Here is a 72,089-nt window from a genome sequence, read left to right as displayed (position 1 = left end):
TAGTGATAGCCTTTTTCCTCTGATGGAGAAATCCAGCACGAGGGGGCATGGCTTTAAATTGAGGGGGGGTAGTTATAGAACCGATGTCAGGGGTAGGTTCTTTACCCAGAGGGTGGTGAGGGATTGGAATGCCCTGCCAGCATCAGTAGTAAATGCGCCTAGTTTGGGGGCGTTTAAGAGATCCGTAGATAGGTTCATGGACGAAAAGAAATTGGTTTAGGTTGGAGGGTCACAGTTTGTTTTTTTTTTAACTGGTCGGTGCAACATCGTGGGCCGAAGGGCCTGTTCTGCGCTGTAATGTTCTATGTTCTATGTTCTATGACACAGGTTTAAGGTGCTGGGGGGTAGGTACAGGGGGGATGTCAGGGGTAAGTTTTTCACTCAGAGGGTGGTGGGTGAGTGGAATCGGCTGACGTCGCTGGTGGTGGAGGCAAACTCGTTGGGGTCTTTTAAGAGACTTCTGGATGAGTACATGGGATTTAATGGGATTGAGGGCTATAGATAGGCCTAGAGGTGGGGATGTGATCGGCGCAACTTGTGGGCCGAAGGGCCTGTTTGTGCTGTGGCTTTCTATGTTCTATGTTCTATGAGTTTCATAGGCATAATGGTGCTGAAGGCTGAGCTTTCAAATAAGTGTCTGACATAGGTGTCTTTGTTATCTAGGTGTTCCAGGATTGAGTGCAGGGCCAGGGAGATTGCTGTGTACTTGTTGTGGTGGTCGATGAATTGTAGTGGATCCAGGCAGTCCAGGAGGCTGGAATTGATTTGTGCCATGACTTAGCCTTTCGAAGCCTTTCAAACCTTTCAAAATGATGGATGTCAGAGCCACTGGCCGATAGTCATTAAGCGCAGAGTCGCTGAGCAGAAACTGATAGCCAAGTTCCGCACACATGAGGACGGCCTAAACTGGGATCTTGGGTTTATGTCACACTATCGGTAACCCTCACAGCTTGCCTCCTGGACTTGCAGAATCTCACTGGCTGTCCTGTCTGGAGACAATACACATCTCTTTAACCTGTGGTTAATGCTCCCTCCACTCACATTGTCTGTATCTTTAAGACCTGGATGGCTTTAGAGATTCGCATTCTAATCAGTATTCTGTAACTTGATTTTGTGTCTCTGTATGCCCTGTTTGAGAGCAGATATCCACTCCATCTGACAAAGGAGCAGCACTCCGAAAGCTAATGGCATTTGCTACCAAATAAACCTGTTGGGCTTTAACCCCTGGTGTTGTTAAAACTCTTATGATAGTCATTAAGGCATGCTGCCTGGCTTTTCTTTGGTACTGGGGTGATTGGCGTCTTCTTGAAGCAGATAAGAACTTCAGATTGTTGTGAAGAGAGCTGGACAATGTCTGTGAATACCTCCGCCAGCTGGTCCGTGCAGGATCTGACTGCTCGTCTGGTACCCCTTCCGGGCCAGTCCCTTTCCGTGGGTTGATTTTCGGTAAGGCTGCTCTGACATCTGCAATGGTGACTCCAGATACAGGTTTGCCCAAAGCTTCTGGGGTGAAGGACATGCTCTCGCTGACCTCTTGCTCAAAACGGGCATAGAATGCATTGAGCTCATCAGGGAGAGGTGCGTTGGAGCCGGCAATTTTACATGTCTTCATCTTGTAGCCTGTGAGGTAGCCAATTGGATACAAAATTGGCTTGATGACAGAGGGTGGCTGTAGAGGGTTGTTTTTTAAACTGGAGGCCTGTGACCAGCGGTGTGCCTCAGGGATCGGTGCTGGGTCCACTGTTATTTGTCATTTATATTAATGATTTGGATGAGAATTCAGGAGGCATGGTTAGTAAGTTTGCAAATGACACCAAGATTGTAACATAGTGACCAGTTATCGAGGATTGCAACGGGATCTTGATCAATTGGGCCAGTGAGCTGACGAATGGCAGGTGAAGTTTTTTACATAAATGCGAGGTGATGCATTTTGGTAGATTGAACCAGAGCAGGACTTACTCAGTTAATGGTCGGGCGTTGGGGAGAATTATAGAACAAAGAGATCTAGGGGTACATGTTCATCGATCCTTGAAAGTGGAGTCGCAGGTGGAGAGGGTGGTGAAGAAGACATTCGGCATGCTTGGTTTCATCGGTCAGAACATTGAATACAGGAGCTGGGACATCTTGTTGGAGTTGTACAAGACATTGGTAAGGCCACACTTGGAATACTGTGTACAGTTCTGGTCACCCTATTATAGAAAGGACATTTTTAAATTAGAAAGATTGCAGAAAAAATTTTACTAGGATGCTACCGGGACATGATGGTTTGAGTTATAAGGAGAGGCTGGGTAAACTAGAACATAGAACATAGAACAGTACAGCACAGAACAGGCCCTTCGGCCCACGATGTTGTGCCGAGCTTTATCTGAAACCAAGATCAAGCTATCCCGCTCCCTATCATCCTGGTGTGCTCCATGTGCCTATCCAATAACCGCTTAAATGTTCCTAAAGTGTCTGACTCCACTATCACTGCAGGCAGTCCATTCCACACCCCAACCACTCTCTGCGTAAAGAACCTACCTCTGATATCCTTCCTGTATCTCCCACCACGAACCCTATAGTTATGCCCCCTTGTAATAGCTCCATCCACCCGAGGAAATAGTCTTTGAACGTTCACTCTATCCATCCCCTTCATCATTTTATAAACCTCTATTAAGTCTCCCCTCAGCCTCCTCCGCTCCAGAGAGAACAGCCCTAGCTCCCTCAACCTTTCCTCATAAGACCTACCCTCCAAACCAGGCAGCATCCTGTGACTTTTTTCCCTGGCGTGTCGGAGGCTTAGGGGTGATCTTATAGAGGTCTATAAAATAATGAGGGGCATCGATCAGTTAGATAATCAACATCTTTTCCTACAGATAGGGAAGTCTAAAACTAGAGAGCATAGGTTTAAGGTGAGGGGAGAGATACAAATGGGTCCAGAGGGGCAATTTTTTCACACATAGGATGATGAGCGTCTGGAACAAGTTGCCAGAGGTAGTCGTAGAGGCAGGTATAATTTTGGCTTTTAAAAGGCATTCAGACAGTTACATGGCTAAGATTGGGGTAGAAGGATATGGGCTACATGCGGGCAATTGGGACTAGCTTAATGGCAAAAAACTGGGAGGCATGGGCAAGTTGGGCTGAAGGGTCTGTTTCCATGTTGTAAACCTCTATGAATCTGTGCCCGGTATTTTACGACCTTGCTCGGACGAGGCTTGTAAAATCCCGCCCGAGGCCAAGGGAGAATTCCATTCTGCAAGCCCCGATTCTGGGGCCGGCATGGCGGTAAAACTCCAGCCTATGACTCTAGGACTCTAGGAACACTGCCTAATCATCAGTGAACATCCCCACTACTGGCCTTATGTTGGAAAGACTGGTGAAGCAGCTGAATGTGGTTGTCCCCAGGCACCTCCTACTGCAGTGATAGCCTGTGGCTGATATGATTGGCCTGCAATAACCACAATATTCCTTGGAACTGGAATTTGGCTGCAATAAAATGGAATGTTTTTCCTCTAGGTTTATGTTGAGCTTGATTTTATTCTGGGGCTCCTTGATGCCACATTCGCTCGAATGTTGCCTTGATGTCGAGGGCAGTCACTCAAAGCTGTCCTCTGGAATTTAGCTCATTTTCCATATTCAGTCCAAGGTTAGCAGTTGAGTGTCTTTAGAAACCAAAGTGATCATCGATGAGCATGTTGTTTCTGAATAAGTGCCACTTGGTAACACTATTGATGATAACTTCCATCACTTTGCTGATGATTGAGTGTATGATTGGATGGTAATTGGCCAGATTGGATTTGTCCTGTAGTTTTCCACATTGTCGGACAGATGTCAATGTTGCAGCTGCACTGGAGCAGCTTGACTTGACTTGGCACAGTGGTTAGCACCCCTGCCTCACAGTGCCAGGGACCTGGGTTCGATTCCCGGCTTGGGTCACTGTCTGTGCGGAGTCTGCATGTTCTCCCCGTGTCTGCGTGGGTTTCCTCCACGTGCTCCAGTTTCCTTCCACAGTCCAAAGACATGCTTGTTAGTTGCATTGGCCATGTTAAATTCTCCCTCAGTGTACCTAAACAGGTGCCGGAGTGTGGCGACTTGGGGATTTTCACAGTAACTTCATTGCAGTGTTAATGTAAGCCTACTTGTGACTAATAAATAATAAATAAACTTTGACGAGGGGATCAGCTAATTCTGGAGCATAAGACTTCATACTATGTTGGGATATCATCAGAACCTCATAACCTTTGCAGTATCCAGTGCATGCCTTCAGCAGCACAGTGGCACAGTGGTTAGCATTGCTGCCTCACAGCACCAGGGGCCCGGGTGCAATTCCCGGCTTGGGTGATTGTATGGAGCCTGTATGTTATTCTGCAGAAAATGCAGATGTATGGGATTGGGGGTGATCTAGGAAATTGGATCAGGAATTGGCTAGCGGATAGGAAACAGAGGGTGGTGGTTGATAGTAAATATTCATCATGGAGTGCGGTTACAAGTGGTGTACCTCAGGGATCTGTTTTGGGGCCACTGCTGTTTGTAATATTTATTAATGATCTGGATGAGGGTATAGTTGGGTGGATTAGCAAATTTGCTGATGACACCAAAGTCGGTGGTGTGGTAGACAGTGAGGAAGGGTGTCGTAGTTTGCAGGAAGACTTAGACAGGTTGCAAAGTTGGGCCGAGAGGTGGCGGATGGAGTTTAATGCGGAGAAGTGTGAGGTAATTCACTTTGGTAGGAATAACAGATGTGTTGAGTATAGGGCTAACGGGAGGACTTTGAATAGTGTGGAGGAGCAGAGGGATCTAGGTGTATGTGTGCATAGATCCCTGAAAGTTGGGAATCAAGTAGATAAGGTTGTTAAGAAGGCATATGGTGTCTTGGCGTTTATTGGTAGGGGGATTGAATTTAGGAGTCGTAGCGTTATGTTGCAACTGTACACAACTCTGGTGCGGCCGCACTTGGAGTACTGTGTGCAGTTCTGGTCCCCACATTACAGGAAGGATGTGGAGGCTTTGGAGAGGGTGCAGAGGAGGTTTACCAGGATGTTGCCTGGTATGGAGGGGAGATCCTATGAGGAGAGGCTGAGGGATTTGGGATTGTTTTCGCTGGAAAGGCGGCGGCTAAGAGGGGATCTTATTGAAACATATAAGATGATTAGAGGTTTAGATAGGGTGGATAGTGATAGCCTTTTTCCTCTGATGGAGAAATCCAGCACGAGGGGGCATGGCTTTAAATTGAGGGGGGGTAGTTATAGAACCGATGTCAGGGGTAGGTTCTTTACCCAGAGGGTGGTGAGGGATTGGAATGCCCTGCCAGCATCAGTAGTAAATGCGCCTAGTTTGGGGGCGTTTAAGAGATCCGTAGATAGGTTCATGGACGAAAAGAAATTGGTTTAGGTTGGAGGGTCACAGTTTTTCTTTTTAACTGGTCGGTGCAACATCGTGGGCCGAAGGGCCTGTTCTGCGCTGTAATGTTCTATGTTCTATGTTCTATTCCCTTGCTTGCATGGATTTCCTCCGGGTGCTCCGACTTCCTTCCACAGTCCAAAGATGTGCGGGTTAGGTGCATTGGCCATGCTAAGTTGCCTGTTAGTGTCCAAAGATGTGTAGGTTAGGCGGATTGGCCATGGGAAATGTATGGGGTTGAAACTGGGGTTGTTCTCACGGAGGCTGAGAGGAGATTTGAGAGAGGTTTTCAAAATAATGAGAAGTCTGGATAGAAACAAACTGTTCCCATTGGTGCAAAGGCACTGATTTGAGGTGATTGGCAAAAAAACCAATAGAGACGTGAGGAAAAATATGTTAACGCAGTGAGTGGTTAGGATCTGGAGTGCTCTGCCTGAGGGTGTGGTGGAAGCAGATTCCATCGTGACTTTCAAAAGGGTAAGCATATGAAGAAAACAAATTTCCCGGGTTATGCAGAGAAGGCTAAATTGGGACTAGCTAAATTGTCCTTGTAAAGGATAATTACAGACACAATGGGCCAGACAGGTTCCTTCTACAGGTCTACAGCATGGAAACAGACCCTTCGGCCCAACTCATCCATGCTGCCTTGATGTTGGCTGTTAGTTTCTGTGACCTTCCCACTGACCCTGAGAGAGCCACACAGTCCATGTTTCCAAGGAGTGGGTCACCCATGTCCCTGCATGGAGCCTGACCAACCCAAGAAAGTCACACATTAAAGGGGGAACGGGTTCTATTTTTACACTCATAGAATCCCTGCAGTGCAGAAGGAGGCCATTTGGCCCATCGAGCCTGCACCGACAACGATCCCACCCAGGCCCTATCCCTGTAACCCCGCATATTTACCCTGCTGATCCCCCTGGCAATTTAGCATGGACAATCCACCTAATCTGCACATCTTTTGACTGTGGGAGGAAACCGGAGCATCTGGAGGAAACCCATGCAGATGCGGGGAGAACTTGCAGACTCCACACAGACCGTGACCCAAGCTGGGAATCGAACCCGGGACCCTGGCGCTGTGAGGCAGCAGTGCTAACCACTGTGCCACCATGCCACCCTACAATGTGTACCACATTAATGATTTATACCATCCAATACCCTGCAAGAAAAGTTCAGCTGTTAAAAAGCCTATTGAGGTGCATTCTCCCTTTGTCATGATTGAGATGTGTTGTTGGGTCGTGTAGGCTGAATGACCTTTGCTACACTGGACTCAGGGGCAACTTGTATTAATGCTGAGGGTCTGAGGAAAGTGTTCCATTTCCCAGAGCTAAAGCAGACCTTGCAAATTGCACATTTCCTGCCACTTAACACCCAAATGGATTTAAATTAATTTTTGACATTGTCAAATAAAAAGAATAAAAGCAAGTTCAGTGGCCAGTAATTACAATGTAAAAAAGATGTATTCTATATCAGAGCTTGAATGCTTACGTGATTCTTATTTTAATGCTGCGTATAATGAATGGCTTGATACAATATTGAATCGAAACGATAACATTAAGAGCAGACCCAAAAGCTCTTCTAATCTATTACTGAAAATATAACCATGCTTTTCTTCTGAGAGATCCGTTAGACTGTGGTGTAGTTGGATGAATTTATTTAGTGTTTTCTGATAGATGTGTCAATTCCATTAGCTTCAGTATCTGCAGGAAGGCTTTCTAAAATATACGGTCAGTATTGAGGATGAGACAAGCATTGCTCAGGGAGTGCAAGAGGGAGGACGTGTTGCCAGAGGAGATGATGCGATGAACAGCACTGTATTTGTTGTGAGCATACATTCACCGCAAGTCTCAGGAACATGTAGTGTTAACTTGCTTGCCGGTAGCACTACTGCCTCTGGGTCATAGGAACATCAGAACTGGAGTTGGCCTTGCCCCCATTCATTGGGATTTTGAGGGGAATTTTCCCATCCCGTCCCCCACAGGAATCGTAGTAGGCAGTTGAGGGGAGGGTGGGAGGTGGGCAGACCATGCAAAGGTCCGTTGACCTCATAGAGTCATAGAGGTTTACAGCATGGAAACAGGCCCTTCGGCCCAACTTGTCCATGCCGCCCTTTTCTTTTAAATCCCGAAGCTAATCCCAATTGCCCGCATTTGGCCCATATCCCTCTATACCCATCTTACCCATGTAACTGTCTAAACGCTTTTTAAAAGACAAAATTGTACCCGCTCAGGAGGAATTTACCTGTTTTGGGGTGAGTGTGTGGCTGGAAAATCCCACCCTATGGCTCAGTTTCTCTGCCTTGGTGGCCATTGCTTCCTCAGATAAACTCTGGGGTTTAAGCCCCACTGCGGGATACGACCACGCAATCTTGGCCAGTGCTAAAATTACCGCACGTAGCTCGTCATCAGTTTTTAGTGGCATGTTGGGAGAGTGCTGCAGTGTCGGAAGTGTTTTTTTAGGTAAACCAAGGCCGTATATCCTCTTTCATGGTGTACAAAAAAATCAGTATGGTGTTGTTCAAAGAAAAACCCAGGATCGGGACCATAAGCAGCTGGCTGTGCTACCATTGCTGCTGCCAGAAGCCAGTCAGGGCCCACATTCGGAAAGAATAACTGGAATGTGACATAATGAGGATTGGCTGGTAAGTATTTCTTATTTATTTCATCTAAGCTAGGGAATAAACTGGTGAGCTATGCCTTTCTTTATTCATTGAAGAAAGGCCCAGCAAGGTAAATTAAATACTAGCAGGATTTATTAGTACTGGCAATGATCATTAAAAGCAACAAGGCTTATTAATATTGATGGTGGTTTATTCGCAGTAGTAAGATTTATTAGAAGTAGCAGGGCTCTGAACAGCAGAGAAATGGCATGGCTGCTCCAACCTCTAGTATGCACATCCTGTGCTATGTGGGAACTCCAGGATGCTTCCTGTGACTCAGGTAAACATCAGTACAGGAAATGTCCTCACTCGCAGCAGATTGATCGCTGGGTTTCGAACTTGAGCAGCATCCAGTGTCACTGCAGTGCACCAGTGAGGCTGAGAGCTTGGTGAATAGCAAAGATGTGACCATTCCATGGCTTCAGAGTAGAGCCACGCTCAGTACTGGAGTGGGAATACTGGATTTTCTGGACTGTAAGGTCATATTTTGTGAAAATGGCCACAATCTCTGTTAAGAGAGGCTGGGGGAGGCTGGATAGAGAAGAGGTTGGATAGACTGGGGCTTTTTTCTCTGGAGCGTAGGAGGCTGAGGGGTGAACTTATGGAGGTCTATAAAATAATGCGAGGCAGAGATCAGCTAGATAGTCAATATCTTTTCCCAAAGGTAGAAGAGTCTAAAACTAGAGGGCATAGGTTTAAGGTGAGAGGGGAGAGATACAAAAGTGTCCAGAGGGGTAATGTTTTCACACAGAGGGTGGTGAGTGTCTGGAACAAGCTGCCAGAGGTAGTAGTAGATGCGGGTACAATTTTGCCTTTTAAAAAGTATTTAGACAGTTACATGGGTAAGATGGCTATTGAGGGATATGGGCCAAACATGGGCAATTGGGACTAGCTTAGTGGTTAAAAAAAAAGGGTGGCATGGACAAGTTGGGCCGAAGGGCCTGTTTCCATGCTGCAAAACTCTGTGACTCTAAGACGGCTGTAATTCAACATGTGACGATGGGCATTTAAACTGTGGGACAGTATTCAATTCTATAGCTGATATTTAGATAAGCATGGACCTGATAAGGGATATTTTGTGAAGTTTGTGAAGTTTGAACATCCTACTGTTTAACAGTGAGCAGTTGAGGAACATGTAATCTCTAGACTGCTGGCCCCCGAGCACCATATTAAACAACTGAGAATATTTGAATTCAAATTGGGACAGAGATAAGAGTGAATGGCCATTGTCAACTGTCGTCATGGTGGTCTGAATCCCAGAAGAGTTAACCCTGAAGTCATGTGACTGAAGCTGTCTTTCAGGGACTGCAGTGTAATAGAGCCTGAACAAATGTGTGTATGTGTGGGAAACATCTGCAGCACAAAGGAAGCATCTGAAACAGCTGAAGCATCATAACTGGAAGTCTTCTAATGCAGCCAAAGTACTGTCTTTGTTCCAGCTTCTGTCCACCTGTGTTTAACATTTAAAGCTTATTTATTAGTGTCACAAGTAGGATTACATTAACACCGCAATGAATTTACTGTGAAAATCCCCGAGTTGCCACACTCTGGCGCCTGGTTCGGGTACACTGAGGGAGAATTTAGCACGGCTAATGCACCTAACCAGCACGTCTTTCAGGTTATTGGAGGAAATCGGAGCACCCGGAGGAAACCCACGCAGACACAGGGAGAACGTGCAGACTCCACACAGACAGTGACCCAAGCCTGGAATTGAACCTAGGTCCCTGGCGCTGTGAGGCAGCAATGCTAAGCATAATGCCATTGGGGAACTAACCTTCTGGCTATTTGTCTACAAGAGGCTTTGCGTGTTCAGGGAGTCCTTTCTTTCCAAAAGACTTTCACTCAATGAAAGTAGCCACTCAACCAAGCAAGCATCAGGCCTGTGTCAATATAAAGACTGAATTATAAATTGCATTTTGACAATTGCAGCTTTGACTTCTTCTGCATCTAATTTGTGCGTGAGTGAGATGAGATTGAAATATTCCGTTCAAACATCCGGAGCAAGTGTGAGATTGTAAATCACCTTCTTCCAGCTGCTGGAATTTATTTTAAATCAGGAAAAATCGCTCAGAGGGTAGGGAAATCCAGGCAAGGGAGAAATCAGGGATTACGGTACATGTCTGGGAATGTACAGAATGTGACAAATACAACTGGTGAGTTATTGGCACAGATTGCCTCGTGGAAGTACAATTTTGTGGCTATGACTGACTTAAGAAGGGCAGCATTAGATGTAAAATACTTCTGGTTACAGTGTTTAGGAAAAGGGGAAGAGGGGTGGTGGTGAAATTGGTGAAAGAGAACATTGCAGTGTTTGAGAGAGAGGATATCCCAGAGGGCTCAAGCACAGAATGTATTTGATGAGAGCTAAGAAACAATAAAGATGCAATGGGTCTATAGACTACACCAAGCAATGTAATTACACCTTTATTGTTCATATAGACTGGGACAGTAGTAGGTCTGTTAGTCATAAATTTTAGTAAAGGATGCTTTGAAGAGGTGACTAGGTATATAGATGAAGTTAGTGCAGTTGATGTAGTTTATATAGATTTCAACAAAACCTTTGGCAAGTCCCACATGGGAGACCCATAAAAAAGATAAATTCACATGGGATACAGGATAACTTGATAAAGTGGATTCAAAATTGGCTCAATTATAGGAGACAGAGGCTGATGACAGAAGGTTGCTTCAGTGACTGGAAGCCAGTGTCCAGTGGTGTACCACAGGAACTGTGCTGTGCCCCCTATTATTCGTCATTTATATAAATGACATTGATGGCTGTGTGGGGGGTAGGATTAGTAAATTGGCGGATGACACATAGATTGGATGGGTGGTTAACAGTGAGGCAGAATGTTGTGGGCTACAAGATGTTATAGATGGAATGGTCAAATGGGCAGATAAGTGGCGGATGGAATTTAATCCTGAAAAGTGTGAGATGATTTATCTCGGAAGGAGTAATTTGTCAAGGGTGTATTCAATAAACAGCACGACACCTGGATGTTCTGTGGAACAAAGGGACCTTGGTGTGTATGTCCATAGATCTCTGAGGATGGAAGGGCATGTTAGTCGTGTGGTGAAAAAGGTAGATGGGAGACTTTCCTTTGTCAACTGAGGCATAGATTACAAAGGCAGAGAAATCATGTTGGAATTGTATAGAACTTTGGTAAGGCCACAGCTAGAGTACTGTGTGCAGTTCTGGTTAGCACATTATGGGAAGGATATAATTGCACTGGAGAAGATTCATCAGGATGCTGTCTGGGATGGAACATTTAACTTATGAAGAGAGGTTGGATAGGCTTGGGTTGTTTTCGTTGGAGTAGAGAAGACTGAGGGGTGACCTGATCGAGGTGTACAAGATTATGAGGGACATGGACAGAGTGGATAAGGAGCAGCTGTTCCCCTTAGTTGAAGGGTCAGCCATGAGGGAACATAGGATCAAGATGAGGTAATGCCTTGAGATGAATAGCAGATAGGAAGCAAAGAGTTGGCATAAATGGGTCTTTTTCTGATTGGCAGTCAGTGACTATTGGGGTTCCGAAGGGATCTGTGCTAGGACTCCAACTGTTCACATTATATATTAATGATTTGGAAGAGGGAACTGAATGTATTATCTCCAAATTTGCAGATGATACAATGTTGGGTGGGAGAGTGAGCTGTGAGGAGGATGCCGAGATGCTTCAGTATGATTTGGACAGGCTGAATGTGTAGGCATGTGTACGGCAGATACAGTATAATGTGGATAAATGTGAGGTTATCCACTTTGGTAGCAATAATAGGAAGACAGGTGGATACTCAACAATATCTTGGAGTTTTCATGCATCAGTCACTGAAAGTAAGCGTGCAGGTACAGCAGGTAGTAAAGAAGGCGAATAGTATGATAGCCTTCATAGTGAGAGGATTTGAGTATAGGAATAGGGATGTTTTGCTGCAGTTGTAAAGGGTATTGGTGAGGTGACACCTGGAGTATTGCGTGCAGTTTTGGTGTCCTTAGCTGAGAAAGGATGTCCTTGCTATAGAGGGAGGAGAGCGAAGGTTTACCAGGTTGATTCCTGGATGGCAAGTCTGTCATATGAGGAGAGATTAAGTCGGTTACAATTATATTCACTGGAACTTAGGAGAGTGAGAGGGGATCTCATCGAAAAATATAAAATTCTAACAGGATTAGACAAGGTCATAGAGTCATAGAGTCATAGAGTTTACAGCATGGAAACAGGCCCTTCGGCCCAACTAGTCCATGCTGCCCTCTTTTAAAAAAAACCCCATAAGCTAATCCCAATTGCCCGCATTTGGCCCATATCCCTCTATACCCATCGTACCCAAGTAACTATCTAAATGCTTTTTAAAAGACAAAATTGTACCCGCCTCTACTACTACCTCTGGCAGCTCGTTCCAGACACTCACCACCCTCTGTGTTCATAAATTGCCCCTCTGGACACTTTTGTATCTCTCCCCTCTCACCTTAAACCTATGCCCTCTAGTTTTAGACTCCCCTACCTTTGGGAAAAGATATTGACTATCTCGCTGATCTGTGCCCTTCATTATTTTATAGACCTCTATAAGATCACCCCTAAACCTCCTACGCTCCAGAGAAAAAAGTCCCAGTATATCCAGCCTCTCCTTATAACTCAATCCATCAAGTCCCGGTAGCATCCTAGTAAATCTTTTCTGCACTCTTTCTAGTTTAATAATATCCTTTCTATAATAGGGTGACCAGAATTGCACACAGTATTCCAAGTGTGGCCTTACCAATGTCTTGTACAACTTCAACAAGACGTCCCAACTCCTGTATTCAATGTTCTGACCAATGAAACCAAGCATGCCGAATGCCTTCTCCACCACTCTGTCCACCTGAGACTCCACTTTCAAGGAGCTATGAACATGTACCCCTAGATCTCTTTGTTCTGTAACTCTCCCCAATGCCCTACCATTAACTGAGTAAGTCCTGCCCTGGTTCAATCTACCAAAATGCATCACCTCGCATTTGTCTAAATTTGTCTAAAGGTAGATTCAGAAAGAATGTTCCCAATGGTAGGGGAGTCCAGAACTAGGCATCATAGTTTGATGCTAAAGGGTAAACCTTTTAGAACTGAGGTGAGGAGACATTTCTTTACCCAGAGGGTGGTGAGTGTATGGAATTCACTTCCACAGAATGTAGTTGAGACCAAAACGTTGTCTGATTTCAAGAAGAAATTAGATATAGCTCTAGGGGCTAAAGGTATATGGGGGGAAGGGGAGATCAGGATATTGAATTTGATGATTAACCATGATCAAGATGAATGGTGGAGCAGGCTTGAAGGACCAAATGGCCCACTCCTGCTTCTAGTTTCCATGTTTCTATGTGAGGAGCAGGAACCTTAGGAGGGATATGAGGAAAAGCATTTTTACCCAGAGGGTAGTGATGATCTAGAATGCGCTGCCTGGGAGGGTGGTAGAGGTGAGCGCCATCCTGCTGCCCCAAGTTAGCAATGCTGTTTCCATGGTTGTCATTGGTGGAGGGGGTGAATGTTTGTGGAAGAGGTGCCAATCAAGTAGGCTGCTTTGCCCTCGATGGTGTTGACCTTGTGTGTTGTTGGAGCTGCACCCATTCAGGCAAGAGGAGGGCATTCCATCACACTCCTGCCTTGTATGTTGTAGATGGTGAATAGGCTTTGGGGAGTCAGGAGGTGAGTTACTTGCTGCAGGATTCCTTGTCTCTGACCTGCTCATTGTTTTATATGGCTAGTCCAGTTGAGTTTCTGGTCAATGGTAACCCCCTGCATGTTGATAAGGGTTATATGGATGCAAGTTTATAAGATTAAAAATTGTTTTTTGCGACTCAGGCACATGAACTTTCCTCAGGAGAGGTGATGGACTAGTGGTATTGTCCCTACACTATTAATCCAGAAACTCAGCTAATGTTCTGGGGATCCGGGTTCCAATTCTGCCATGGCAGATGGAGGAATTTGAATTGAATAAAAAACATCTGGAATTAATCTACTGAAGACCATGCAACCTTGTTGATTGTCGGAAAAACTCATCTGGTTCACTAATGTTCTTTAGGGAAGGAAATCTGTCACCCTTACCCAGTCTAGCCTACATGTGTCTCCAGAGCCACAGCAATGTGGTTGATTCTCAACTGCCCTCGGGTAACTAGAGATAGGCAATAGTAAGGCCTATGACAAGGTCCCGCATGGGAGGTTAGTTCGGAAGGTTCAGTCGCTAGGTAGACATGGAGATGTAGTAAATTGGATTAGACATTGGCTCAATGGAAGAAGCCAGAGAGTGGTAGTGGAGGATTGCTTCTCTGAGTGGAGGCCTGTGACTAGTGGTGTGCCACAGGGTTCAGTGCTGGGTCCATTGTTGTTTGTCATCTATATCAATGATCTGGATGGTAATGTGGTAAATTGGATCAGCAAATTTGCTGATGATACAAAGATTGGAGGTGTAGTGGACAGTGAGGAAGGTTTTCAAAGCTTGCAGGGGGATTTGGACCAGCTAGAAAAATGGGCTGAGAAATGGCAGATGGAGTTTAATGCAGACAAGTGTGAGGCATTGCACTTTGGAAGGACAAACCAAGGTAGAACATACAAGGTAAATGGTAGGACACTGAAGAGTGCAGTAGAACAGAGGGATCTGGGAATACAGATACATAATTCCCTAAAAGTGGCGTCACAGGTAGATAGGGTTGTAAAGAGTGCTTTTGGCACATTGGCCTTTATAAATCAAAGTATTGAGTATAAGAGTTGGAATGTTATGGTGAGGTTGTATAAGACGTTGGTGAGGCCGAATTTAGAGTATTGTGTGCAGTTTTGGGCCACCTAATTACAGGAAGGATATTAATAAGGTTGAAAGAGTGCAGAGAAGGTTTACAAGGATGTTGCTGGGACTTGAGAAACTGAGTTACAGTGAAAGGTTGAATAGGTTAGGACTTTATTCCCTGGAGCGTAGAAGAATGAGGGGAGATTTGATTGAGGTGTATAAAATTATGATGGGTATAGATAGAGTGAATGCAAGCAGGCTTTTTCCACTGAGGCTAGGGGAGAAAATAACTAGAGGACATGGGTTAAGGGTGAAGGGGGAAAAGTTTAAAGGGAATATTAGGGGGGGCTTCTTCACACAGAGAGTGGTCGGAGTGTGGAATGAGCTGCCAGATGAAGTGGTGAATGTGGGCTCACTTTTAACATTTAAGAAAAACTTGAACAGGTACATGGATGAGAGGGGTGTGGAGGGATATGGTCCAGGTGCAGGTCAGTGGGACTCGGCAGAAAAATGGTTCGGCACAGCCAAGAAGGGCCAAAAGGCCTGTTTCTGTGCTGTAATGTTCTATGGTTCTAATAAATGCTGACCAGCCAGCGACGCCCATATCCCACGAATAAAAAAACACATTTTTATGGCTCCTCTTTTCTCGGTATTTTAATGTAGGTACTAACTAGACAGGTGAAGCTGCGATTTATCTTGGAGCAGAGAAGGCGAAGAGGAAGTTTGATGGAGGTGTTGAAAGTAATGAAGGGTTTAGACAGAGTTAATAAAGGATTACTCTTTCCGACAGCTGAAATGTCGATAAGCAGAGGATGCAGATTTTGTGTTAGTGAGAATGAGGAGAAATATTTTCATGTCATAAGTGGTCAGGATTTGGAATGGTCTAGCAGATTCAGTCGGAGCCCTCAAAACTGGATTGGGTAAATAGGAAGAAAAATTAAGTGCTGGGGTGTGGGGAAGTGGGGCTAACTGGATTGTTCTTTGAAAGAGCCAGCACAGATCCAATGGGCTGAATGGCCGCCGTCAGTGCTATTTCATTCTATGAGCCTATGATTCCAGTTGAGAATAAGTAGATTAACGTCTCTGCCAAATCATTGGATGTAAGAATGTTGCAAAGGCACGTTAACATCAGCCCTATCGAATACTTCAGCGTCAAGTGAAATGGTTCTTGATGAGTGCACCAAGTAGAGGAGTTGTTGCCTTCACAGAGGATATTTCACGGGTGATTTAAAGCTTAGAAAGTGCTGTTACTGTGAGGATAGTGGGAGAGAGGGCTGCTGGTCGCGTTACAAGGGGTCTTGCGTGCTAAATGTCAGTTCTTTAAATATCTGTGAAACTGCAATTTTGCTCAATTGAAATTTCTGGCGTTATTTTTCCCCAGATGACATGGAGGAATCCCCATTTATCATTCCCATTGCAAACGATAATTTAAAGGTCGAATGTTCTATTAAGCATTGGAAATAACAATTCTCTCACTGCTACGGATGACTTCATAGATTAGGCTGAAAGAGCAAAGGCAACTATTCCCTGCGTCGTTTATATTCCCGTGTTACATAGAATTACACAGAATATTTAGCTTCGAAACAGACTATTCAGCCCAGTCTCTGGCAGTGTGCATGCTTCACTCTCCCCCTTCCTCAGATAACTCTCTCAGCATTAACATGGCGGCATGGTGGCACAGTGGTTAGCACTGCTGCTTCACAACTCCAGCGATCCGGGTTCAATTCCCAGCTCGGGTCACTGTCTGTGCAGAGTCTGCACGTTCTCCCTGTGTCTGCGTAAGTTTCCTCCAGGTGCTCCGGTTTCCTCCCCACAGTTCAAAGATGTGCGGGGTTAGGTGCATCTTAAATTGTCCCTTAGTGTCCTGGGATGCGTAGGTTAGAGGGATTAGTGGGGTAAATTTAAATATAGCGGGGTGCATTGGCCATGCTAAATTCTCCCTCAGTATACCTAAACAGGCACCGGAGTGTGGCGATTTACAGTAACTTCATTGCAGTGTTAATGTAAGCCTACTTAAATAATAAATAAACTTTATGTGGGGTTATGGGGATAGGGCCTGGGTGGGATTGTTGTCAGTGCAGACTTGGTGGGCCGAATGGCCTCCTTCTGCACTGTCGGGATTCTATGATTCTATGATCAATTCTCTTTTCCCTCATTTGCCTATCTAGCTTCACTTTAATATTTGCCTACATCACTCCCTGAGATAGCGAGTTCCGCATTCTTGCCACTGTCTGGGAGGAAGACGCTTCCTCTTCCCCACAAGTGGAAACATTCTCTCTGTGTCTACTTTATCAAATCTTTCATGATTTCAATGCTCTCTATTAGGGTCATCCCTCAGTCTTATCTCTCCAAGAGGAAAGTGACCCAGGTTGTTCATCTTTTTATGATGAATAGAACCTTACAATTCTGGTTTCACCTTTGTCGATGTATTATGCAGCTAGTCTTTTTCCAGTTTTCCCAGTGTTGATGCTAGTCCTCCACTATCACTTCCTTTCCTTCTCTATGAACGGTACGCTTTGTACAGCATACAAGAAACAATACTTTTCACTGGATACTAATACATGTGACAATAATAAATCAAATCAAATCAAAATCCTTTCAGGCCATGAAAAAGACAGAACAAATCCAATCCGGCCTATCAGTTTCCTCTTAATCATCAGCCAAGTGGGGATTAGGTGTTGAGATAAAAAATTATTTGATTTGATTTATTATTGTCTCGTGTATTGGGATATAGTGAAAAGTATTGTTTCTTGCGCACTATACAGGCAAAACATAGCGCACAGAGAGTCCACAGGGGAGAAGGAAAGGAGAGGGTGCAGAATGTAGTGTTATAGTCAAAACTAGGGTGTAGGGAAAGGTCAATTTAATAAAAGTAGGTCAGTGCAAAAGTTTGACGGCAGCAGGGAAGAAGCTGCTCTTGAGTTGGTTGGTACGTATTAAAGAACAAAGAAAATTTCAGCAGAGGAACAGGCCTTTCGGCCCTCCAAGCCTGCACCAACCATGCTGCCCATCTGAACTAAAACCCCTCTGGGGACCATATCCCTCTATTCCCATCCGATTCATGTATTTGTCAGGACGCCCTTTAAAAGTCACTATCGTATCTGCTTCCACTACCTCCCCCGGCAGCAAGTCCCAGGCACCCACCACCCTCTGTGTAAAAAACGTTTTCCTCGTGCAATTCTTTAAACCTTGCCCCTTGCACCTCAAACCTATTTCCATCCTATTCATGTATTTGTTCAGACACCCCTTAAAAGTCACTACCGTATTTGAGACTTTCGTGCAATAGTGCGATCAAGCATTATAGAGACAACAATAACCTGCTCACTGATATTTCACCAGGGCCACTCGACTCCAGGCCTCATTATAGCTTTGTGCTAAATGGGATACTTTAGAATAGATCTAGCGACTCAAAACAAGCCATCCATGAGGTGCTGTGGGCCATCAGCCGCACCAGAATGCTACTCAACCACAATCTGTAATCTCATGGCCCAGTTTATTCCCCACTCTACCAGTCCCTCATAGTAGTGTCCGAGGCCCAACCATCTCCAGCTGCTTCATCAATGACCTTCTTTCCATTATAAGAAGTGGAGATGTTCACTGATGACTGCACAATGTTCAGCACCATTCACGACTCCTCAGACTCTGAAGCATTCCATGTCCAAATGCAGCCAGACCTGGACAATATCCAGGTTTGGGCTGACAAATGGCAAGTAACATTTGCGCCACAAAAGTGACAGGCAATGACCATTCCAAAAAAGTCAGGATCCAACAATCGCCCCTTGACGTTCAATTCCATTGCCATTGCTGAATCCCCCACTATCAACATCCTCTGAGGTTACCATTGCCCAGAGTCTGAACTGGAAAGTAAGGAAGATAATGTGGCTACCAGAGCAGGTCAAATTCTGGGAATTGTGGTGAGTAACTCACCTCATGATTCCTTAAAGCCTTCCCACATTCTACAATGCAAAAATCAGCACCGTGATGAAATAGTCATCACTTCCTTGGATCAGCAATCAGTAAGGATAGGCAACAACACCTCCTCCACAATCATTCTCAACACCAGTGCCCCACAAGGCTGTGTCAACAGCCCCCTAATATACTCCTTATACACCTATGACTGTGTGGCCAAATTTCCCTCCAACTCAATTTTCAAGTTTCCTGATTACACCACCGTAGTGGGTCGGATCTCAAACAATGACGAGACAGAGTACGGGAATGAGATAGAGAATTTGATGAACTGGTGCGATGACAATAATCTCTCCCTCAATGACAACAAAATGAAGGAGATTGTTATCGACTTCAGGAAGCTTAATGGAGGACATGCCCCTGTCTATATCAATGGGGATGAAGACTCAAGAACAGCCATCAGACTTTTGAATGGACCTATCTCATTATTGCCCCATGTATTGGTATACAGTGAAAAGTATTGTTTCTTGCTCGCTGTACATACAGAACATACCGTTCATAGAGAAGGAAATGAGAAAGTGCAGAATATAGTGCCACAGTCTTAGCTAGGGCGTAGAGAAAGATCAACTTAATGCAAGGTAAGTCCATTCAAAAGTCTGACAGCAGCAGGGAAGCAGCTGTTCTTGAGTCGGTTGGTACGTGACCTCAGAGTTTTGTATCCTTTTCTCTATGGAAGAAGGTGGAAGAGAGAATGTCTGGAGTGCGTGGGGTCCTTAATTATGCTGGCTGCTTTGCCGAGGCAGCGGGAAGTGTAGACAGAGTCGATGGGTGGGAGGCTGGTTTGCGTGATGGATTGGGCTACATTCACGACCTTTTGTAATTTCTTGCGGTCTTGGGCAGAGCAGGAACCATACCAAGCTGTGATACACCCAGAAAGAATGCTTTCTATGATGCATCTGTAAAATCTATGTGCGTGTCGTGAACCACACGGACTGCATGGTTCACGAAGGTGGCACGCAACCAACTTCTCAAGGGCAATTAAAGATGGTTGATAGCATCACGTGAATGAATAAATCAAAAGACAAAGATGGAAAATGCTGAGACGGTGGAAGATAAGCTCATAAGAAACAGGAAAATGAGTAGGCCAGCTGGCCCTTCGAGGCAGCTTAACCAGATCATGGCTGGTCCTCAACCTCATCTGCACCTGCCCACATTATCCATAGCTTCTAATTCCTTTAAATATGTGACTTTTGATGGAAGGGATTTGAAGCTGAGCTCCGGATAAAGTATAAAGCTGAATTGGCACACAGCCTGGTGCAGGCTGAGAAGACAGTGAAATTAATGGTGTTTGTAATAGAAGGGGTTTACTCTGACTGTGGTTATGCTAATGAGACACATGGGAAGCATTGCGATGTCAAGAGCAGCAGACCCACGAGAACACCACCACCTGCACCCTAACTTGGAAAGATTTCCCTGCCCATTCATTGTCGCTGGGTCAAAATCCTGGAACTCCCTCGCTAACAGCACTCTGGACGTACCCGCACCACATGGATTGCAGCGGTTCGAGAAGGCAGCTTACCACCACCTTCTCAAGGGGATGGGCATGATGGCTCACCATTGGCCACTGGCAGGATTTTCCAGTTCCGCAGAAGACAATGGCAATTTGCATGGTTTGCCCGACCTGCTGCCGGGGTTGGCTTGGGTGGGAATTTAAATTCCATCAGCTGCCGTGGTGGGATTCTGTCCCCAGAGCAATAGCCTGGGCCTCTGCAATACTTGTCCAGTGACATTACCGTAGGCTACTGTCAGCCCATTGTATTTTGAAAACCCAACCAAAGGCTGAAGAATAACATTGTTCGATTTATGATTCATCAAATTGGTAAAAGCTTTTCTTTCAACCATCTCCTAGGATATTGCGTAATGTTTTGGCCACCTTACTTAAGCAGGGACATACTTGCATTCTAAACAGTTTAGAAGAGGGCTGATTCCTGGGATAAAGAGGTTTGTCTTCTGAGGAAGGGTTGAGCAGGTTGCCTAGACTCACTGGGAGTTTATGGGAGTTTAGAAGAATGAGAGCTGATCTTAGCTGAAACATATAAGATCCTAAGGGGGGCTTGACAGCGTAGAGGCTGAGAGGATATTTCTCCTTGGGGCGGGGGGGGGGGGAAGGTGGGGCGGGGGGGGGGGGGTCCTAGAAGGAGGGGACGAAGTTTCAAAGTAAGGGATCCCCCATTTAAGATGAAGACGAGGAGGAATTTCTTCTCTGAGAGTCATTAAGAACAAAAGAACAAAGAAAATTACAGCACAGGAACAGGCACCGACCATGCTGACCGACTTAACTAAAACCCCCTACCCCTCCATTCTATTCATGTATTTGTCAAGACACCCCTTAAAAGCCACTACCGTATCCGCTTCCACTACCTCCCCCGGCAGCGAGTTCCAGGCACCCACCACCCTCAGTGTAAAAAATCTGCCTCGTACATCTCCTTTAAACCTTGCCCCTCACACCTTAAACCTGTGCCCCCTAGTAATTGACTCTTCCACCCTGGGAAAAAGCTTCTGACTATCCACTCTGTCCATGCTTCTCATAATCTTGTAGACTTCTATCAGGTCGCCCCCAACCTCTGTCGTTCCAGTGAGAACAAACCAAGTTTCTCCAACCTCTTTTCATAGCTAATGCCCTCCATACCAGGCAACATCCTGGTAAATCTTTCCTGTACCCTCTCCAAAGCCTCCACATCCTTCTGGTAGTGTGGCGTCCAGAATTGAACACTACATTCCAAGTGTGGCCTAACTAAGGTTCTGTAAAGATGCAACATGACTTGCCAATTTTTAAACTCAATGTCCCGGCCGATGAAGGCAAGCATGCCGTATGCCTTCTTGACTACCTTCTCCACCTGCGTTGCCACTTTCAGTGACCTGTATACCTGTACACCCAGATCCCTTTGCCTATCAATACTCTTAAGGGTTCTGCCATTTACTGTATATTTCCTATCTGTATTAGACCTTCCAAAATGCATTACCTCACATTTGTCTGGATCAAAATCCATCTGCCATCTCTCCGCCCAAATCGCCAACCGATCTTTTTCCTACTGTATCCTCTGATAGTCCTCATTGCTATCCGCAAATCCACCAACCTTTGTGTCGTCTGCAAACTTACTAATCAAACCAGTTACATTTTCCTCCAAGTCATTTATATATATTACAAACAGCAAAGGTCCCAGTACTGATCCCTGAGGAACGCCACTTGTCACAGCCCTCCATTCAGAAGTGTTTGGAATTGCTTTCCCCAGCATGAATTGGAGGCTGGGTCACTGAATATATTCAAGGCTGAATTAAAAGATTTTTGGTGACAAAGAAATCAAGGCAGGAAACTGGAGTTAAGGCCACAATCAAATCTGCCATGCATGATCTTATTAAAATAGAGTCATAGAGTCGTACAATGCAGAAAAGGCCCTTCGACCCATCGCACCTGTACCGACAATAACTGCCACCAAAATCGCGGTATTCCTATTTTCCTGCATTTGTTTCAAGATCTCATCCAAATATTTTTTACAAGTTGTAAGGTTTCCAGTCTCCACTGCCTTCCCAGGCAGTGCATTCCAGATTCCCACCCACCTCTGAACGAAAATTATTTTCTCAAATCCCCTCTGAATCTCCTGCCTCTCACTCTAAAACTATGCCCTCTCGTGACTGACACCAAGGGGAACAGCTGCTTACGATTCACCCTGTCCATACTCCTCATAATCTTATATACCTCAATCATGTCCCCCCTCAGCCTTCGCTGCTCTAAAGAAAACAGGTTTAAGGTGCTGGGGGGTAGGTACAGAGGAGATGTCAGGGGTAAGTTTTTCACTCAGAGGGTGGTGGGTGAGTGGAATCGGCTGACGTCGGTGGTGGTGGAGGCAAACTCGTTGGGGTCTTTTAAGAGACTTCTGGATGAGTACATGGGATTTAATGGGATTGAGGGCTATAGATAGGCCTAGAGGTAGGGATATGATCAGCGCAACTTGTGGGCCGAAGGGCCTGTTTGTGCTGTGGCTTTCTATATTCTATGTTCTAAAACAATCCATAGTCAAATTCTCCATTGCAGGCAACATCCCGATGAACATCTTCTGTACCTCCTCCAGTCCTCACATCCTTCCTATAGTGAGGTGACCAGAACTGTATACGGTACTCGAGCTGTGGCCTAACCAATACTCTGTACAACTCCAACATAACCTCCTAGGTGGCACAGTGGCACAGTGGTTAGCCCTGCTGCCTCACAACGTCAGGGACCCGGGGTTTGATTCCCGACTTGGGTCACTGTCTGTGCGGAGCTTGCACGTTCTCCCCGTGTCTGCGTGGGTTTCCTCCGGGTACTCCGGTTCCCTCCCACAGACTGAAAGACGCGCTGGTTAGGCTCTGGAATGTGGCAACTCGGGGAATTTCACAGTAACTTCATTGCAGTGTTAATGTAAGCCTTACTTGTGACTAGTAAATTCATTTTTAACATTTTTAACTTCAACTTTAACTTTAACTTATACTCTACGCCACGACCGATGCGTCACTTTGCACCTTTCAGGATTAAATACCATCTGCCCACCTGACCAACTCATCGATATCTTCCTATAACCTACGACCTTCTACTTCACTGTTAACCACCCTACTAATCTTGGTGTCATTTACAAACTTACAAATCATTCCACCACACACTCTCATCTATATCATTTATGTATATCACAAACAAAAATGGTGGGCAACGCTCAAATACAGGAAACCATAGGATCAAGAGTAGGCCATTCGGCCCATCATGCCTGCCCTCCATTTAATTTGATCATGGCTGATTATCTAGCTCAATGCTACTTTCCTGTACTATCCCCAATGTTCCTACATCGAAGGGGCTGAATAGACTACTGTTGCTCCTATTCCTTATTTTATTAGGTTATCCCCTGTTCCATGAGGCAACCTATTAAGACCATAAGACCATAAGACATAGGAGCGGAAGTAAGGCCATTCGGCCCATCGAGTCCACTCCACCATTCAATCATGGTTGATTTCAACTCCATTTACCCGCTCTCTCCCCATAGCCCTTAATTCCTCGAGAAATCAAGAATTTATCAATTTCTGTCTTGAAGACGCTCAACGTCTCGGCCTCCACAGCCCTCTGTGGCAATGAATTCCACAGACCCACCACTCTCTGGCTGAAGAAATTTCTCCTCATCTCTGTTCTAAAGTGACTCCCTTTTATTCTAAGGCTGTGCCCCCGCGTCCTAGTCTCCCCTGTTAATGGAAACAACTTCCCTACGTCCATCCTATCTAAGCCGTTCATTATCTTGTAAGTTTCTATCAGATCTCCCCTCAACCTCCTAAACTCCAATGAATATAATCCCACGATCCTCAGACGTTCATCGTATGTCAGGCCTACCATTCCTGGGATCATCCGTGTGAATCTCCGCTGGACCCGCTCCAGTGCCAGTATGTCCTTCCTGAGGTGTGGGGCCCAAAATTGCTCACAGTACTCCAAATGGGGCCTAACCAGTGCTTTATAAAGCCTCAGAAGTACATCCCTGCTTTTGTATTCCAAGCCTCTTGAGATAAATGACAACATTACATTTGCTTTCTTAATTACGGACTCAACCTGCAAGTTTACCTTTAGAGAATCCTGGACTAGGACTCCCAAGTCCCTTTGCACTTTAGCATTATGAATTTTGTCACCGTTTAGAAAATAGTCCATGCCTCTATTCTTTTTTCCAAAGTGTACAACCTCGCACTTGCCCACGTTGAATTTCATCAGCCACTTCTTGGACCACTCTCCTAAACTGTCTAAATCTTTCTGCAGCCTCCCCACCTCCTCAATACTACCTGCCCCTCCACCTATCTTTGTATCATCGGCAAACTTGGCCAGAATGCTCCCAGTCCCGTCATCTAGATCGTTAATATATAAAGAGAACAGCTGTGGCCCCAACACTGAACCCTGCGGGACACCACTTGTCACCGGTTGCCATTCTGAGAAAGAACCTTTTATCCCAACTCTCTGCCTTCTGTCTGACAGCCAATCGTCAATCCATGTTAGTACCTTGCCTCGAATACCATGGGCCCTTATTTTACTCAGCAGTCTCCCGTGAGGCACCTTGTCAAAGGCCTTTTGGAAGTCAAGATAGATAACATCCATTGGCTCTCCTTGGTCTAACCTATTTGTTATCTAGAACATAGAACATAGAACATTACAGCGCAGAACAGGCCCTTCGGCCCACGATGTTGCACCGACCAGTTAAAAAAAAAAACTGTGACCCTCCAACCTAAACCAATTTCTTTTCGTCCATGAACCTATCTACGGATCTCTTAAACGCCCCCAAACTAGGCGCATTTACTACTGATGCTGGCAGGGCATTCCAATCCCTCACCACCCTCTGGGTAAAGAACCTACCCCTGACATCGGTTCTATAACTACCCCCCCTCAATTTAAAGCCATGCCCCCTCGTGCTGGATTTCTCCATCAGAGGAAAAAGGCTATCACTATCCACCCTATCTAAACCTCTAATCATCTTATATGTTTCAATAAGATCCCCTCTTAGCCGCCGCCTTTCCAGCGAAAACAATCCCAAATCCCTCAGCCTCTCCTCATAGGATCTCCCCTCCATACCAGGCAACATCCTGGTAAACCTCCTCTGCACCCTCTCCAAAGCCTCCACATCCTTCCTGTAATGTGGGGACCAGAACTGCACACAGTACTCCAAGTGCGGCCGCACCAGAGTTGTGTACAGTTGCAACATAACGCTACGACTCCTAAATTCAATCCCCCTACCAATAAACGCCAAGACACCATATGCCTTCTTAACAACCTTATCTACTTGATTCCCAACTTTCAGGGATCTATGCACACATACACCTAGATCCCTCTGCTCCTCCACACTATTCAAAGTCCTCCCGTTAGCCCTATACTCAACACATCTGTTATTCCTACCAAAGTGAATTACCTCACACTTCTCCGCATTAAACTCCATCCGCCACCTCTCGGCCCAACTTTGCAACCTGTCTAAGTCTTCCTGCAAACTACGACACCCTTCCTCACTGTCTACCACACCACCGACTTTGGTGTCATCAGCAAATTTGCTAATCCACCCTACTATACCCTCATCCAGATCATTAATAAATATTACAAACAGCAGTGGCCCCAAAACAGATCCCTGAGGTACACCACTTGTAACCGCACTCCATGATGAATATTTACTATCAACCACCACCCTCTGTTTCCTATCCGCTAGCCAATTCCTGATCCAATTTCCTAGATCACCCCCAATCCCATACATCTGCATTTTCTGCAGAAGCCTACCATGGTGAACCTTATCAAACGCCTTACTAAAATCCATATATACCACGTCCACTGCCTTGCCCCCATCCACCTCCTTGGTCACTTTCTCAAAAAACTCAATAAGGTTAGTAAGGCACGACCTACCTGCCACAAAACCATGCTGACTATCACCTATCAATTCATTACTCTCCAAATAACTATAAATCCTATCCCTTATAATTTTTTCCAACATCTTGCCGACAACAGAAGTGAGACTCACCGGTCTATAATTCCCGGGGAAGTCTCTGTTCCCCTTCTTAAACAATGGGACAACATTCGCTAACCTCCAATCTTCTGGTACTATACCAGAGGCCAACGACGACCTGAAGATCAGAGCCAGAGGCTCTGCAATCACTTCTCTTGCCTCCCAGAGAATCCTTGGATAAATCCCATCCGGACCAGGGGATTTATCTATTTTCAGACCCTCCAGAATATCCTGCACATCCTCCTTATCAACTGTAATACTGTCTATTCTACTCCCTTGCAACCCAGTGTCCTCCTCAGCTATATTCATCTCTTCAAAGAACTCTAACAGGTTTGTCAGGCACGACCTCCCCTTACTAAATCCATGCTGACTTGTCTTAATCCGACCCTGCACTTCCAAGAATTTAGAAATCTCATCCTTAACGATGGATTCTAGAATTTTGCCAACAACTGAGGTTAGGCTAATTGGCCTATAATTTTCCATCTTTTTTCTTGTTCCCTTCTTGAACAGTGGGGTTACAACAGCGATTTTCCAATCCTCTGGGACTTTCCCTGACTCCAGTGACTTTTGAAAGATCATAACTAACGCCTCCACTATTTCTTCAGCTATCTCCTTTAGAACTCTAGGATGTAGCCCATCTGGGCCCGGAGATTTATCAATTTTCAGACCTTTTAGTTTCTCTAGCACTTTCTCCTTTGTGATGGCAACCATATTCAACTCTGCCCCCTGACTTTCCTGAATTGTTGGGATATTACTCATGTCTTCTACTGTGAAGACTGACGCAAAGTACTTATTAAGTTCCTCAGCTATTTCCTTGTCTCCCATCACTAGATTACCAGCGTCATTTTGGAGCGGCCCAATGTCTACTTTTGCCTCCCGTTTGTTTTTAATGTATTTAAAGAAACTTTTACTATCATTCCTAATGTTACTGGCTAGCCTACCTTCATATTTGATCCTCTCCTTCCTTATTTCTCTCTTTGTTATCCTCTGTTTGTTTTTATAGCCTTCCCAATCTTCTGACTTCCCACTACTCTTTGCCACATTATAGGCTCTCTCTTTTGCCTTGATGCATTCCCTGACTTCCTTTGTCAGCCATGGCTGCCTAATCCCCCCTCTGATAACCTTTCTTTTGTTTGGGATGAACCTCTGCACTGTGTCCTCAATTACTCCCAGAAACTCCTGCCATTGCTGTTCTACTGTCTTTCCCATTAGGCTCTGCTTCCAGTCGATTTTTGTCAGTTCCTCCCTCATGCGCCTGTAATTACCTTTATTTAACTGTAGAACCTTCACATCTGATTCTGCCTTCCTTCTTTCAAATTGCAGACTGAATTCTACCATATTATGATCACTGCTTCCTAAGTGTTCCCTTACTTTAAGATCTTTTATCACGTCTGGCTCATTACATAACACTAAGTCCAGAATAGCCTGTTCCCTCGTGGGCTCCATCACAAGCTGTTCCAAAAAGCCATCCTGTAAACATTCAATGAATTCCCTTTCTTTGGGTCCACTGGCAACATTATTTACCCAGTCCACCTGCATATTGAAATCCCCCATGATCACTGTGACCTTGCCTTTCTGACATGCCCTTTCTATTTCGTGGTGCATTTTGTGCCCCTGGTCCTGACCACTGTCAGGAGGCCTGTACATAACTCCCATTATGGTTTTTTTGCCTTTGTGGTTCCTCAACTCTACCCACACAGACTCCACATCGTCTGACCCTATGTCGTTTAGTGCTATTGATTTAATTTCATTTCTAATTAACAAGGCAACCCCGCCCCCTCTACCCACCCCTCTGTCTTTTCGATAGGTTGTGAATCCCTGGATGTTTAACTGCCAGTCCTGAACCCCCTGCAACCACGTCTCTGTGATGCCTACCACATCATACCTGCCAGTCACAATCTGGGCCACAAGCTCATCTATCTTGTTCCGGACACTGCGGGCATTTAAATATAGCACCTTTAATTCCCTATTGACCGTCCCTTTTTGTTTTCGTAGTGTGGTGGACCTTGGTCTACTGAGCCTTTCCAGACACTGTGTCATATTTTGTGAGATGGGGACTATCGTAACCTCTCCTGAGTGCTGTCTTTTCGTGATTTTTTGTAATCCTAAGCAGCTACGCTTCCCACTGATTCCTTCACCTCTTGGTTCCCTGACTTTCCCTTCCCCCCCAATCTCTAGTTTAAAGTCCTATTGACCACCCCATTTACTCTCTTCGCCAGAACACTGATCCCAGCTATGCATTTGGAGCACCTGGTTGGATCACAGCTTGGTATGGCTCCTGCTCTGCCCAAGACCGCAAGGAACTACAAAACGTTGTGAATGTAGCCCAATCCATCACGCAAACCAGCCTCCCATCCATTGACTCTGTCTACACTTCCCACTGCCTCGGCAAAGCAGCCAGCATAATTAAGGACCCCACGCACCCCAGACATTCTCTCTTCCACCTTCTTCGGGAAAAAGATACAAAGGTCTGAGGTCACGTACCAACCGACTCAATAACAGACTTTTGAATGGACTTGCCTTGCATTAAGTTATCTTTCTCTACACCCTAGTTATGACTGTAACACTACATTCTGCACTCTCTCTCCTTTCCTTCTCTATGAACGGTATGCTTTGTCTGTACAGCGCGCAAGAAACAATACTTTTCACTGTATGTTAATACATGTGACAATAATAAATCAAATTAAATCAAATCACAACCTATCAAAGATTTGGAAGTTGTAATACCTCCCTCCCCTAGCCTCACCCTGTCCCTTGCTGCCCACTCTTGTCTCTCTATCGAATTTCGAAATGGGGTTGTACTACGTTTCAAATAGTGAATTCACGCTGACTCTCTCCACAGGCAAGTGGGCCCTTGACCTCATTTTCATTCTTAATGGAGCGCGGACACGCTTAAAGGAACACAACAAAGAGACAGGACTGAATGACACTAAAAGAAAATTCATTGCAGCCCATCTGGCCACTTTCCTGCAGTCAGATAAGCGGAGAGTAGTTTAATCAAGCATCGTGAAGGCAGGCTATTATTCCATGCCACCCAGGCAGAGTATTATCCTGCCAGTGTCTTTGATGCGACCATGTTGGAAGCATCCTTTACAATGCACATAATCAAGGCCTCTTTCAGCAAGCCTCCCTCCATGCACAATTAAACAGGTCAATTTGAATCAAGTAGCAACTGTGGAGTAGGAGGTACACGGGAGTACTGGATCACAGTCAGGCATTCCGCGCCCCCCACCCCCCACCCTTCCCCTGAGGCCATCATCATGTAGCCAGATCAAAACAGAAAAAGCGCGTTAGAAACACAAAAAAGAAATATAAGCTGACAGAGTCTGCTGAAGCTGGGAGAAGACTTGTGTGAAGCATAAAGACTGGCATGGACCAGTTGGACACAGTCGCCTGTTTTTGTATTCTATATAACTGTCAGAAGCAGGAATTTAAAAAAGAAATCTCCTGGCTGTAAATTAATAACAATTTGAAACTGAATTGACACTTACGCTGCTCTGTTCTCCAAAAAGGCTATTCTCCAGGTTATTGATCAGACCATCAGGCCGACCCCTGGGTGAGTCATCGTCCCTGTTGCTATGGACACACAGAAGAAGGCAGCTTTGGGGGGGTCGCATACCCCAGTGATGAGAGCAAGAAGACTTCTTCAGTTTCCCTCAATAGGGTTGTTAGCAACCTCTTCAAGTCGCAGATTTAGAACTTTGTGAATGCCTTTCACATTCCTTCAATATCCCAAAGAAAGTAATTATCTTTTGAAAACGAGATGAGACATTGGAGGCATGAGGGTGAGCTTCACAATTTAGTGTTCTTCAGCGTAGAGCTTCATACGTATCGGGAATCCCAAGCATGGAGGCCAGTCCGCTGGATTCACGGCCTGCACAGATTCCCATCCCATCTTGTGAGCAAGAAACCATGCAAGGTGGAAGCCTGACCCCGTAAATGTCCAACGCGTGCTCCCAGCATGCAGAGCTCTGCCCTTGGAATCATCATAGAATTCCTACGGTGCAGAAGGAGGCCATTCAGCCCATTGAGCCTGTACTGACTCTCTGGCAGACCATCTGACCCAGGCCCAATCCCCGTAACCCCACATATTTACCCAGCTAATTCTCCTAAACTGGGACACCCTCGCTGTGACTGTAACACTACATTCTGCACTCTCTCGTTTCTTTCTCTATGAATGGTATGCTTTGTCAGTATAACTAGCGGCACGGTAGCACAGTGGTTAGCACTGCTGCTTCACAGCTCCAGGGACCTGGGTTCGATTCCCGGCTTGGGTCACTGTCTGTGTGGAGTTTTCACACTCTCCTCGTGTCTGCGTGGGTTTCCTCCGGGTGCTCTGGTTTCCTCCCACAGTCTAAAGATGTGCGGGTTAGGTTGATTGGCCATGCTAAAATTGCCCCTTAGTGTCCCGAGATGCATAGGTTAGAGGCATTAGCGGGTGGATATGGGGGTAGGGCCTGGGTGGGATTGTGGTCAGTGCAGACTCGCTGGGCCAGATGGCCTCTTTCTGCACTGTAGGGTTTCTATGATTCATGCAAGAAACAATACTTTTCACTGTATACTAATACATGTGACAATCGTAAATCAAATCAAAACCAAATCAAATCAAATCACTAAGGGGCAATTTAGCATGGCCAATCCACCTAACCTGCACATCTTTGGAGTGTGGGAGGAAAGTGGAGTGCCCAGAGAAAGCCACACAGACATGGGGAAAATGTGCAGACTTCACACAGACAGTGACCCAAGGCCAGAATTGAACCTGGGTCCCTAGAACTGTGAAGCAGCAGTGCTAACACTGTGCCACCGTGCTGCCCAACTGCAACACCTAGCCTGCAGGCACTGGATGAAGGGGAAGTTATTCAATACAGATGGAGGCCATTTGACCCATCGATTCTGTCTCAGCTCTGTGAAAGAGCAATTTAGCCAGGCCCACACCCTCGCCCTTTGCCCAAAGCTCTTCTAACTTGATCTCTGATTGCCTATCGAACGCCAGGATTGAATCTGCCTCCAATCCTCTCTCATGCTGTGCATTCCAGATCTTAAATGCTTCTTGTGTAAAGAAAGTTTTCCTTATATCACCTTCGATACTTTTACTAATCACCATAAACCTGGTTCTTGACCCTGCCATCAGTGGGAACAATTTCCCCCTGTCTACTCTGACCAGAGAGGTGTTGGTTGAAGGATGAATATTTTTCAGTACACAATTCCTCTGAAAAAAATAATGCCATGGATCTTTTATGAGACCTGAGAGGCCAGATGGGGCCTTGGGTGTCACCCACTTGGATCTTTGGCAGTGTAGCACTCCCTCAGTACTGCATCAAAGTGTTGGCCTAGATTTTGTTCTCAAGCCTCTGGAGTGGCCACCATTGAGTCACAGGTAACACGATTTTGTTACCACGAGATACCAAGCAAGTCCCTGGAATGATAATGGCAGATCAAGTGAGACTACAGCACCACTCAAAACATTGAGAATTCTGTTTGGATCCCTGGAGATGCAGACACAAACATTGCACACCGGAAAGAAAAAACAAAAATGCATTCTTTCCAATGGCATGAGAAACCCCTGGTTCATAAGTCTAAAATTTCCATTCCTTTCCTACATTGCTGTGTACTGACATGACAGCTTGCCCATGGTTTAGTCAAGTCCTGGGGATGGTGCCAAATTTCTTGAGTTGCAGCCATTCAGGCAAGTGGGGAGTATTACATCACACTCCTGACTTGTGCCTTATGGATGGTAGACAGGCTTTGGGGAGTCAGGAGGTGTTCCTAGCCTCTGACTTGCTCTTGTAGCCACTGTGTTTATGCGATGAGTCCAGCTGAGTTTTGGTCAATGACAACTCCAATGGGGCGGCATGGTAGCGCAGTGGTTAGCACTGCTGCTTCACAGCTCCAGGGTCCCGGGTTCGATTCCCGGCTTGGGTCACTGTCTGTGTGGAGTTTGCACGTTCTTCTCGTGTCTGCGTGGGTTTCCTCCGGGTGCTCCGGTTTCCTCCCACAGTCCAAAGATGTGCGGGTTAGGTTGATTGGCCAGGTTAAAAATTGCCCCTTAGAATCCTAAAATGCGTAGGTTAGAGGGATTAGCGGGTAAATATGTGGGGGTAGGGCCTGGGTGGGATTGTGGTCGGTGCAGACTCGATGGGCCGAATGGCCTCCTTCTGCACTGTAGGGTTTCTATGATTCTATGATTCAAAGCTTTTCTGCTCTGTTATCTGGGCTGTGCTGGATAGGTGATCTCAGTTGTGGTTGAAATAGCTCCACTCCAGTCAAAATTAGTGCTGTCGGATAGGGAGAAGAAAGTAGAACAGGGACCAAGGTGCTGATTGCTATACAGTGGGCAATCTGATGCCACATGCGGTCCATCTGAGTTCTGAGTGTGGCCCATGAGGCATTTTGTTGACTGTTACACACACATAGAGTTGCCACATTCCACTGATTTCCATCCATGCAGTTTTCTTTCCTCCCAATTTAACTGAAGTGATACTCAAATAGAGAAAAGGCAAGAGAAGTGATGTGCAGGCTAATTGCACACGACATTGCCTCTGTGCTCTGTGCGCTCCCTCTACGTCCAAAGCATAAATATTTATTTTGTTCTTACCATTTGAAGTTGATGACAGTTCTATAAATATGTGAATGATTAAGCACTTTCAATAGCTTGTGATGAAATACTTGCCGTGTACTCAATCTTATTCACAGGGTCACGGTTAGTCAACAAGCCTAATTTCAACCTTGCGGCCTACTTGAGGTGAAGGAGGGCCACTCATGCGGCCCACTCGCTAACCCAGGCTGCCTATCACTGTTATACCCAGTTCCCCAGGATGGGTTGGAATAGATCTGGAGGAATGGCAGATCCCCATCTACTTTCCTGCCTCCATTTCCCATTGCCTAAACTCTGAAATCTCCCAAGGCTCGGCCATTTGCCTCTTTTTCGTCCATGTGTGACAATGAACAAAGAACAAAGAAAATTACAGCACAGGAACAGGCCCTTCGGCCCTCCACACTTGATGGTGAGGACAGGATAAGGCTTGGCCATGGTTGTCACATGAATGAGTTCCCAGTACTCCTTTCTCAGGAGGCTAAGGAAATTTGACATGTCCACTTTGACTCTCACCAATTTTTACACTTGACCATAGAAAGCATGCTAACTAGATGTATCACAGCTTGGTATGGCTCCTGCTCTGTCCAAGATCATAAGAAATTACAAAGGGTTGTCAAAGTAGCCCAGTCCATCACTCAAACCAGCCTCCCATCCACTGACTCTGTCTACCCCTCTCACTGCCTCGGCAAAACAGCCAGCGTAATTAATGACCCCATGCACCCCAGACATATTCTCTTCCACCTTGCTCCATCAGGAAAAAAATACAAAAGTCTGAGATCACGTACCAACCGACTCAAGAACAGCTTCTTCCCTGCTGCCACAGACTTTTCAATGGACGTACTATATATTGAACTGATATTCCTCTATACCCTAGCTATGACTGTAACACTACATTCTGCACTCTCTCCTTTCCTTCTCTATGTCCGGTATGTTCTGTCTATATAGTGCGCAAGAAACAATACTTTTCACCGTATACTAATACATGTGGCAATAATAAATCAAATCAAATCAAATCACCATCTGGGAGCCAAATAGTGTCACCAGTGGTTCAGTGTTTGCCACTTTCAACTCCGTGTCAGAAGGCGGTGGTTTCAGGTCACACTGCAGAGATTTGAGCACAATTCCTGGGCAGACACTCCTTTGCAGTATAGAGGGAGTGCTGCACTGTCAAGGGATGCCAGGCTGAATTCTTCAACGACTATAAGAGGCAGGCCTGGAGGCAGATGGGCCCACCATTCCACTGTGTTTCTTTGGTTGAAAAATGTGCTGGGACATTCCCAAGTTGTGAGTGGCGTTTTCCTTTTTTTTACCTCCTTTCAAACAGTGACTCGGGCAAGCAAGGACCCAATGGCTAAGGGGAAGGATGAGGTGAGGAGAAGATGAGCTAAAGGGACAATGATCACAGTATGAGACAGCTGGCTGGTTCCTGTTGCTGTCTGAAGAAAATTAATAGCTAATTCAACATAATTAAAACGGCGTTACTGTATCATCACTTCCGTGTGCAGTCAATGTTTTGCTATCAATCTGCCAAGGAAAGAGCAAAGTGTCAAAAAGTCGCACATTTGTCATTGCTGGACTGTTGACAAATGGCAAAATAATATCAATAATGCCACATCCTTTCACTAAGATGCCTGTAAAGCACAGAGAAAGAAATCCCTGGCCAGTTGCTGCTTCACTGCCTTTTCTCGCTGATTATCTCCTCTCATCTCTTAAAGCTGGCAGTCTGGATCCTCTATGTTTGTGTGACTTCCCCCCACCCAACTCCCCAGTTCCCCAGGATGGGTTGGAATAGATCTGGAGGAATGGCAGATCCCCATCCACTTTCCTGCCTCCATTTCCCATTGCCTAAACTCTGAAATCTCCCAAGGCTCGACCATTTGCCTCTTTTTCGTCTATGTGTGACCATAAACAAAGAACAAAGAAAATTACAGCACAGGAACAGGCCTTTCAGCCCTCCAAGCCTGCACCAACCATGCTGCCTGACTTAACTAAAACCCCCTACCCTTTCGGGGACCATATCCCTCTATTCCCATCCTGTTCATGTATTTGCCAAGACACCTCTTAAAAATCACTACTGTATCTGCTTCCAATACCTCCCCAGCAGCAAGTTCAAGGCATCCACCACCCTCTGTGTACAAAATCTGCCTTGTACATCTCCTTTAAACCTTGCCCCTCACACCTTAAACCTGTGCCCCCTAGTAATTGACTCTTCCATCCTAGGAAAAAGCTTCTGACCATGCCACTGCTATCAGGTCGCCCCTCAACCTCTGTCATTTCAGTGAGAACAAATCAAGTTTCTCCAACCTCTCCTCACAGCTAATGCCCTCCATACCAGGCAACATCCTGGTAAATCTTTTCTGTACCCTCTCCAAAGCCTCCACAACCTTCTCGTAGTGTGGCGACCTGAATTGAATGCTATATTAGTTTTTTGAGGAGGTGACCAAAGAGGTGGATGAAGATGAGGGTAAAGCAGTTGATGTGGTGTATATCAATTCCAGTAAAGCCTTTGATAAGGTTCCCCACGGTAAGCTATTGCAGAAAATACAGACGCATGGGATTGAGCGTGATTTAGCGGTTTGGATCAGGAATTGGCTAGCTGTAAGAAGACAGAGGGTGGTGGTTGATGGGAAATGTTCATCCTGGAGTTCAGTTACTAGTGGTATACTGCAAGGATCTGTTTTGGGGCCACTGCTGTTTGTCATTTTTATAAATGACCTGGATTAGGGCATAGAAGGATGGGTTAGTAAATTTGCGGATGATACTAAAGTCGGTGGAGTTGTGGACAGTGTGGAAGGTTGTTGCAGGTTACAGAGGGACATAGATAAGCTGCAGCTGGGCTGAGAGGTGGAAAATGGAGTTTAATGCAGAAAATTGTGAGGTGATTCACTATGGAAGGAGTAACAGGATTACAGAGTACTGGGCTAATGGTAAGATACTTGGTAGTGTGGATGAGCAGAGAGATCTCGGTGTCCATGTGCATAGATCCCTGAAAGTTGACACTCAGGTTGACAGGGTTGTTAAGAAGGCGTACGGAGTGTTAGCTTTTATTGGTCGAGGGATTGAGTTTCGGAGCCAGGAGGTCATGTTGCAGCTGTACAAAACTCTAGTGCGGCCGCACTTGGAGTATTGCGTACAGTTCTGGTCGCCGCATTATTGGAAGGATGTGGAAGAATTGGAAAGGATGCAGAGGAGATTTACTAGGATGTTGCCTGGTGTGGTGGGAAGGTCTTATGAGGAAAGGCTGAGGGACTTGAGGTTGTTTTTGTTAGAGAGAAGAAGGTTAAGAGGTGACTTAATGGAGGCATATAAGATGATCAGAGGATTAGATAGGGTGGATAGTGAGAGCCTTTTTCCTCGGATGGTGATGGCTAGCATGAGGGGACATAGCTTTAAATTGATGGGTGAGAGATATAGGACAGATGTTAGAGGTAGGTTCTTTACTCAGAGAGTAGTAAGGGCGTGGAATGCCCTGCCTGCAGCAGTAGTGGACTCGTCAACATTAAGAGCATTCAAATGGTTATTGGATAAACATATGGATGATATTGGAATAGTGTAGGTTAGAGGGGCTTTAGATTGATTTCACTGGTCGGCGCAACATCGAGGGCCGAAGGGCCTGTACTGCGCTGTAATGTTCTATGTTCTATGTTCTGTCTTTGTCCCATCCGCTATGATCCTCATGGTGGGCGGGACAGGAAAATTAAGCCCTGAGTTTCACTGTCTATTCAATGGCAAGGGCCTATAAACTGAACGTTCGCACAAGGCCTCTGCAAGGCAAACAAGGCCCTACTTAGTGCACTGGTTCCCCTAGGGACAGAAAATACCAGAATATTGGGCGGTTGAAACTGTCTCTGTGAAGAAACCCACTAGTAAATCTTGTACTGAAGCTTCTCCTCAAGAACTACTCCACAGTCAGGTGTCAGGGGACACAGCTCTTCATTCAGTCTACTCGCTCCACACTCCAAACGTCGACTGCCCACTCTGGGAGGATCCTAACAGCTCACCCCACACCTGAGATCACATGACCCATTCCCTTAAAGAGGCTGTGCCCCAACATACACAGTGCCACCCAATTTTCCTCTCTTCAGATTGAGGCAGGCTTGTGATGTCACCGCTTCTCTTGACCAGACAGACAACTCAACCATGAAACTGGCAATTCCGCTGCCACATCTGGATTCTAGTGCTTGCCACCTCGTGCAGGTTTCCGGAGGTGCCCGAAAGATGGTGAAGTGGAAGGCTGCACTCTACAATATTCTGCCAGTACCTCAGAGAATACTCTTACCAACCCCTATAATCATGCCATTGAAACTTTTTGAGCCACTGAGCCATGTGGGATTTCTATTACATTTACAGCACTGTTAAGAACCCCATTGATGTTAAATATTCTTAACTCTATGAGCTAAATCCAGCAGAAAGTGACAGGTTATTTGTCCACGTTTGGGAAGATTGTCTTCAGTTTCAGCGAAGGTGACACCTTCTTGGTTCAAGTTTTGGAGCTTAACCGGCTGCCTGTTTAACACTAACTAGTTCCTGGGAAACTTTCTGTAGCTGGGTGTGATGGTAGCTGCTGCTACTGTGTTATTGTGCTATGGATATATCATTCTTTCCCTTTGATGTTACCCACCCAGTGGACCGGGCTTTTAGCGTATAAGTGTCAATTTCTTTATCGCTCCCCTTCGAAGTCACATCTTCTCTACCCCATTGTTTTTCCCCTAGTCACATGGTAAACACTTGCTTTCCTCACAATATGCTAATTTGCATGAAATCTATTCAGACAGTTGTCCTTGTCAATTCTCCTCCTTTATTTTACTAGTACCAGAGGGCACAACCTCAGGCTAAAGGGACGATCCTTTAAAACAGAGATGAGGAGGAATTTCTTCAGCCAGGGAGTGGTGAATCTGTGGAACTCTTTGCCGCAGAAGGCTGTGGAGGCCAGGTCATTGAGTGTCTTTAAGACAGAGATAGATAGGTTCTTGATTAATAAGGGGATCAGGGGTTATGGGGAAAAGGCAGGAGAATGGGGATGAAAGAAATATCAGCCATGATTGAATGGCGGAGCAGACTCGATGGGCCGAGTGGCCTAATTATGCTCCTAATTATGCTCCCGGCTCGGGTCACTGTCTGTGTGGAGTTTGCACATTCTTCTCATGTCTGCGTGGGTTTCCTCCGGGTGCTCCGGTTTCCTCCCACAGTCCAAAGATGTGCGGGTTAGGTTGATTGGCCAGGTTAAAAATTGCCCCTTAGAGTTCTGAGATGCGTGGATTAGCGGGTAAATATGTGGGGGTAGGGCCTGGGTGGGATTGTGGTCGGTGCAGACTCGATGGGCCGAATGGCCTCCTTCTGCACTGTAGGGTTTCTATGATTTCTATGATGTCTTATGGTCTTATTTTAATCCCACTTTCATTTTTTAATCTTAACCTTTCCCATCACCGAAACAGGTCAATAGATTTATTCTGTGCTGGTGTTCTTGCTTCACGCAAATACATCCAACCCTATCAGCGTCTCCTTTTTCTTTCTCCTTTGCACTTATTTAGCTTTCCTTTAACTGTACCAATGCTCGCTTGGTATTACAGAGCTCGAACTTTGCTGAACAGAAAGACATTGCCAAAGTTTTATGTCTTCTGCTCAACAGGATAGGCGCAAGAACAAATTTCAAATGAGCACAGCAGCATGTTAGTTTATTCATTCCATTTGAAATTTTTTATTCTCGCATTTGTCCTGATGAGTGAAAGACGTGAGGCCTGGATGACAATTCGCCCTTTTCAGCAATTTATCTATTCTTTTAGCCTCAACTGTTCTTTGCGGTACAAAATCAGAAAATGCTGGAAAATCTCAGCAGGTCTGATAGCATCTGTGGAGAGAGAATAGAGCCAACGGTTTGACGCTTCGTCAGAGCTCCATTCCTCCAGAACAACTTTGAGTCTGTTGACTAAACCAAGGGCAGAAAATTAACTGGTGGAACTTTCCAGCCTTCTCCACACATATCCAAACAAAACAAACTGACTCACAAAAGTCAAGTCACGCAGTGTGTGGAATGAGGAAATCACGGACACGTGGTCTTTCTCCCTAAAAGGAGTCGGCCATTTTATGTGGCCAACATTGTTGGAAAAGCTTTCCTTCAGCAGGAGTCAGCTCTCTGATCCAATTATGGTTCCTCGTGATACCAGAGTGCGAAGCTGAATCATGACCAGTTTGCACCAACTCTGACACCTTCTAATTAGAAAACACAGTTCCTGAATTAGGCCTAATTGACCATAAGAAAAAGCATCCGTGTCGTGTAGAATCGAACAAACTCCCGCTCACAAGTCAGTTTGTATTAAACAAACAACGCAAAGTCAACTTCATTACACTGCTGGGTGTCATTCCAATTAGTGCGGCATGGTGGCACAATGGTTAGCACTGCTGCCTCACAGCACCAGGGATCCGGGTTCGATTCTGGCCTCAGGTGCGGAGTCTGCATGTTCTCCCCGTGTCTGCGTGGGTTTCGCAGAGTCCATAGAATCCCGAAGATGCAGAAGGAGGCTGTTCGGCCCATTGAGTCTGCACCGACAACAATCCAGCCCAGGCCCTATCCCCGTAACTCCGCATATTTACCCTGCTAGTCCCTGGACACGAAGGGACAATTTAGCATGGCCAATCCATCTAACCTGCACATCTTTGGAATGTGGGAGAAAACAGGAGCACCTGGTGGAAACCCATGTAGACAAAGAACAAAGAACAAAGAACAATACAGCACAGGAACAGGCCCTTCGGCCCTCCAAGCCCGCGCCGCTCCCCGGTCCAGGATTGAATCCTGATTCCAGGATCCCCGCCCAATTTTCCAGCCTATCTACATACCAATATCCTATCCACCGAGCTGTCCCTCACAGCTACGATGCTTTGTTCATTACAACCTATTAACTCACCCCCACCCCCCCATTCCAGACCATGTGATCTCCAGGGAGAGGCGAAAACCCAGAGTGAAAAACCCCAGGGCCAATATGAGGAAAATAAAAATCTGGGAAATTCCTCTCCGACCCCCTGAGGCGATCGAAACGAGTCCAGGAGATCACAATGGCCCTGATCGGAAAATGCTTCCCAACCCGTCATTTCCACTTCCACGAACACCATATGAATTCCCTGCCCCCGAGACAGGTTCCCAACTATCCGCAGTCTCGCTCTGTACTGGCACCAGCAAGATGATCATAGAATGAAGCCTTGAAACGAGAAACCAGGAACAATTAGCCCGCGCCGCTCCCTGGTCCAAACTAGACCACTCTTTTGTATCCCTCCATTCCCACTCCGTTCATATAGCTGTCTAGATAAGTCTTAAACGTTCCCAGTGTGTCCGCCTCCACCACCTTGCCCGGCAACACATTCCAGGCCCCCACGACCCTCTGTGTGAAATATGTCCTTCTGATGTCTGTGTTAAACCTCCCCCCCCTTCACCTTGAACCTATGACCCCTCGTGAACGTCACCACCGACCCGGGGAAAAGCTTCCCACCGTTCACCCTATCTATGCCTTTCATAATTTTATACACCTCTATTAAGTCTCCCCTCATCCTCCGTCTTTCCAAGGAGAACAACCCCAGTTTCCCCAATCTCTCCTCATAACCAAGCCCCTCCATACCAGGCAACATCCTGGTAAACCTCCTCTGTACTCTCTCCAAAGCCTCCACGTCCTTCTGGTAGTGTGGCGACCAGAACTGGACGCAGTATTCCAAATGCGGCCGAACCAACGTTCTATACATCTGCAACATCAGACCCCAACTTTTATACTCTATGCCCCGTCCTATAAAGGCAAGCATGCCATATGCCTTCTTCACCACCTTCTCCACCTGTGACGTCACCTTCAATGATCTGTGGACTTGCACACCCAGGTCCCTCTGCGTCTCTACACCCTTTATGGTTCTTCCATTTATCGTGTAGCTCCTCCCTACATTATTCCCACCAAAATGCATCACTTCGCATTTATCAGGATTGAACTCCATCTGCCATTTCCTTGCCCAAATTTCCAGCCTATCTATATCCTTCTGTAGCCTCTGACAATGTTCCTCACTATCTGCAAGTCCTGCCAGTTTTGTGTCGTCCGCAAACTTACTGATCACCCCAGTTACTCCTTCTTCCAGATCATTTATATAAATCACAAACAGCAGAGGTCCCAATACAGAGCCCTGCGGTACACCACTAGTCACAGGCCTCCAGCCGGAAAAAGACCCTTCCACTACCACCCTCTGTCTTCTATGACCAAGCCAGTTCTCCACCCATCTAGCCACCTCCCCCTTTATCCCATGAGATCCAACCTTTTTCACTAGCTTACCATGAGGGACTTTGTCAAACGCTTTACTAAAGTCCATATAGACAACATCCATGGCCCTTCCTTCGTCAACCATTTTGGTCACTTCTTCAAAAAACACCACCAGGTTAGTGAGGCATGACCTCCCTCTCACAAAACCATGTTGACTATCATTAATGAGTTTATTCCTTTCTAAATGCGCATACATCCTATCTTTAAGAATCTTCTCCAACAACTTCCCCACCACGGACGTCAAGCTCACCGGCCTATAATTACCCGGGTTATCCTTCCTACCCTTCTTAAATAACGGGACCACATTGGCTATCCTCCAATCCTCTGGGACCTCACCTGCGTCCAGTGACGAGACAAAGATTTGCGTCAGAGGCCCAACGATTTCACCTCTCGTCTCCCTGAGCAGCCTTGGATAGATTCCATCAGGCCCTGGGGATTTGTCAGTCTTTATATTCTCTAACAATATACACATGGAAAGAACTGCTTACAGGAAAACATGGAAACACATGAAAAAAAAACACATAGACGTGGGGAGAATGTGCAAATTCCACACAGACAGTGACTTCAGTTTCCTCCGGGCGCTCTGGTTTCCTCCCACAGTCCAGAGATATGCAGGTGAGATGGATTGGCCATGCTAAATTGCCCCTTAGCGTCCAAAGCTGTGTAGGTTTAGGGGATTCGCAGGATAAATATACAGGATAAGGACCTGGGTAAAATGCTCTGTCAGAGAGTCGGTGCAGAATCAATGGGCCGAATAGCCTCCTTCTGCACTGTAGGGATTCTATAATATTCTAGTGTGAAGAATGCAGGACAATTGGCACGGAAATTGCAGAAAGCTATGAAAACCCTCCAGTTGTGAAAATGGGAGTCGGGTTCTATCACTGCTCTGGCTGATCGAGACCAGGGCCTTCCTCCTCTCCCTCTCTGTAATTAAAAAATCACAGCACTTTGCCGTGGCTCAGTGAATAATCAGCAAGCACCTGCCTTCGGGCGGTGAGCTGAAAAAGAAGCAGTTATAACCGGGGTCTAATATAAACTAGCATAAAGGGCAGCAAGGGGGAAGGATTCTGAAGAGTGTTCAGCAGGGTTTTCTAGATCAGTGTGATTCTGATCCAACCAGACAAAGGCAGTGATGGTCAGCATGCACCAGTTGGACCAAAGGGCCTGTTTCCGTGCTGTATTGTTCTATGACTCTATGACCTGAAATCCTGTACATCTGCTCAAGGTAGAGTGAAAGATGTGCTGTTTTATAGTGATGGGGTGCTATGCCATTGAAGGATCAATATGTTGTTCTGCTACTGAAGTGTGGTGGTAACTTAGTGATGATGTGGAGATGCCGGCGTTGGACTGGGGTAAGCACAGTAAGAAGTCTCACAACACCAGGTTAAAGTCCAACAGGTTTATTTGGTAGCAAATACCATAAGCTTTCGGAGCAGAGCTCCTTCGTCAGATGGAGTGGATATCAGATATCCACTCCATCTGACGAAGGAGCTCTGCTCCGAAAGCTTATGGTATTTGCTACCAAATAAACCTGTTGGACTTTAACCTGGTGTTGTGAGACTTCTTACTGTAACTTAGTGAGACAGAGTTATTGAGGGTGACTGTGGTGACTGTCATTTTAAGGGCAACACAGCAGAATAAGGGTCAGCTGATTTGGGTGACCAATTGGGATGCAGAGTGGGTAATCACCCGAGGGGGTGGAGTTCTCTCTTCAGGAGACGTATCAGGAACTAGGTGCAGCCGTGTGTCTGCTGTACGGTTCTTGTTAATAAACCTCGTTGTGTTTCTAATGAAGTGTGTGAAAGTTGCAGTGACATTCCTGATATACAGTCTCCAGGTGTAATCTTTATCAACACAGGGTCTTAGAATGTGTCAGTATGGACAGGAGGTCTCAGCAGTGTGTGTCTATATCTGGGGACAGGGATTCAAATCCCACCACAGCTGATGGAATTTGAATTCAATAAAAATAATCTGGAATTAAGCATCTACTGATGACCATGAAACCATTGTCGATTGTCGGGAAAACCCATCTGGTTCACTAATGTTCTATCGGGAAGGAAATCTGCCGTCCTTACCTGGTCTGCCCTACATGTGACTCCAGACCCACAGCAATGTGGTTGACTCTCAACTACCCTCTGAACAAGGGCAACCAGGGATTGGCAATAAATGCTGGCCCAGCCAGTGACGCCCATGTCCCATGAATGAATAAGAAAAAGTGGAGCGTGTCAGTACGGACACAGGAACCCTGGTTGTGTGTCAGTATGGGCAAAAGATCACTGGCTATGTATGTCAGTTTGAACACAGAGTCCCTGGCTATGTATGCCAATTTGGACACAGGGTCCCGGGGTATGTGTGTCAGTTTGGACACAGGGTCCCTGGCTATGTGAGTCCTGAGAGTCTATCAGTTAGATGCTAGGGTCTGGAAGCATATCAGTATGGCTTGGAGTCCTGGGTGTGTATCAGTGTGGACACAGAGTCCGGGTAGTGTGTCGGTATGGATGGGGGGTCCCAGGAGTGTGTCAGAATGGACACAGACTGTGTCAGTGTGGATACAGAGTCCAGGTAGTATGTCGGTATGGACGGGAGGGATCCCGGGAGTGTGTCAGAATGGACACAGAGTTCTGGGAGTGTGTCATTAGTGCTGGGGTCCTGAGAGTGTATCAGTGTGGACACAGTATCTCAGGCCAAAAGAGAAAATGACCCAGTATCTCAGGGGTGTGTTGGGAGGGATTCTGTGATTCTATACCTGTTCAACTAGGTACAAGGTACCTCCTTCACAGTCAGAAAGCCCCAAAAGTCAAACACAGGTTCATTGAAGAGACTCAGCCGAGGGCGCATTTGTAATTAATGCATCCTGATGACAGGGGAATTAACCTTGGGTCTGGGAGATCTCAGTATCCCCTCATCTCAGACCGGAAGCACTGGGACTAATAAATGAGACCTCTGTTAAACTTGCACGTGTTCAGAATAATGATCACAGCAGCACCACTCGAGAACTCAGCGTGAATGAGGCCACTCATTTTGGTTGGAGCTTTGGGTTCAGTCAGTTACTGAACCATGAGAGGGCAGAGCTGGAGGAAGCACAGATACATAGGGAGCTAGCAGATTTAAAGACTGGAGTTTGCCCTTCATTGTCTCCCTGATACACACTTAATCCTGATACAAGTGTAATAGCTCCACGGAGGCGAAAGTCCCGTCATCAAGTAACTTTATTTACACCACACAGCCAGCTCTCCAGTTGCTCCCTGCTGAATGCAGGCTGGGAGTCTGACACACCTGCTTTAAATAGGGAGCATGAGGTTCCCTGATTTAATCACCAATTAGGACTCATCAGTTATCTCTTTTAAGGTACCAACCAAATAAACTAACTCAAATTAACTTCAGGACAAGTTAAAAGGGGCAGTTCCCCAAAAGGAGGGGGAACAGCACGAACAAAAAATCAAATCACAAAGGAAACTTAAAACATTAAATCAAAAGGTGATTATCAAGGCCGATAATACACCCCAGCCCCTACGGCGCCCAGCGGACAAAAAGGACTCATCAGGTAATTCATGCTCTGGCAAGCCAACCTCATTGCCTGGCTGAAACCTATAAAATAATGAGGGGCATAGACAAGGTAGATAGTCAATATCTTTTCCCAAAGGTAGGGGAGTCTAAAACTAGAGGGCATAGGTTTAAGATGAAAGGGGAGAGATACAAAAGTGTCCAGAGGGGCAATTTTTTCACACAGAGGGTGGTGAGTGTCTGGAACAAGCTGCCAGGGGTAGGAGTAGAGGCGGGTACAATTTTATCTTTTAAAAAGCATTTAGATAGTTACATGGGTACAATGGGTATAGAGGGATATGGGCCAAATGCGGGCAATTGGGATTAGCTTAGGGGTTTTTTAAAAAAAGGCGGCACGGACAGGTTGGGCCGAAGGGCCTGTTTCCATGCTGTAAACCTCTATGACTCTATGACTCTCAGTCATCACAACAAGCTAATTACCAGGGCTAAAAGAAATCACCCAATTTTGGGCATCAGTGGGCAGAATTCTCCCAAAAAAGTGTCAAATTCGCACGATAACTGGAGTAACTCACACTGGTTTTTTCAGTGGGAGTTCAGAGAAGAATCTCCCACACTTTGTGCACTGCATGAGGCCACCAGCAAAATATCATTAAATTTCAGGGGCCTGTTCCCACTGGAGAGTCTGAAATCAGCGCTGAGCCGGCTACTGTGCATGCGCTAATCTGTTAATGCTGAGATCAGAGCTGTGTGTAGTGGCTCCGCTGGCCTCCCGATTGCTGGCCAGCCCCACGACCCCTGTAACGCTGGCCATGTGTCTCCTCCCTCCCCACGGCCTGATCGCTGACTCCCCCTGCCTTCCTGGGCCCAGCCCTGACCCTCCTCCGGCCCACCCTGATCTCTCCAGCCACACCCCCCCAATTCCTCCATCGCGACAGTTAACCCCCCGCAGTGCCAACCCCCCCAACAGGCTGTCCCCCACCCCCCCTCGCCCCCCAGCCCTTCCTGATCGCTGGCCTCCTTCCTTTCCCTACTGATCGCTATGCAGAGTGGCAGCAGGATCCACCACCCCAACAATTCCCCCCTGGGCCCTGTCCCTTAGGTCCCCAATAGGCCCCACCCCCTTGGGGCTGCCCGATGCCCGGTGGGCAGTGCCAAGGTGCCCCCTAGACATTGATACTTTGCCCATTTGGGCAGTGCCAGGGGGGCATGGGCTGGCACTGCCAAGGTGCCCATGCCCAGGGGGCACCACCTCTGCTGCCTGACCCCTTTGGAGGCCCCAATTGCCCCCCCTCTTCACTCCAGCGGGATCGGGCCACTATTTTCCCGAAAGTGTAATCCCCGCTGGAGTGAAATACTCCTGGCGGGGTGGGAAAGGCTAGCGAGCCCGGAGAATTCAGTCCTGGGCTCGCTAATCACATTTAAATTATAGAGAAATTATTATTTAAATAATTTCTGCATCTCCCTGTCAAGTTCCAGATTGGAGCAGATGCTGCTGGAAATCTGATGCTGGGAGTTGCAATGTTCACGCGAACCCTGCGAATCGGCCAAAGCGAGATTCTCCCGGCCTGCCGCACTAAACAAATTAGCGCAGCGGGATGGGAGAATCGCGGCCACCGGGTGTCTGTCTCCTCAATCTTTTCAATCCATTCATTGTAATGTATTCCTGACCACACAGCTGCCCGTGCCCCTGACTTGCAAAGCACATTTGTTCCGGAGTTACTTGCTGTGGTGACCAGATTAGTGGCACAGTGGTTAGCACGGCTGCCTCACAGCACCAGGGACCCGGGTTCAATTCCCGGCTTGGGTCACTGCCTGTGTGGAGTTTGCACGTTCTCCCCATGTCTGCGTGGGTTTCCTCCGGGTGCTCCGGTTTCCTCCCACAATCTGAAAGATGTGCTGGTTAGGTGCATTGGCCATGCTAAACTCTCCCTCAGTGTACCCGAACAGGCGCCGGGGTGTGGCGACTGGGGGATTTTCACAGTGACTTCATTGCAGTGTCAATGTAAGCCTACTTGTGACACTTAAAAAATAAAACTTAAACTATATAAATGTGAATTTATTTTTCTTTATTTCTCTTTGAAGTCACATGCCTTCAATGTAAAAGTTCCTCAATTACTCATGGCCATTCTATATCACTTTGAAGAGAGGTGGCCAGATCTACCTGTTGGGAAACACAGGCACTCAGCCTTTCCCTCCAAAATGTTGACTGTATCGATCTCAGCTTGTTGCCAGACCAATTGACCCTATGATCCACTAAACAGCTGAGTTTTGGCTTGGACTCTCCATGCTCAGTAACAACTTGTTTCGTTGCATCTTCCCCGCTGTTCCTTTCTACCTTCGTACTTCCAGCTAAGCGTCTTTGTATATATATATTTTTAGAAGCTATCTAAGTTTAGGCTCTCTGAATCCCTGAGGCGAGGGGGCGGGGGGGTGGTGCGGGGGTGGGTGGGGGAGGTGGTGTTCAGCCGTCAAAAGATTTCTGTGCCAATTTTCTTTTAACTCTCCTCAAATTGCACTTCAGTACTGAGTATTGAATAAAGCTTTTAAGAACTTAAAGTATTTTTCATTTCTGATCTGTGAATCCAGTCTTAAGTACATGGCAAAAGCCGTACCGTTCTTTGTTGGAGTGTTGTCTTTATGAGAGCGATGCCTCCCAGCTGTCACATTTACAATAAAGAATTCAGGGACTCTGTTGTCTGAGAATAAAATGTCTTTGCCGGGCTGCCAGAGCTCTCTCTATTTTGCAAACGTCTTTAACCAGAGGACCAACGGAGAATCTTAACTTAAGAGTAGAATAAATAGAAGCAGGGTTTGCCCTTTCATGCCAGACCTGCCATTCCTCAGGGTCATGGCCGATTTTCTACTCTTCCTATCTCCCTACCTCCCTTAGTACCACAAAAATCTATCGACCTCTGTCTTGAACAGACTCAATGGTTGAGCTTCCATAGATTTGGTTGGTTGAGGGAGGGCAGTGGGGTGGCGGGGTGGGGGGGGGGGGGGTGAGTTGAGGGGGAGGGGAGGGAGTGTGGAAATTTCCAAAGATCCACAAGTCTTTGAGTGGAGAAGTTTCTCCCTGTTTTGGTCCTAAATTATTCTCAGACTGTGACCCAATTGCGCTACAGCTGGGTAAAAATTTTCCCTGCCACCTTACCCTGTCAAACTCCTGGAAAATTTAATTTGTTTCATTCAGATCATGCCTTGCTCTTTTAATATGGGATATTAGTGTGGGATAATCTGCCCTTCAGATCAGATGCCAATCCGATGATATGTGATACGACAGTACGATATCTTTAAGAGAAATGTATTTATATCGTGTTTCTTAGGAGGGGTATGTTTAAAATTCAGCTCCATTTGCATGATGCCGATTTGTCTGCACCAGGCAGCTCACATGCTGAGAATGCAGCCTAATAATTGACCTTAGCTAATGGGGTGTTTGTTTCAATCTGAGTAAATACATTTTGCTCATTTTGGTTTTTCCCCTGGGGTTTTATTAGATTGACTGACAAGAGACAGTCATGTGTTAATGGGAGGAGCTCAGCTTACAGGGAAAAGCAAGCTGTTTCTGCTTCGTTCTTAATGGAGCAAGAGATGTCTCTGGAGGCTGCTGTTTGGAACTGTCAGAAGACAGGTCTCTCTCTCGCTCTCTCGAGAAGTATTCAAAGGCTCAAGGCTGTTAGCAAGTAAACACATGTAAGCCCGTGTGTTGCTAACTGATTTTGAAGAGGTGCTTGAGTCTATAAGAGGAATATTGCTTAAAGATAAATTAGCAGTTAAGAATTGTATCTTGTCATGTTTAAGTATTTCAACTGATAAAGTTAAGGTCATTTGTTCATTTTAATTAAACTATTGTTAAATAAAGTTTGTTTTGCTAAAAGCTTCCTAGTGTGTCAAAAGAATCATACCTGGATTGAAACACGTTATCCTCACACTAACGCCAAAATAGAAAAATTGTTGAGCTCTGGTCAGGCTTTGTGACATACTTTTGGATTTCAGCGCTGGTACTCGAACAATGGGCCAATATTTATCCCTCAGTGAACACTATCAAAATTGATTATCTGGCCATTTATAAAATCTATTCTTTCATAGGATGTTTGTGTCTCTGGCAAAGCCAGCATTTATTGCCCATCCCTAACTGTCCATGAACTGAGTGGCATGCTGGGCCATTTCAGAGGGATGGTTAAGAGTTAACCGCTTTGCTGTGGGGTCTGGAGTCACATGTAGGTCAGGTAATGACGGTGGATTTCCTTCCCTAAAGAACATGGTAAAACCAAGTGTGTTTTAAACAGTTGGTGATGCTTTTGTGTTTGACATTACTGAGACTATCTTTCACTTTCAGGCTTTATTTCATTAACTGAATTTGATTTCTACCAGTTCTTAGAACATAGAACATAGAAAGCCACAGCACAAACAGGCCCTTCGGCCCACAAGTTGCGCTGATCATATCCCTACCTCTAGGCCTATCTATAGCCCTCAATCCCATTAAATCCCATGTACTCATCCAGAAGTCTCTTAAAAGACCCCAACGAGTTTGCCTCCACCACCACCGACGTCAGCCGATTCCACTCACCCACCACCCTCTGAGTGAAAAACTTACCCCTGACATCTCCTCTGTACCTACCCCCCAGCACCTTAAACCTGTGTCCTCTCGTAGCAACCATTTCAGCCCTTGGAAATAGCCTCTGAGAGTCTACCCTATCCAGACCTCTCAACATCTTGTAAACCTCTATCAGGTCACCTCTCATCCTTCGTCTCTCCAGGGAGAAGAGACCAAGCTCCCTCAACCTATCCTCATAAGGCATGCCCCCCAATCCAGGCAACATCCTTGTAAATCTCCTCTGCACCCTTTCAATGGCTTCAACATCTTTCCTGTAATGAGGTGACCAGAACTGCGCGCAGTACTCCAAGTGGGGTCTAACCAGGGTCCTATAAAGCTGCAGCATTATCTCCCGACTCCTAAACTCAATCCCTCGATTAATGAAGGCTAGTACGCCGTACGCCTTCTTGACCGCATCCTCCACCTGCGAGGCCGATTTAAGAGTCCTATGGACCCGGACCCCAAGGTCCTTCTGATCCTCTACACTGCTAAGAATGGTACCCTTCATATTATACTGCTGCTTCATCCCATTGGATCTGCCAAAATGGATCACTACACACTTATCCGGGTTGAAGTCCATCTGCCACTTCTCCGCCCAGTCTTGCATTCTATCTATGTCTCGCTGCAACTTCTGACATCCCTCCAAACTATCCACAACACCACCTACCTTGGTGTCGTCAGCAAACTTACCAACCCATCCCTCCACTTCCTCATCCAGGTCTTGTGATGGGATTTGAAACTGCATCCTCAGAGCTTTAAGCCTGGGTCTCTGGGTTGCTAGCTACATCACTGCCCTCATCTCTCTGCTATTGCATTGCTGTTTGTGGAACCGAGTTGTACACAGGCTGGATACTGGTTCCTACATCACACCCATGATATGGGGAGGTGACGACCTAGTGGTATTATCACCCGCAAATTAATCCAGAAACTCAACTAATGTTCTGGGTACCGCGTTCGAATCCTGCCACAGCAGCTGGTGGAATTTGATTTCAATAAAAAATATCTGGAATTAAGAATCTACCGCTGATCTTGAAACCATTGTCGATTGTCAGAAAAATCCATCTGGTTCACTAATGTTCTTTAGGGAAGGAAATCAGCCATCCTTAGCTGGTCTGGCCTACATGAAACTCCAGAGCCACAGCAATGTGGTTAATTCTCAATTGCCCTCTCAAGGGCAGCTAAGGATGGGCAATAAATGCTGGACAACCAGAAACGCCCATGTCCCAAAGTTAAAAAAAAATCTACACTTCCAAAAATATGTACTTGGCTGTCCTTAGGTTGTGAAAGCTGGGAAATCTGTACAAGTTCTACTTAAATTCTTTCTCTCCTACTTTCAAAGGGATAAAAAGATTATGGATGATGATTTTCTGCCCAGCAATCTGGTTTCCGTAAGGACCACCATAAGCATATGCTCCAGGGATTAAATATGAGATTTACTGCTCCACACCAGAAATTGTAGAGTGTACGGCAACCAACTCGTCTAAAATTAATTAAATTAATCTTAGAGTATTGTACAACTATAATGTCCTTTACGGAAGGAAATCTGCCGTCCTTTCCTGGTCAGGCCTACATGTGACTCCAGAGCCACAGCAATGTGGTTGACTCTCAGCTACTTTCTGAAATGGCCTAGCAAGCCGCTCAGTTCAAGGCGACTAGGGATGGGCAATAAATGCTGGCCAGCCAGCAATGGGGGGTAGCATTGAGGCAATATATATCTGGAGGAGAAAGGTCACAATCTCAAATTGCCAAACTCAATGTTGAGTCACGGAGGCTGCAACATGCCCAACCAGAAGATGAGATGCTGCTCCTCCAGCATTGCAACAAGCCAAAGAATATTAAATTTAAACTCAACAACATTTGAAATCCCTCAAACCTTTGGCCAATTTTGAGTAAAGTATCTAGAAATACCAACACAACCCAAGGGAAACAAATTTCCATCACAGAATCTGAAGGCTAGAGCAGAAAGTGACATTGTGATACTGAGGGGCCTGATAACTCTGGACTATTGGCATCTGCTATGCAGTTACCCAAAGGTTTGAGAGATGGTACTTACCCAACACTCCTCCAGCAGTTGAATCCCACTTGATGTTAAAAGAGATTGCTTGATAAGTTTGGAGGAAAATTGGTGAGAGCTTTGGTGATATTAATAGAGCTTTTATTTTTCATTCTTCATTCTTGGGACATGGGCTGCAGTCTATTGCTGAGCAGATGCTGCTTGATAGCACTGTCGATGACCCTTTCCATTACTTTACTGATGATTGAGGGTAGACTGATTGGGTGGTAATTAGCCAGGTTGGATTTGTCCTGCTTTTTGTGTACAGGACATACCTGGGCAATTTTCCACATTGTTGGGTAGATGCCAGTGTTGTAACTGTATTGGAAGAGCTTGGCTAGGGGAGCAGCAAGTTCTGGAGCACAAGTCTTCAGTACTATTGTCAGAATGTTATCAGGGCCCATTGCCTTTGCAGTGTCTTGCTACCACATGGAGTGAATCGAATTGGCTGGAGACTGGCATCGGAGATGCTGGGGACCACTGGAGGAGGCCGAGATGGATCATCCACTTCGCACTTCAGGCTGAAGATTGCTGCGAATACTTCAGCCTTATCGTTTGCACTGATGTGCTGGGCTCCTCCATCATTGAGGATGGGGATATTTCTGGAGCCTCCTCCTCCAGTGAGTTGTTTAATTGTCCACCACCATTCACGACTGTATGGAAGCACTGTAGATCTTAGATCTGACCCATTGGTTGTGGGATCACTTAGCTCTGTCTATCACTTGCTGTTTTTGCCATTTGGCATGCAAGTAGCCCTGTTTGGTAGCTTCACCAGGTTGATACCTCATTATTTGGTATGCCTGGTGCTGCTCCTGGCATGCCGCCGTCTTTCCATTGAACCAGGGTTGATCTCCTGGCTTGATGTTAGTGGTTGAGTGGGGGATATGCTGGGCCATGAAGTTTCAGATTGTGCTGGAGTACAGTTCCGCTGCTGTTGATGGCCCACAGCGCCTCATGGATGCCCAGTCTTGAGTTGCTAGATCGGTTCGAAGTCTGTCCCATTTAGCACGATGATAGTGTCACACAACACGATGGAGGTTATTCTCAATGTGAAGGCGGGACTTTGTCTCCACAAGGACTGTGTGGTGGTCACTCTTACTGATACCATCATGGGCAGATGTATCTGCAGCCGGCAGATTGGTAAGGATGAGGTCAAATATGTTATTTCCTCTTGTTGGTTCCTTCACCATCTGCTGCAGACCCAGTTTAGCAGTTATATCCTTTAGGACCCGACCAGCTCAATCAGTAGTGCTGCTGCCGAGCCACTCTTGGTGGTGGACATTGCAATCCCTCATCTAGAGTACATTTTGTGCCCTTGCCACCCTCAGTGCTTCCTCCAAGTGTTGTTCAACATGGAGGAATACTGATTCATCCTGAAGGAGGAGGGTATGTGGTAACCAGGAAGAGGTTTCCTTGCCCATGTTTAACCTGAAGAAATGAGACTTCATGGGATCCAGAGTCGATGCTAGGGACTCCCAGGGTAACTCCCTCCAGACTGTATACCACTGTGCAGCCACCTCTGCTGGGTCTGTCCTGCTGGTGGGACAGGACATATCCACGGATGGTAATGGTGGTGTCTGGGGTGTTATCTGTAAGGTATAATTCCATGAGAATGACTATATCAGGCTGTTGCTTGACTAGTCTGTGAGACAGTTCTCCCAATTTTGGCACTAGCCCCCAGATGTTGGTAAGGAGGACTTTTCAGGTTCGACAGGGCTGCTTGTTTTGCCGTTGTCTTTTCCGGTGCCTAGGTTGATGCCAGGTGGTCCATTCGGTTACATTTCTTTGTTGGGACTTTGTAACAATTGATACAACTGAGTGGCTTGCTAGGCCATTTCAGAGGGCAGTTGAGACTCAACACATTACTGTGGCTCTGGAGTCACATGTCGGCCAGGCCAGGTAAGGACGGCAGATTTCCTTCAGATGAGTGTTTCTGACAATCAACAATGGTTTCATGGTCATCAGTAGATTCTTAATTCCAGATATTTTTATTGAATTCAAATTTTACCATCTGCCGTGGCGGGATTCGAACCTGGGTCCCCAGAGCATTATCTGGGTTTCTGCAGTTGCAGTTTCTACATTCTCCCTCCTTTCAGTGCTGACGAAGAGTCTACGGACTTGAAACGTCAACTCTGTTCCTCTCCTGATAGAGGATGGCAGACCTGCTGAGATTTTCTGTTGTCCTCTGTTCTTGTTTCAGATTCTAGTATCCGCAGTATTTTGCTCATTTCAATATCTGTGATATTTTGTGTTGCTTTAGAAAGCATCATGTTGGCCTCATTCACAACACCGAACACTCCCTCGGACTGAACTACTTTAGAAGAGTGAGGGGTGATTTGATTAAAGTATATAAGATCGTGAACGTATTTGACAAGTTAAAGTTTAAAAGCAAAATACTGCAGATGCTGGAATTTGAAACAAAAACAGAAAATGCTGGAAAATCGCAGCAGGTCTGACAGCATCTGGGAGGAGAGAAAAGAGCCTAATTACCACTTCTATATATATCAAAGAATATCTTTTGTGCATGGGGAGGGGACGGCCCAGTGGTATTATCGCTAGACTATGAATCCAGAAACTAGTTATACACAGACTGGATGTGGTTCCTACATCACACCAGTGCCATAGGGAGACAATGGCCTAGTGGTATTATTGCTCGACTATTAATCCAGAAACTCAGCTAATGTTCTGGGGGGACCTGGGTTCAAATCCCACCATGGTAGACGGTGGAATTAAAAAAAAATCTATAATGAAAAGTCTGCTGATGACCATGAAATGATTGTTGGAAAAACCCTATTTGATTCACTGATGTCCTTTAGGAAAGGAAATCTGCCGCCCTTACCTGGTCTGGCTCCAGAGCCACAGCAATGTGGTTGACTCTAAGCTGCCCTCAGGCAACTGAGGATGGGCAATAAATGCTGGCCAACCAGTGATGCCCATGTACCACAAACAATAAAAAAAAACCAATTACATAGAATATATTGCTGGTTCACGGGTGATTTTAAGTTTGGTGATATGCAAATGAGCTTGATCAGCAAAGAAAGAACTTACATTTCTATAGCGCCTGCCATGACTGCCAGACTTTCCAACATGCTTTACAACAAATCAAGTATTTTTAACATGCCATACCCTCACACCACAGGTTCAGACAGGTAGATGGGTGACCGCCAGGAGAGGCAGGCAGGTGGTGCAGGAGTCTCCTGTGTCTATTCCCCTTTCAAACAGGTAGACTGTCTTGGATACTGTTGAGGGGGACAGCCTGTCAGGGGGAGATACCAGCAGCAGCCAGGCCTGTGGCACCACTCCTGGTTCTGCTGTAGAGCAGGGTCGGGCAAAGAGCAAGCGAGCAGTAGTAATAGGGGACTCGCTAGTTGGAGGCACAGACAGGCATTTCTATGGCCGCGATCGAGGCTCCAGGATGGTGTTTTGTCTCTCTGGTGCCAGGGTTAAGGATGTCTCTGAGCGGTTGTAGAACAAGCTTAAGGGGGAGGGTGAGCAGCCAGAGGTTGTTGTACACATTGGTACCAACGACATAGGTAAGAAAAGGAATGGGGTCCTGAAGTGTGAATATAGAGAGTTAGGTAGAAGGCTAAAGTGCAGGACCTCGAGGGTAGTAATTTCTGGACTGCTACCGGTGCCACGTGCTAGTGAGAGGAGGAATAGGAGGATTAGGCAGATGAATGCGTGGCTTGAGAGCTGGTGCAGGGGGCAGGGATTTAGATTTTTGGATCATTGGGATCTTTTCTGGGGAAGGGCTGATCTGTTCAAGAGGGACTGGTTACACCTGAACTAGAGGGGACTAATATCCTGGCGGGGAGATTTGCTAGAGCCACTCGGGAGGGTTTAAACTAGTTTGCCCGGGGGGTGGGATCCAAAGCAGTAGGGAGACAGAAGAGAACGTTGAGGACAGCAGGGAGGACAGAGAGGATTGATAAAAATGTGTATGGTGAAGTAGAAAGCTTATATTGGTGCCTGCTGAAGAATATTTTCTCAGTCAATGTTATTTATTAGTTTATTTATTAGTGTCACAAGTAGGTTTACATTAACACTGCAATGAATTTACTGTGAAAATCCCCTAGTCGTCACACTCCGGCGCCTGTTCGGGTGACACTGAGGGAGAATTTAGCCCGGCCAATGCACCTAACCAGCACGCCTTTTGGACTGTGGGAGGAAACTGGAGCAACCAGGGGAAATCTATGCAGACACAGCGAGAATGTGCAAACTCTGCACAGACAATGACCCAAACCGGGAATCGAACCTGGGTTCCTGGCACTGTGAGGCAGGGGTGCTAACCACTGTGCCAAGTCAAGTCAGGATGCTCCAGTACAGCTGCAACACTGACATCTGTCCGACAATGTGGAAAACTGCAGGACAAACCCAATCCGGCCAATTAACATCCAATGGCTGCCGGGGGAGGTAGTGGAAGCGGATACGATAGTGACTTTTAAGGGGCGTCTTGACAAATACATGAATAGGATGGGAATGGAGGGATAGGGTCCCTGGAAGGGTAGGGGGCTTTAGTTCAGATGGGCAGCATGGTCGGTGCAGGCTTAGAGGGCTGAAGGGCCTGTTCCTGTGCTGTAATTTGCTCTTTGTTCTTCTTTGAAGACCCACGTAGACACGGGGAGAACGTGCAGACTCTGCACAGACAGTGACCTAAGCTGGGAATCGAACCCGGGTCCCTGGTGCTGTGAGACAGCAGTGCTAACCACTGTGCCAACTTGCCGCCCTCTTGTTAAGCTAACAAGGATCGATTATCCCTTTGTTTATTTCTTTACTGTTTGCGGACTGTTGCTGTGTGGAAATTGGCTGCAGTGCTGATCTCCAAAACAACAGTGGCTACACTTGAGAAATGATTTGTTGGATATGAAATGCTTCAGGGTGCCTCTTGGACCTGGTAAAGTGCTTTCTAAATGCTACTTTCCTTCCGTTCTTAGTGTATGTGTAATACTCATTTATCATTCATACAGTGAAACAGAAAGGGAATGGAATTCAGCAAGTCCGGTGGTATAAATAACAAACACAGCTCCCTGAGCTACACATCAAACACATTCTCATATTATACATTACTGACCCAGTTCTGTGGAAATAAATTACCACTTGCCTTTTCCCATAATAGCCAGACTAATGGATGTGTGATCATCACAAGCATACATTTCAGTGGCTTTGAATGATATCACATGTTGATGGCTGAGACGTGAATGGGTGGATTTTAGCTGCTCCTGACTGGGATGAGTCATCCTCGCAGACGTTCAACAGAACATTGTCAGTTTTCGAACGCATAAGCACTCCTTCTGTTCGAAGACCTGATAGACATTTGGCTGCCTCAAAGGGTGAGGGAAAGAAAGACCCCATTCAGCGAACACGGCTTCTGCGTCTTTTGAAATCGGCATATGTCAACGTTTCAGCCCTTCGACTCTGTCCCCTCCTCACCCTCTCCTGCTTGTGGCAACCGAAATAAGGCCTGAAGTACAAAGGCCTGTCTTATGCTCGCCCTGACGTTTCTACCCTGTGAGAGAGAATGTAAAGTCAACAGTTCTGTGCTGAGGAAAGTCTGAACAGTGTGAGCTGAACAAGCTGCGCTAATGGAATTGTTTCTACTTGTACAAGCTCTGGAGGCTATTCCAGAAATAATTTGCGAGTTGGGTACGTGTTCCCCGAGGATATGAGTGATGCGGCAAACATAACATTCAAATTGTTTAATGTCTGTGCCATTACAGCAACAAGATAACATTGAAGTATCCCATTACAGAAGTTATTGTCTAATTTTTTTTAAAATTAAAGCACCCCTTCAATACATCTTCAAAATTATCCAGTGCAAGGAATGATGGTCAATCTCAAATTCCACTGTGTTCCAGAAACATAGAAACCAGGAGCTTGAGTCGGCCCTTCGAGCCTGCTCCGCCATTCATTATGATCATGGCTGATCATCAAATTCAATATCTTCATCGGCCCCTTCCCCCCATATCCCTTCATCCCTCTAACCCCAAGAGCTATACCTAATTTCTTTTTGAAATCAGACAACATTTTGGCCTCAACTACCTTTTGTGGTAGTGAATTCCAAATATTCCACATTTTCCACACACTTGGAGTATTGTGAGCAGTTTTGGGCCCAATATTTAAGGAAGGATGTGCTGGCCTTGGAAAGGGTCCATAGGAGGTTCACAAGAATGAGCTTGTCGTATGAGGAACAGTTGAGGACTCTGGGTCTGTACTCGTGGGAGGTTAGAAGGATGAGGGGGGAAACTGATTGAAACTTACAGGATACTGCGAGGCCTGGATAGGGTGGACGTGGAGAGGATGTTTCCACTATTGGAAAAACTAGAACTAGAGGGCACAATCTCAGACTAAAGGGACGATCCTTTAAAACAGAGATGAGGAGGAATTTCTTCAGCCAGAGAGTGGTGAATCTGTGGAACTATTTGCCGCAGAAGGCTGTAGAGGCTAGGTCATTGAGTGTCATTAAGATAGAAATAAATAGGTTCTTGATTCATAAAAGGATCAGGGGTTATGAGGAAAAGGCAGGCGAATGGGGATGAGAAAAATAGCAGCCATGATTGAATGTTGGGGCAGACTCGATGGGCCAACTGGCCTAATTCTGCTTCTATGTCTTATCGAGTCATAGAGGTTTACAGCATGGAAACAGGCCCTTCGGCCCAACTTGTCCATGCCGCCCTTTTTTTTTTAAAACCCCTAAGCTAATCCCAATTGCCCGCATTTGGCCCATATCCCTCTATAACCATCATATGCATGTAACTTTCTAAATGCTTTTTAAAAGATAAAATTGTACCCGCCTCTACTACTACCTCTGGCAGCTTGTTCCAGACACTCACCGCCCTCTGTGTGAAAAAATTGCCCCTTTGGACACTTTTGTATCTCTCCCCTCTCACCTTAAACCTACGCCCTCTAGTTTTAGACTCCCCTACCTTTGGGAAAAGATATTGACTAACTACCTTGTCTATGCCCCTCATTATTTTATAGGCCTCTATAAGGTCACCCCTCAGCCTCCTACGCTCCAGAGAAAAAAGTCCCAGTCAATTCAGCCTCTCCTTATAACTCTTATGGTCTTATATTCACCAGCCCCTGGGTGGTAAGAAATTTCTCCTCATCTGACATGGTGGCATGGTGGCACAACGGTTAGCACTGCTGCCTCACAGCGCCAGGGACCCAGGTTCAATTTCCTCCTTGTTTGATTGCCTGCGTGGAGTTTGCACATTCTCCCCGTGTCTGCGTGGGTTTCCTTCGGGTGCCCCGGTTTCCTCCCACACTCCAAAGATGTGCAGGTTAGGTTAATTGACAATGATAAATTGCCCGTTAGTGTGAGGAGGATTAGCGGGGTAAATACGTGGGGTTAAGGGGATAGAGCCTGGGTGGAATTGTTGTTGGTGCGGACTCAACGGGTCAAATGGCCTCCTGCACTGTAGGGATTCTGTGAACTGTGCCTATCCCTTAGTTCGAGCCCACAAAGTTAATAGGAGACTATCGTCTTGGATCTATTTATATAACTTTTCTCATCAAGTGTAAAACTGGAAATTGATTTATAGAGAGGATTTTATAATGGTTGTTAATTAGGACGAGAAATGTGCTAATGGATTCATGGTGATAACGACAGCACCGGATACACACAAGCCATGTAGCAAAGATGCTATAGGAAGGATAGAACAGGAGGTAAGAGAGGAGGGAGAGTTCCACTTTTGATTAAAGAAAACATTATGGCCGTACTGAGGGGATATATCTGAGGGTTCGGCCACTGAGTCTATATGGGTAGAACTGAGAAATAAGAAGGGGGAAATCACTTTGATAGGGTTGTACTATAGGCCCGCAAATAGTCAAGGGGAAATTGAGGAACAAATATATAAGGAGATTACAGATAGCTCCAAGAAAAAAAGGGTGGTAATGGTAGAGGACTTCAACTTTCCCAACATTGACTGGGACAGCCGTAGTATTAAAGGGTTGGATGGAGAGAAATTTGTTGAGTGTATTCAGGAGGAATTTCTCATTCATTATATGGATGGCCTGACTAGGGAGGGGGCAAAACATGACCTCCCCTTGGGAAATAAGGAAGAGCAGGTGACAGAATGTAAGTGAGGGACCAGTGACCATAATTCCATTAGTTTTAAGATAGCTATGGATATTGATAGGTCTGGCCCAAAAGTTAAAATTCTAAATTGGAGCAAGGCCAATTTTGATGGTATCAGGCAGGAACTTTCAAAAGTTAATTGTGGGGAGTCTGTGGGAAGGCAAAGGGATGTCTGGTAAGTGGGAGGCTTTCAAAAGTGTATTAACCAGTGTTCAGGGTAAGCACATTCCTTTTAGAATGAAGGGCAAGGCTGGTAGAAGTAGGGAACCCTGGATGACTTGGGATACTGAGGCCCTGGTCAAGAAGAAGAAGGAGGCACATGCCATGTATCGGCAGCTGGGATCAAGTGGATCCCTTGAAGAATATAGAGGGTGTAGGAGAAGAGTTAAGAGAGAAATCAGTGGGACAAAAAGTGGACACAAGATTGTTTTGGCAGGTAAGGCAAAGGAGAATCCAAAGAGCTTCGACAAATAGATAAGAGGCAAAACAGTAACCAGGGAGAGAATAGGGCCTCTTAAGGATCAACAAAGTCATCTATGTGCGGATCCACAAGAGATGGGTGAGATCCTAAATGAATATTTCTCATAGAACCACAGAACCATAGAAAATTACAGCTCAGAAACAGGCCTTTTGGCCCTTCTTGTCTGTGCCGAACCATTTTTTGCCTAGTCCCACTGACCTGCACTTGGACCATATCCCTCCACACCCCTCTCATCCATGAACCCGTCCAAGTTTTTCTTAAATGTTAAAAGTGACCCCGCATTTACCACTTTATCCGGCAGCTCACTCCACACTCCCACCACTCTCTGCGTGAAGAAGCCCCCCCTAATATTCCCTTTAAACTTTACTCCTTCCACCCTTAACCCATGCCCTCTGTTTTTTTTCTCCCCTAGCCTCAGTGGAAAAAGCCTGCTTGCATTCACTCTATCTATACCCATCAAAATCTTATACACCTCTATCAAATCTCCCCTCATTCTTCTACGCTCCAGGGAATAAAGTCCCAACCTATTCAATCTCTCTCTGTAACTCAGCTTCTCAAGTCCCAGCAACATCCTTGTGAACCTTCTCTGCACTCTTTCAACCTTATTTACATCCTTCCTGTAATTAGGTGACCAAAACTGTACACAATACTCTAAATTTGGCCTCACCAATGCCTTATATAACCTTGATGTGGAGATGCCGGCGTTGGACTGAGGTAAACACAGTAAGAAGTTTAACAACACCAGGTTAAAGTCCAACAGGTTTATTTGGTAGCAAAAGCCACACCAGCGTTCGGAGCTCCAAGCCCCTTCTTCAGGTGAGTGGGAATTCTGTTCACAAACAGGGCATATAAAGACACAAACTCAATTTACATGAATAATGGTTGGAATGCGAATACTTACAGCTAATCAAGTCTTTAAGATACAAACAATGTGAGTGGAGAGAGCATCAAGACAGGCTAAAGAGATGTGTATTGTCTCCAGACAGGACAGCCAGTGAGACTCTGCAGGTCCAGGCAGCCTGTGGGGATTACAAATAGTGTGACATGAACCCAATATCCCGGTTGAGGCCGTCCTCATGTGTGCGGAACTTGGCTATCAGTTTCTGCTCAGCGACTCTGCGCCGTCGTGTGTCGTGAAGGCCGCCTTGGAGAACGCCTACCCGAATATCAGAGGCTGAATGCCCGTGACCGCTGAAGTGCTCCCCAACAGGAAGAGAACAGTCTTGCCTGGTGATTGTCGAGCGGTGTTCATTCATCCGTTGTCGCAGCGTCTGCATAGTTTCCCCAATGTACCATACCTCGGGACATCCTTTCCTGCAGCGTATTAGGTAGACAACGTTGGCCGAGATGCAAGAGTAGGTACCGTGTACCTGGTGGGTGGTGTTCTCACGTGAGATGATGGCATCTGTGTCGATGATCCGGCACGTCTTGCAGAGGTTGCTGTGGCAGGGTTGTGTGGTGTCCTGGTCACTGTTCTCCTGAAGGCTGGGTAGTTTGCTGAGGACAATGGTCCATTTGAGGTTGTGCAGTTGTTTGAAGGCAAGAAGTGGGGGTGTGGGGATGGCCTTGGCGAGATGTTCGTCTTCATCAATGACATGTTGAAGGCTCCGGAGGAGATGCCGTAGCTTCTCCGCTCTGGGGAAGTACTGGACGACGAAGGGTACTCTGTCCACCGTGTCCCGTGTTTGTCTTCTGAGGAGGTCGGTGCGGTTTTTCGCTGTGGTGCGTCGGAACTGTTGATAGATGAGTCGAGCGCCATATCCTGTTCTTATGAGGGCATCTTTCAGCGTCTGGAGGTGTCTGTTCCGATCCTCCTCATCCGAGCAGATCCTGTGTATTCGGAGGGCTTGTCCGTAGGGGATGGCTTCTTTAACGTGTTTAGGGTGGAAGCTGGAGAAGTGGAGCATCGTGAGGTTATCCGTGGGCTTGCGGTATAGTGAGGTGCTGAGGTGACCGTCCTTGATGGAGATGCAACCGATTCCGGAGAGTAGTCCATGGTGAGTCTGATGGTGGGATGGAACTTGTTGATGTCATCATATAGTTGTTTCAGTGATTGTTCACCATGAGTCCAAAGGAAGAAAATGTCATCAATGTATCTAGTGTATAGCATCGGTTGGAGGTCCCGTGCGGTGAAGAAGTCTTGTTCGAACCTGTGCATGAAGATGTTGGCATATTGAGGTGCGAATTTGGTCCCCATGGCTGTTCTGTGTGTCTGGATGAAGAACTGGTTGTTGAAGGTGAAGATATTGTGGTCCAGGATGAAGCGGATGAGTTGTAAAATTGCATCTGGAGATTGGCAGTTGTCGGCGTTGAGTACTGAGGCAGTTGCAGCAATGCCATCGTCGTGGGGGATGCTGGTGTAGAGTGCCGAGACATCCATTGTGACGAGGAGCGCTCCTGGTTCAACTGCTCCATGTGTGCCGAGTTTCTGTAGGAAGTCCGTAGTGTCCGCAAGCATGCCGTATGTCTTCTTGACTACCTTCTCCACCTGTATTGCCACTTTCAGTGACCTGTGTACCTGTACGCCCAGTTCCTTTTGCCTATCAATACTCTTAAGGGTTCTGCCATTTACTGTATATTTCCTATCTGTATTAGAGCTTCCAAAATGCATTACCTCACATTTGTCCAGATTAAACTCCATCTGCCATCCCTCCGCCCAAGTCTCCAACCAATCTATGTCTTGCTGTATCCTCTGATGGTCCTCATCGCTATCCGCAAATCCACCAACCTTTGTGTCGTCCGCAAACTTACTAATCAATCCAGTTACATTTTCCTCCAGATCATTTATATATATTACAAACAGCAAAGTCAGATAGTCAGAAGCTTTTTCCCACGGTGGAAGAGTCAATTACTAGGGGGCATAGGTAGAAGGTGCGAGGGGCAAGGTTTAAAGGAGATGTACGAAGCAGATTTTTTACACAGAGAGTAGTGGGTGCCTGGAACTCGTTGCCTGGGGAAGTAGTGGAAGCGGATACGGTAGTGACTTTTAAGGGGCGTCTTGACAAGTACATGAATGGGATGGGAATAAAGGGAGATGATCCCCAGAAGGGTAGGGGTTTTTAGTTAAGTCGGGCAGCATGGTCGGTGCAGGCTTGGAGGACCGAAGGGCCTGTTCCTGTGCTGTAATTTTCTTTGTTCTTTGAACCCGATCTTTGTTCAGGGTACGGCCACCATCTAACTGATCCACAAGGGCAGCTTGCTGGACAGAAATAACTTTCCTTCAGGAATATTTAAAAAAAATTATTTCAAACCTGATTTTGAACGCATACATTATTTTTTCCTTTTCCATGCATATCTTTTCAATCTGCAACTCCTTCATGGTGAATTCTCTTCCTTGCCTCAAACCCTTATCTTTTCCTGCAGGTAGCAGGTAGTGGCTGTGTTGTAAGTTTAGTGGTTATTAAATAATGCAAGTCCATTGAATCAGACACAAATATGCTCGGCTGCAAGCTGCTGTTAGCTGGACGCAACAAATAGGATCATTAAAAGCAACGAGAAAAGGAAATGCAAGGCTTGCTTAGTGGCTCAGTTGTTTGAAGAATTTAGTCATCAAGGAACCATGGTCACGTTCATATCTTCCTGCATTTAGCACTGGTAATTTCCTCACAGAAGCGTGCTCCAAAAAAATCAAAGCAGAAGATGCAGACATCAAATCAGTGTGGCCGTGGTTCAGTGGCATTCTGACTTTTAAATCTCAATTGGGGCGGCATGGTGGCACAGTGGTTAGCATTGCTGCCTCACAGCGCCAGGGATCCGGGTTCGATTCCCGGCTTGAGCCACTGTCTGTGTGGAGTTTGCACATTCTCGCCGTGTCTGTGTGGGTTTCCTCTGGGTGCTCCGGTTTCCTTCCACAGTCTGAAAGATGTGCAGGTTAGGTAAATTTGCCATGCCGAATACTTCCTCAGTGTACCCGAACAGGCGCCGGAGTGTGGCGAGTAAGGGAATTTCATAGTAACTTCATTGCAGTGTTAATTTAAGCCTTACTTATGACTAATAAATAAACTTTACTATCAATCACCATCATTACAGAAAGTTCAAAGGAAAATTGGGAGAGAAAAAAAACAAATCAGGGAAGCAATGAATATAAGAAGAGATGGCAGCTAACATAAAAAGGACGGCACGGTGGTACAGTGGTTAGCACTGCTGCCTCACAGCGCCAGGGACCCAGGTTCGATTCCAGCCTCAGCTCACTGGCTGTGTGGAGTTTGCACATTCTCCCTGTGCCTGTGTGGGCTTCCTCCGGGTGGTCTGGTTTCCTCCCACAGTGTGAAAGACGTGCAGGTTACGTTGATTGGCCGTGCTAAATTGACCCCAATGTCGGGGGGATTAGCAGGATAAATGTGTGGGGTTGTGGGAATAGAGCCTGGGTGGATTGTTATCGGTACAGACGCGGTGGGCCGAATGGTCTCCTTCTGTATTGCAGGGATTCTATGAATTCAAAAGTCTTCTGTTATTGGCGAACACAAGTTAAAAGTGAGGGGTGGGAGGTTTAGGGGGAATTTGAGGAAAGTAATTTTTACCCAGAGGGTGGTGACGGTCTGGGATGCGCTGCCTGGGAGGGTGGCGGAGGCGGGATGCCTCACATCCTTTAAAACGTACCTGGATGAGCACTTGGCACATCATAACATTCAAGGCTATGGGCCAAGTGCTGGCAAGTGGGGTTAGGTGGGCAAGTCAGGGCCTTTCATGCATCGGTGCAGACTCGATGGGCCAAAGGGCCTCTTCTGAACTGCAGTATTCTGTGATTCTGTGTTTCCACAGGCATATGCATAGTAAAAGGGTGGTTAAAGGGGGAATGGGGTCCATTATAGTGCTAAATGGAGATTTACAAATGGAGACGGGGGCATGGCTGACGTACACAGTGGTCTAAAATTCGTGTGGGTGGAAAGGGTTTCCATCTCAGCGAAACATTGATAGAGGGATGAATCTGGAAGTTCTGTCCCCGAAGCTGGCCCCCACCTGTTTTGTGGTGGTGGGGTAGGGCGGGAGGGTGGGGGGTGGGGGGGGGGGGGTGGGGGGCGTGTGTGCGGCGGGGTGGGGGGGGGGGTGCCGGAAATGGTGACGGGTTCTAAATTACACAGCTGTGGTTCATGGCGCCAAAGGCACTTGTTGAAGTTCAGCCGCCTCAGTCACACCTGATTTTAGCTTTGTTCAAGAACGTGACGTGTGCATTTCAGACCTGGTTGAGGAAGGTCCAAATCTACCAGAGATTCTTTGCAGAGGTAGCGTACCATTTTCAAGAGGTCACATCTCCTTTTGGATTTGGTCCCTCTGGAGAGGCAAGGTGTAAAATCATAGAAACAGAGAAAATAGGAGCAAGAGTAGGCCATTCAGCCCTTGGAGCCTGTTCCACCATTCAAAATGATCATGGCTGATCCTCTATCTCAGCACCATACTACCATGCTCTCCCCACACCTCTAGATGCCTTTAGCGTCTAGAAATCTATCTGTTCGCTTCTTAAATACATTCAGTAATTTGGCCTCCACAGCCTTCAATTGTAGAGAATTCCACAGGTTCACCACCCTCTAAGTGAAGAAATTTCTCCTCATCTCAATCCTAAATGGGCTCCCCTGTATCCTGAGACTGTGACTCCTTGTTCTGGACACCCACCAACCAGAGGAAACAACATTCCTGTATTCAGTCTGTCCAGCCCTGTCAGAATTTTGTACATTTCAATGAGATCCCCTCACATTCTTCTAAATTCCAGTGAATACAGACCCCATTCGACACAATCTCTCCTCACAGGACAATCCTGCCATCCCAGGAATCAGCCTGATGAAACTTAGCTGCACTCCCTCTATGGTAAGTACATCCTGTCTTAAGTAAGGAGACCAAAACTTCACACAATACTGAAGTAAGACATCCTTGTACCTGTATTCAGGTCCTCTTGCATCTAAGGCCAACATACCATTTGCCTTCTGAATTATTTGCTGTTCAATGAGTGATGTGCAAGGACACCCAGGTCCTTTTGTATGCCTACATTTCCCAAGCTATCGCCTATTTAAATAATAATCTGCCATTCTGTTTCTCTCTCCAAAGAAGATAACTTCACATTTATCCATGGTATACTGCATCTGCCATGTATTTGCTCATTCACTCAACTTGTCTAAATTACCCAGATCGGAAATATACAGTAAATGGCAGAACCCTTAAGAGTATTAAAAGGCAAAGGGAACTGGGTGTCCAGGTACACAGGTCACTGAAAGTGGCAACGCAGGTGGAGAAGGTAGTCAAGAAGGCATATGGCATGCTTGCCTTCATCGGCCGGGGTATTGAGTTTAAAAATTGGCAAGTCATGTTGCAGCTTTATAGAATCTTAGTTAGGCCGCACTTGGAATATAGTGTTCAATTCTGGTTCGCCACACTACCAGAAGGATGTGGAGGCTTTGAAGAGGGTACAGAAAAGATTTACTAGGATGCTGCCTGGTATGGGGGGCATTAGCTATGAGGAGAGGTTGGAAAAACTTGGTTTGTTCTCACTGGAGTGATGGAGATTGAGGGGAGATCTGATAGAAGTCTACAAGATTATGAGGGGCATGGACAGAGTGGATAGTCAGAAGCTTTTTCCCAGGGTGGAAGAGTCAATTACTAGCGGGCATAGGTTTAAGGTGCGAGGGGCAAGGTTTAAAGGAGATGTACGAGGCAGAGGTTTTACACAGAGAATAGTGGGTGCCTGGAACTTGTTGATGGGGAGGTAGTGGGAGTGGATACAGTAGTGACTTTTAAGGGGTGTCTTGACAAGTACATGAATAGGATGGGAATAGAGGGATATAGTCCCTGGAAGGGTAGGGAGTTTTAGTTCAGTCGGGCAGCATGGTCCGTGCAGGCTTGGAGGGCCGAAAGGCCTGTTCCTGTGCTGTAATTTTCTTTGTTCTTTGTTTTTTGTCCCTTAACATCCTCCTGACTACTTACATTCCCACCAAGTTTCATACTATCAGCAAACTTGGAAAAATTACTTTTGGTTCCCTCATCCAAATCATTGATGCATATTGTGAGTACATGGAGCCTAAGCACTGACCCCTGTGGGAAACCTGTCAGTGCCTGCCACTTTGAAAAAATCTCATTTATGCCTACTCTCTGTTCCCTGTCTGCCAATCAATTCTCAACTCATGCCAATATATTCCCCCAATCACACACGCTTTAATTTTGCACTTATAGACTCATAGAGGTTTACAGCGTGGAAACAGACCCTTCAGCCCAACTTGTCCATGCCGCCCAGTTTTTACCACTAAGCTAGCCCCAAATGCCCACGTTTGGCCCATATCCCTCTGTACCCATCTTACCCACGTAACTGCCTAAGTGCTTTTTAAAAGACAAAATTGTACCCGCCTCTAAAACTGCCTCTGGCAGCTTGTTCCAGACACTTACCACCCTCTGTGTGAAATAATTGCCCCTATGGACACTTTTGTATCCCTCCCCTCTCACCTTGATAGAGGTGTACACAATTATGAGGTGAAGAGATAGAGTGGACAGAGTAAAATTGTTGCCCTTGGTGGAGAATTCTAGAACCAGGGGTAGATTCAAGATAAGTGGCGTTGAGGGAACATGAGGAAGAACTTTTTTACGCAGCGGGTGGTGGGTGTCTGGAATTCATAGCCCGAGTTGGTGGCACTCAGCTGATGAAGGAGCGGCACTCTGAAAGCTTGTGCTTCCAAATAAACCCATTGGACTTTAACCTGGTGTTGTGAGACTACTTACTGAGTTAGTGGTGGAGGCAGAGACCCGAAACTCACTTAGAAAATATCTGGATCTGCACCTTAAGTGGTGTAAGCGACAGGGCTATGGGCCGGGTGCAGGACAATGGGATTAGAAAGGGCGCCTGGGTGTCCTCGGGGTGGCATGGACAAGATGGGCTGACTGGCCGCCTTCTGTGCTGTAAGTATTCTCTGGTTTCTATGGTAAGTTTGCATGGAGGGAGTAAGAGCAAAGTATGCTCTTTGAGGGGGCATGAATTGACACTAGGTTGACATAGGGACTATACAAAACATTGGGGTTGTGAAGGGCATTGGGGTATGAGGCAGCATGTAGGGTGGGTAGAGGGGCATGAGGTGGCATGGGGGTATGAAGGGCACGATGTATGGGTGGGGGGGCCATGAGGTTGCAAAGGTTGGTATGGGAGGGGCACGGGGAGTGTGTGGGGGTGTGAGGTGGGAGGGCTGTTTTTCGAAATGCTTTTTAAACAAAGTGCTTAGACGCAGAGGCAGGCCTTCCATCCAGCTCTCCTCCGTATCTGACAGCCTCCGGACTCATTCCGGGCGGGTGGCAGGCGAGAGTTCCAATCCAGCCCGCACCTCCGGAATGAAATTCCCAACTTTGAACCGTCATTTTTAAAGGCTGAGTTTGCAAAGTTGGGAATTCTCCCGTCACTGCACCCACGACCTGGGCCTCTTAGCTCCAAGAGTGTTGGGTAGCTGGAACAAGTATTGCATTCCAGACTAAAAGCTCTGTGTAAAAACAAAATCTCCCATCTCACCTCTGGATCCCTTGTCATCAGAGCTACCAGTGAGACAACAGTATGTCCTTGTACAGTAGGTATATCTGTGTTAGCCTGACTGGATTAATTAGTTTAGTTTATTTATTAGCATCACAAGTAGGCTTACATTAACACTGCAATGAAGTTACTGTGAAAATCCCCCAGTTGCCACACTCTGGCGCCTGTTCGGGGACACTGAGGGAGAATTTAGCATGGCCAATGTACCTAACCAGCACGTCTTTCAGACTGAGGGAGGAAACCAGAGCACCCGGAGGAAACCCACACAGACACGGGGAGTATGTGCAGCCTCCACACAGACAGCGACCCAAGCTGGGAATTGATCCCAGGTTCCTGGCACTGTGCTAACCATTGTGCCACCATGCCGAGTGGCACAGTGGTTAGCACTGCTCAAGGCATAGTTCAATAGTTGGATGGACCAAGCATTGAGCAATGTCCTGTTCCTCAGTATTTCACTGTTTCTACCTGGTTTTAATTCGTTCTATACAGACAGAAGGCAATGGGGAACAATGTTAGCCAGCAGACATCAAGGTCTCTGCTATATGCGGGCAATGTGAGCATCCATTAAAAAAATGTTATTTGGAAGGAACTGTGGCTGCGTCACCATAGCAACTGTGTTCTGGTCTCCTCCCTTTCTTTAACAGAACAGAGTTGGAGAAGAACATATTACTCGTGGAAGGAGATCGGTCATTTAGATATCGAATGCCGAAAAGACCATCTGGTGCAAATATGGAGAAAGGAGGAAAGTCGGACAGAACCATTTTCACCCACAGACTAATAGAGTTGCGAAGAGAGAAGAAAGACTTGCATTTGTAATACAGCCTTTCAAAGCACGTCACAGCTGATTACATAACATTGAAGAGCAGTCATGGTTGTAATGTAGGAAGCGTGGCAGCCAACTTGTGTGCACCAAGCTCCCACAAACAGCTACGTGGCAATAACTGGATCATCTCTTTTACAGAGATAGATATGAGAGATAAATATCGGCCATAGTGGCACAGTAATTAACACTGCTGCCTCACTGCGCGAAGGTTCCAGGTTCAATTCTGGCCTCGGGTCACTGTCTGTGTGGAGTTTGCATTGTCTCCCCGTGTCTGTGTGGGTTTCCTCTGGGTGCTCCGGTTTCCTCCCACAGTTTAAAGATGTGTGTTTAAGTTGATTGGCCAAGCAAAATTGCCCCTCATTATCAGGGGAATTCGCGGGGTAAATAGGTGGGGATGCAATGGCTGAGTGGTATTATTGCCAAATTGTTAATCCAGAAACTCAGCTCATGTTCTGAGGACCCGGGTTCGAATCCCGCCACGGCAGATGGTGAAATTTGAATTCAATATAAAATATTTGGAATTAAGAATCGACTGATGACCATTGTCGATTGTCAGGAAAAACCCATCTGGTACCCTCATATCCTTTAGGGAAAGAAATCTGCTATCCTTACCTGGTCTGGTCTACATGTGACTCCAGAGCCACAGCAATGTGGTTGACTCTCAACTATCCTCGGGCAACTAGGGATGGGCAATAAATGCTGGCCAGCCAGTGATGCCCATGTGCCACGAATGAATAAAAAAAACACAGGGATCGGGCATAGAATCCATAGAATCCCTACAGTGCAGAAGGAGGCTATTCGGCCCATGAAGTCTGCACTGACCACAATTCCACCCAGGCCCTATCCTTGTAACTCAACGTAATCCCCTGACACTAAGGGGCAATCCCACCCAGACCTGTTCCCCATAACCCCATGTATTTTTCCCACTGCTCCCCTAACCTACACATCTATGGACACTAAAGGGCAATTTAGGTGGCCAAGCCACCAAACCTGCACATCTTTGGAGTGTGGGAAGAAAACCGGAGCACCCGGAGGAAACCCACGCAGACACGGGGAGAATGTGCAAACTCCACACAGACAGTCATCCGAGGCCAGAATTGAACCCTGGACTCTGGGCATGGGTGGGATTGTTGTCGGTGCAGGCTTGATGGGCCGAATGGCCTCCTTCTGCACTGCAGGGTTCTGATGATTCTGTGATTCCATGGATCCTGGGACACCAGTGGGAGGAGCTAACCTTGTCAAAATACTGTGATGGAATCTTTTATACCCACTGAGTGGACGAGTAGAGCCTCAGTTTATCTCTGACCATGCAACACTCCCTCAGTACTGCACTGAAGTTTGGAGCTTGTGTTCCAGTTGATGAAGCGGGGTTGAATCACCTGAGTCAGAGGCAGGAGACGTTCTTGACTGCACCATTGCTGTAAAAGCAGTCCGTGTGGGCGTAATTTTCTTGGTGCCCACTAGGGCTGTCAAATCACACCTACATAAACATCCCGAAAGAAAGAAACCATCACTTTAAAACCTTCATCATTTTTTGCCATTTATAACTGATCAGAAAATGAGGCAAGTCCACTGTCTCGGAAGATAAGCAACTTGTAGTCGAAATAAAAAAAATAGACTACTTTTTTATTACCTCAGGGGATGTTGGTAAGATTGACTAGGCCAGCATTTGTTACCCGTCCCTGGTTACCCTTGAGAAGGTGGTGGTGAGCTGCCTAAGTGAACTGCTGCAGACCATGTATCACAGAACTGTAGTATGGCTGTAACATCGAATCTCTACAGTACAGAAGGAGGCCATTCGGCCCATCGAGTCTGTACCAACCACAATCCCACCCAGGCCCCATCCCCGTAACCCCACACATTTACCCTGTTAATCTGCCTGACACTAGGCTCAATTTTAGCATGGCCAATAAACCTAACCCGCAGATCTTTCGGACTGTTGGAGGGAACCGGAGCGTCCAAAGGAAACCCACGCAGACACGGGGAAAACATGCAAACTCCACACAGCCAGTGACCCAAGCCGGGATCGAACCCGGGTCCCTGGTGCTGTGAGGCAGCAGTGCTAACCACTGTGCCACTGTGCCACCCTTACAATTGCGAGGGTGGCACAATGTGATGTAAGTGCACCCACAGTGCTGATAGGGAGGGAGTTTCAGCGATGATAAGGAACGACGATATATTTCCAAGTCAGGATGCTCTCTACCTTGGAGGGGAATTTGGAGGTGGTGGCATTCCCATGTCTTTGTTGTCCTTGTCCTTCGAGATGGTAGTGGTTGCAGTTTGCAAGGTGCTGTTGAAGGAAGCTTGGTGAGTCGCTACAGTGCTTTTTGCAGATTGCACGCACTGCGTGGGCTTCTATAAACCTCGCCTGCCTGTTAAGAGGTGGGTGAGCTGTGTTAAAATAGAAAACAAACGCGTTTTTGAAACAGTTCTTCCTGTCACACTGTGTGACAATGACAGAGGAATATTTCTCATCCCTCTTGAACTGTCTGCTGCCTTAAACACAGTTGATAACTGTGATGAGAGAGGTTTAAAACATTTTTTAAGGGATTCTCTTGCCATTCTGCTTAAGTAAAGAAAGTTTTGTGTGTGAGTGTGTGTGTGAGTGTGTGGGTGTGGGTGTGTTAACTAAACCAGGGAAGGTTACAAGAGACAGGTTGTCTGTGAGGAGATGAATGGTTAATGAATGAATTGTGAGTTTCAGTTACAAGTGAATGAGGGGAGGCAATGGCCTAGTGGTATTATTACTAGACTATTAATCCAGAAACTCAGCTAATGTTCGAGGCACCCTGGTTCGAATCCTGTCATGTCAGATTATGAAATTTGAATTCAATAAAAATCTCTGGAATTAAGAATCTACTGATGACCGTGAATCGATTGTTGGATAAAACCATCTGATTCACTAATATACTTTAGGGAAATAAATCTCTGGCCTACATGTGAATCCAGAGCCACAGGTTGGCTCTCGACTG

Source organism: Mustelus asterias, chromosome 1 (genome assembly GCF_964213995.1).
Source record: "Mustelus asterias chromosome 1, sMusAst1.hap1.1, whole genome shotgun sequence".
Taxonomy (NCBI): Eukaryota; Metazoa; Chordata; class Chondrichthyes; order Carcharhiniformes; family Triakidae; genus Mustelus; species Mustelus asterias.
The sequence above is the reverse complement of the archived record's forward strand: the minus strand, read 5'-3'. Positions refer to the sequence as shown.